This window comes from Microcebus murinus, chromosome 4, assembly GCF_040939455.1.
Source record: "Microcebus murinus isolate Inina chromosome 4, M.murinus_Inina_mat1.0, whole genome shotgun sequence".
Taxonomy (NCBI): Eukaryota; Metazoa; Chordata; class Mammalia; order Primates; family Cheirogaleidae; genus Microcebus; species Microcebus murinus.
In genome coordinates this window covers 1,753,319-1,821,889 of record NC_134107.1, presented here as the reverse complement: position 1 = coordinate 1,821,889, position 68,571 = coordinate 1,753,319, and the positions used below count along the sequence as shown (strand labels likewise).

Below are 68,571 nucleotides of genomic sequence, written 5' to 3'. Positions count from 1 at the left end.
TCGTGAGTCCCCGGACACTGGGGTCCCAGCTGGAGGCTTGGGGCGGAGGGACCACACACAGGTCTCATGTGGGGACTTGGCTCTGCAGGTGGCTTAGGGTCATTGCTCTTCCTCTCTGAGCCTTGGTTTCCTCATCTGTAAAATGGGTATAATAATCCCTACTGAAAAGGAGGCCAAGGTGAGGTCATGGCGTGCTGTCCCTGGCACATAGTAGGTGCTCAGACAGCGTCAGTTTCTGTGTTTCTCTCAGGGAAGTGCAGTGAGCTCGGGAGGGCAATGATGAAGATCACATAGCAGCTGCTGCTGCTCACAAACCACCTCCACACTCGTTGGTTTAATCAGTGTGCTCATGACTGCTGATAAGTCCACGGGACAGAGGGCTGGTTCGTGTGGGTGTGGGAGGGTCACTCGGGCTGTGTGACCAGCTGCGGGTCAGGTGGCAGCTTTGTGATCCTGGCTCAGTCTCTCCCTGTGTGGGCTCGGCCGGCATCCGGCTGATCTAGGGTAGCCTCAGCGGGGACCCTGGACTCTCCTCCACGCGACTCTCTCCCTCCTGCAGGGGTCCCCGGCGGTCCCCATGGCAGGGACAGGGCTCCAACACACTGAGACAAGGCTGTAATGCCTGCTGGGGTTCATGATTATCAGAGTTGCTATGTCATCATTTCCCCCACATCCTATGGGCCAAAGAACACACCCAAAAGTCCAGCAGAGACTCAAAGCACTGTGGTTAAAATAGGCTCCATCTCTGAATGGAAGTTGCTGAAAAATCACACGGCATAGATTTGGGCACTGGGAGACGTACAGAATTGGGGTTACAGATATTTGTAGATGTTTTGTATTTTTATTTAAGATTATTATGGAGGTACAAACATTTTGGTTACAAAAATCGCTTTAGAACCCTTCCAGTCAAAGTATAAGCGTGTTCATCACTGAGATACTGTGCATTGTACCCATTAGGTGTGAGTTTCAAATCCCCTCCTGCCCCCTTCCAACCGCTGGATTTCTAACCAATATTATTTCCACATGTGCACATGAGTGTTGATCCATTAGGTCCAATTTAGTGGCGAGTACATGTGGTGTTTGCTTTTCCAGTCTTCTGATAATTCGCTTAGAAGAATGGTTTCCGGGTGGGATGTGGATTTTTGGAACTGCCTAGGATTTTTTCCTCACTTGCAAGTTTACACCTTAGCATGTTACTGTCTCCTGGATTCTGCCACAAGACGTGAGGCTCCAGGGTCAGAGGCAAAGGGCAGTTGACTACTCACGGCACAAGAGCATGCACTACTTCTCAGTTTGCCACCTTTTTGCAAGACGCCCAAATCCCATGTGGGTGACACAGATGGGATTCTATCGATGGCTGGTCCTGGAATCTTTGAGTTACAGAGGAGGAGCACCAGGCTCGCGGAATCTGATTGCATAGCAAACACGAGCCTAATATGCGTCCAGGGGCATCATGACCTCATCCCTCCAGGTTGTTCTCTGCAAGCACAAGGCTGGGAAGTTAGCCGGGTTGAAAACGTCAGAGCTTTGCATCCTTGGCATGCCCAGCAAGGACACTCAGGTCCCATGGAAGACTGCTGCTACCAACACAGGGATACTTCTGCCGCCAATTTATAACAACAAATATGAGGAAAGCCAACATTCTGAGCACTCACTCTAGGACAGAAATGATGCCTTGCACCAGTTCTGTTATATACATTGTCCGATTTAATTCTAGTGCTCCTGTGAGTTAGAGTTTCTTTTTACCCCATTACAGACGAGGAAACTTGATGGCCAGAAAGATTAGAGGGGTTGCTGAAGTCTCCCCGGGTAGTAAGGCCCTGGGGGTTCGGAGCAGGGATTCTAACCTGGTTTATCTGGCACCAAAGCAGGTCAACTAAAATTTCCCTGAAGATTCGACAGGTGGGACCTTAGGGACGGCACTGGGTTGGCCAAGGGCACTCGTAGCACAGGGCGCAGAGCTGACACGTGAACTCAGGTCTCTCGCTCCCAGCCATGGGGTCTTCATCCCCTAATAGTAAAAGTTCTGCTTTTACCCAAGCCGGTCCTCCCTGGAGATGGGTACCCGGGCAGAGGACCAAGAGGCTGGTTCTGAGTGCGTCCATCCAGATGGCGGGGGTTGGGGACGGGCTCCAGAGAGCCAGGACCAAACCCCAGCTCCGTGCCCTTCTCTGTCCAGGCCAAGTGGCAGCGCCTGGCCTCGGAGGGCAGCGCCCGTCTGGACATGTTCGAGCACATCAGCCTCATGACCTTGGACAGTCTGCAGAAATGCATCTTCAGCTTCGACAGCCATTGCCAGGAGTGAGTCTTTGTCCGGGGCGTGAGACCTTGAGCCGTGGACCCAAGGGTGTAGGTGGGGGAGGGGACTGAGGACAAGAGCACAGGAGTGTTCTGGAGCGGGTACGTGGTAGCTGGGCTGTGAAGGGCAGGGCAGGGAGGGAGAAATGTGTGAGCGAAGGCAGGGAGGCGGGACGAGCAGAGCACGTGCAGCAGAACAGCTGGAGCGGGGCTGAGGAGGGAGACAGGGGCTGGATCTCAAGCACCCGGAACAGGCAGGCGGAGTGGGATGAGCCTTATCAGGAGGCTTCCAGGGAGACGTTGCGGCTTACACTGGGCAGGGTCAGAGCTGAGCTCTGTGGAGAGCTGAGTGTCGTGTAGACACTAGACGGAGTTGAGTTTGGATGCAGGAGGCTAGGGTGGGGGCTGGGCCATGGACCAGGCGGGACGGGATACCATGTGGGCTGTGTGCTCGCGTTCAGGAAGGAGGAGGGCCAGGACTGGATACTGGGCGGGGGACAGAAGGGAGCAGGCATGTGTCCACGCGATGCTCTGGGTGCCTAGTGGCCCGTGGCAGCTGGCAGAGGTGGAGGCAGGCAGAGAGGGGGGTCTGGAGGGTCACGTGTCACGGCTGACGCCCGCTGTGTACCTGTGGGGCCGTCGGCTCCTGGAGACTGGCTTTCCTGCCCAGAGGGGGGTCTTGGCCGCTGGTGGGAAACGCTCCCGGGGTTCAGGTGAGTTGAGTCGCCTCCTCCCCACTCCCCGGTCCTGCAGGAAGCCCAGTGAGTACATTGCCACCATCCTGGAGCTCAGCGCCCTGATCGAGAAGAGAAGCCAGAACATCCTCCTATACGCGGACTTCCTGTACTCTCTCACCCGCAATGGGAGGCGCTTCCGCGAGGCCTGCCGCCTGGTGCACGACTTCACGGACGCCGTCATCCGGGAGCGGCGCCGCGCCCTCCCCGGCCAGGGCGTCGACGACTCCCTCAAGGCCAAGGCCAAGGCCAAGACTCTGGACTTCATCGACGTGCTCCTGCTGAGCAAGGTGGGCCGCCTGGGACCCGAGCTCCAGAGACAGGACGGGGCGCTTCACGTCAGATGTCCGATGGAAGAACTTGGCCTTGACCCAGCGGGCTCTGGGGGGCTCGGGAGTCATCTGAGTCGGGAAGGGGACGGTCAGAGACGGGTTCTGGAGCGGAGTCTCCGCAGGGCAGCCGGCAGGGGACTGCTGAGTCTGGAGCTACGGCAGCCTCAGCTTTGACTCCATTCACGAGCTATTGTGCTGGTCTGCCGCGTTGTTACCTGTGTCCGTGTGTCTGTGTCTCTGTCCCGTCTGCGTCTCGGCTGACGCATGCGCTTGACCCGGGATTGGGGCAGCCTGTTTGTTACTCATGGCAGTAGCGGCAGCCCGCGTGTTGGATCGCAGCGCCGGCTCCCACGCCCAGTCTGCTCCCCTCATCTCTTTGTGCACCAGAGTCGGCCCCAAAGTAGAAGGCCGCACTATGGGTCTTGGAGCTCGTGGAGAACAGCTGGCTCATCTGTGCCTGCCTCCTTCCAGAGACAGAGACAGGGAGAGACAGACAGAGAGACACACAGAGAGACAGAGAGAAACAGAGAGACTCAGAGACAGAGACAAAGGGAGACAGAGAGAGAAAGAGAGACAGAGACAGATCACGCTTTCTTCTGGAGTATAAGCTACTCTCCAGTGAGATGCCGTGACTGTGGGTTTATAAGAAAAATGCCTTCAGGGGAGATAAGATTCTCTGTGTTTATCATCCTAGAAGGTGAGCAAATCTCTTTGGGACAACACCTAATTTCTACGCTCCAAGGAAAATTGCCATTTAAGCATCCTGAAACCCAGGTGGCTGGCAACTTTTCCCCCAGAAGCCCTCCTTATGCAGAAACATGAAACTATTGATGGATCACCGATTCCTCCCACCAGGGATGAAAGGGGAGGCGAGGCAGTCGGGCAGGAAGCCCAGCAGGCGAGGGCTCTGGCCACGGTGTCCTGGGAGATCTAGGAGAGCAGGGTGGGTTTGGGTCTCTGGAAGGGGGATGCATCTTCAGAGATCCGCCCAGGGCAGACCCGGGAGTCTCAGAGCCGGTGAGACTTGTTGGGTTTTCCTTCTCTGCAGGATGAAGATGGAAAGCAGCTGTCAGATGAGGACATACGAGCGGAGGCTGACACCTTCATGTTTGCAGGTGAGGGTCCCAGCGTGGGGACAGGGGTCTCTCCAGGCCAGGGGTGCGGTGGGTGGACCCCATCACTCCATCCTCCCACCCTCCCTGAGAGCCAACAAGCAAGGGCGCTGTCCACCCCTCTGGTGCTGAAGCGGCTCAGAGACCCAGGTCCACCTTCTCGCCCCTCAGGCCACGACACCACGGCCAGCGGTCTCTCCTGGGTCCTGTACAACCTCGCGAGGCACCCGGAGCACCAGGAGCGCTGCCGGCAGGAGGTGCGGGAGCTGCTGAGGGGCCGTGAGCCCGCAGAGATTGAGTGGTGAGTGCGGGTCCTCACGGCCTGTCCCCGAGCCCCTCTCCTTGGCTCTCTCTGCTGCCGGGCAGGGAGGAGAGAAGCCGTTTTCTTTTATTCTACCAATATTTCTCAGTAGTGATCAGAGCAGAGCCCAGACACAGGAATTGGGACCCAGTTGGCCGTCAGGGGAAAGATTGCAGGGTTTGGACACAGAAAGGCTGAGGTTTTTGAGAGAATTACTAATGATGTGTGAGGTCTAATGATGCCAGCTAGCACGTGTTCTTTAATGAAGTTTGTCTACACTCCCTTTCTTTTCTCCATACCATTGCTTTAAACAGCTTCCCTCACAGAGTGTCTGCTCCTCTGTGCCCTAATTCCTACCCCGCTGTGTAGTCCAGGGATTTACAAAGCAGACCCAGAGGTAAAAGTTTCCATCTCTCGTCGAGAACACCTGTGCCCCTCACCCACCCAGTCTCCACATAGCAAACACTCCCGCGCTGCCTCCCGCCCCCAGTTCTGTGCCCGGCACCTCTCTGTGCTCTGGAGACCTGGGGGGGACGCAGCCCAGGGACGTCCCTTTCCGGTGCTCCCCGTCTGGTGGGGGAACAGTCCCCCATGAGACGTTCCCAGCCCACAGGAGCGTGCATAGAGTGGGGAGCGAGAGAAGCAGGACTGGGGGTTAGAAAGTGTCTCCGCTGAGTCCCCGAGTGGGGTCAGTAGACACTCGGGCACAGCTGGGCAGTGGTGCTCTGGGTCAAGGGGACGGGCTGGCAGAGGTGTGGGGGGAGACGACAGACACAGAGGGAGAGAGAAGTTTCAAGGGTCAACTTTACCCCAAGGGTAATGGGGAGCCAGGGGTGGTGTTTGAGCAGGCGAGGGAGAGGTCAGATCTGGGTACCAGAGAGATCTTTCTAGAGCTATTGTGGACAGGATATCGGAGGGGACACGCTTTGGAATGAGGGTGCAGGAGAGAAGCTCTGAGGCCTGAGCCAGGCCAAGGATGGGGGGACACAACGGGAGCAAGGGACTAGACAGGTGTTTGGAGGTGGTGTCCTCCCGTCCAAGCTTCTGCTCAGCACAGCATTTTCTGCGAGGCAGAGAAACATTTTTCTTCATTTAAAACCAGGATTTCAGGAAGAATTATGCACTTGGTAAAAAAAAAAAAGTGTCCAGAAGAGTTTATGACAAATGTAAGCTTACTTCTTAAGCTGCACCCTAGTAGTGACCCAGGTTTCCTGTATGGCCTTCCAGAAAACGGCTAACCGGATGCCCACATTTATATGAGCACACACTCTCTTCTTCTGTACGAATGGCAGTATCTAAAGCCAACACGGGTCTGCACGTTAACAATATGCCTTTGCGATTGTTTCTTTGTCTCAAAATATAAGCTTTGGAAATTAGTGTATTTTTAATTTTTTAATTTTTTTTTTTGAGAAAGAGTCTCACTTTTTTGCCCAGGCTAGAGTGAGTGCCCTGGCGTCAGCCTTGCTCACAGCAACCTCAAACTCTTGGGCTCAAGCGATCCTCCTGCCTCAGCCTCCTCCCGAGTAGCTGGGACTACAGGCACGTGCCACCATGCCCGGCTAATTTTTTGTATATATATTTCTAGTTGGTCAATTAATTTCTTTCTATTTATAGTAGTGACGGGGTCTCACTCTTGCTCAGGCTGGTTTTGAACTCCTGACCTCGAGCAATCTGCCCTCCTGGGCCCCCCAGAGTGCTAGGATTGCACTTAAGTAAACATTTGCAGTTATAATAGACATTGCCAATTTTCTTCCCAGTCTCTGTACTGATGTACCCCCCCAATCCTGCAGTGTGAGAGGGCTAGTAGTGGTCCTCATCTCTTCCTTTGGTGTAGCTTGTATAGTAGTCAATTATGCGGATTATCTAAACATGATTTATCTAAACATCTTCCCATGGATGTATATTTGTAAATTGTTTCCAGCCTTTTGCTAAATCAAGCACGGTGCAGTCAGCATGTGTGTACACTCCCCGCTGCTTCAAGCGGGAGCATTACTGAGGAACAGATTCTAAGGCGTGCAGTTGGTGAATCAAAGACCATTTGCACCGCACAGTTTTAGTGATGGCAAAGCCATTCCTGTTACCTGAGTTTGATGACACCAGCTTTGCCATAACTTCAACAATACTATTGTTGAATTTTAAATCTTTGTCAATCTTTGTATTTCTTGTTCGAATGGACATTTCTTTAAATAACAGTGAGACTGAACATCACTTGCACGTGTTGATAAACCGTTCGTTTTCACTTTATGGAAGCGGTCGTCTTACATGTCTTGCTCTATTTCTTTGGGTTCATTGTTTTTCATATTTCTTTAGAGGCATGTGTATCAAAATTAATCTTTTTTTTTTCTGTCTTGGGTTGCAAAAGATTGCCTTTTGATTTGAAGAGGCAGTATTTTGGTTAATTTTTATGAAGCCAAATTTGTGTACATGTTATTTTACAGCCAGCCTACATATCCATTTCCTGGGGGGTTGTGGGGCTTCTTTTACCAGATGCGAAGTTTTCACTTATTGACACGTCTGTCTCTCTCCTGTTCCACCGGTCTATTTTGACGTTTTTGCAGCAGTGCCATGCTATTTTTATTACTGTGACTTTGTGATAGGTCTTAGTATCTGGTGGAAGAACTTCCCCCTCTTTAATATTTCATTTTCAAATTGATCTACCTCTTCATGATCCTTTATTCTTCCAGAAAAATGTTAGAGTAAGTTTATCAACTTCCTAAAAAGTCAGATAGATTCTAATTTGACTTGAATATATCTCATTGGTTGATTTCGATGTACAATTGATTTGTGGGAAACATAACTTCATAATATTGACACATCCTCTCTGATAGTATGAAATGGATATTCACCTATTCAAATAATCTTTAGTCTGTTAACAGAGTTTAAAATATTTGCTTAGAGATCTTATGCATGTTTGCTAAACTAATCCTTAGACACCTTTGTTGCTATAGTGAAGTGTATCTTTTAAAAGGATTGAAGGATATTTATCAGTTTATCTGGAATATAGATATTTCATGTTTCTTAAGTTTAATTCGGGTATTTTACATTAATATTATTAGCACCTTTTCTTGTATTATCTTTTCCAACTGGTTGTTATTTCTACGTAGAGAAACTCATGATTTAGGCATATAAATTTTGTACCCAATAAGCATAGTAAATGCTGATATCAAAAGGGAAAAATGTGGATCATTTAGGAAAAGCAGCTGGAACAACCGGGAAGCCATCTGGAAATGTCCAAAGGAGTCACGTATTTAATATTTTTAAAAGAAGAAGAGTCATAAAAGCTCTAGTTGAAACCATGGGGAAATTATTTTATAGCTCCAGCGTAGGAATAACCTATTTTGATATAAATCCCAGGAGAGAGACAAGAAGAGAATGAGATAATGTTCAACGAGAAAAAATACACAGTAGTGTGTATAGTACAATAGTGTAACTACAGTGTAGTTATATATCATGCTACTGTGTAAAATCTTAAAGATGCTTAAGAGTTACCTTTAGAAAGATACATTAAAAATAGTAATGTAGGCAACCTATTGGGGTGGTGTTGGGCCATAGGGCTTGGTGACGTTGTAGAGTTTTCAAATTTTCAACTAGTTAAGTGTATCAGGTCCTGGTATTTTAAATATGCACTGGAAAACAAGTGGGCAAAGAATTCAGCCCACTTACTGGATCGTCAAAGTTTATAAAAGTTATCCAGTGGAATCTCTTATGTTTTCTAGTTACAAAATCACTACCTGCCAAAATGATACATGTACCTCAACATTTCAAATTGTGTTACCCTCCTTTTTTCTTGTGTAATTGCATTTGCTAGTATCTCTAGTAAATAAGAAATAAGAGTAAAACATTGATTCTGTGTGTTTTGTTTCTTATTCATTTGTATTTTGATTTTGCTTTCTTGCCATAAAAATATTTTTTCTGCACATTTGTTAACTTTTCGTAGTTGGCTTTTGGATGCTGTGTTTTCCTCAGAACAATACCTGGCTAAATTTCCTATGATACTTTTCTCATTCTCTGCTCTTCTGATTTTTTCTGCTTTTCTAATTCTCACATATTTGATTCCTGTGGAGCTTACTTTGTTATAGGGAGAAAAGAGCTCATTGGGAAACACACTGGCTGGAAAATTCTATTTCTGTCTTTGCTCCCTAGACATTAATGATTATTGGGGATGGGTGATTCCACAGGGACGACCTGGCCCAGCTGCCCTTCCTGACCATGTGCATTAAGGAGAGCCTGCGGCTGCACCCTCCAGCACCAATGATCTCCCGACGCTGCACCCAGGACATTGTGCTCCCGGATGGCCGGGTCATCCCCAAAGGTGCCCACAGGGCAGGGGGAGGAGGAACCTGGGCAGGGAGAGGGGCCCGACAGGCAGTGGGGCCCTGTCCTGACTGCTCCCTCCTCTCACCCAGGTGTCATCTGCCTCATCAATATATTAGGGACCCATCACAACCCAGCTGTGTGGCCGGACCCCGAGGTGCTCACTGACCCCCACCCACCACCATGTTTGCCCATTCCGGGGGGTCCTAGAGGAGGGGGCGGGGCTTCCACAGGGAAACGAGAGATCTCCTCTCTCCCTGACTTCCAGACACTCTCCTCTGTCTATCCGAGGCTGGCGGTGCTGGGAGACCCCCCCCCCAGAGAGCCTGTGTCCCTCTCGCCCCAGGTGTATGACCCCTCCCGCTTCGACCCAGAAAACGCCAAGGAGCGGTCGCCTCTGGCTTTCATTCCCTTCTCGGCAGGGCCCAGGTGAGTGTGGGGTGTGCCCCAGGCAGGGGTGGGGTGGGGATGGGATGCAGGGTCTGGGCCTGACGGTGGGAAAAGCTGGGGGAAGGGGTGCTGCAGAGGGTCACAGTTTCAGCTCTTCTTCCCTCCCCGCTCCTGAGGTTAAGGGCTAAGGTCCACAGAATGGGGTCCCTGCGAGCAGACGCTTACCCTGGGTGCTGTTGTGAGTTGGGGGTTGCAGTCTGTGCCAGGCTCAGGGGTTACACAAGCCCACGCTGTGCGTGTGCGTGTGCACATGTGTGCGTGTGCACATGTGTGCGTGTGCACATGTGTGCACATGTGTGCGTGTGCACATGTGTGCGTGTGCGTGTTAGGGACGAGGGGCAGGGGTGGGGGCGTCCCGGGCATACTTAGCTCCTCTCTCTGCCCCTCAAGCTGCTCTGGGCCAGGTTTCAGGCGCGATGGGGGAGGGAAGCTCAGAGCCCCGCCCCCGCCCCCAGGAACTGCATCGGGCAGACCTTCGCCATGACCGAGATGAAGGTGGTCCTGGCGCTCACGCTGCTGCGCTTCCGTGTCCTGCCCGACCGCACGGAGCCGCGCAGGAGGATGGAGATGATCCTGCACGCGGAGGGCGGCCTCTGGCTGCACGTGGAGCCGCTGGAGGCGGGCCAGCCCTGACCCCTCCACCCCGTCCTCCTGCCTTCGCAGATTCCCGGGGAATAAAACTGTGCTGTCACCTCTGCCCGGGCCTGGCCAACAGCCGGCAGGGGACGCTTGGGGACTGCGGGACCCAGGGGCTGGGGGCTCCGAGCTGGACACCCTGACCGCCTCTCTGGCTGAGCACTGCGCTCCTGTGCCAGTCGCTGCCTCTCACAGAACCCAAGTATGGACTTTACTCTTCAGGTGATAGGGAGCCATGGGAGGTGTTTGAGCAAGAGAGGGACCAGGGTTAAGGACAAATTGAAGGGGCAAGATTGAGGCTCTGAGGTAAGGAGAAGAACTCCTAGAGATAGATCCCTTCATCTCGACTGGGGGTGACCCCCGACCCCCGCCCGAGACAGACCCCTCCTGCCCAGCACAGAACACAGGGGAGAAGGGTCGGCACCTTCCACCTGGCAACCTCTCTGAGACTCTTGGTCCCTTCCTGCTCTGGCCAACGTCCCACCCCTGTGCCTGCCCCTCCCCCGTGGTCCCACCCGTGACCCCTTCCCCCACCTGTCTTATTATGGGCTGTCTTATTATGGGTTGTCTCTTATTATGGACTGTCTCATTATGGACTGTCTTATTATGGGTTGTCTCTTATTATGGACTGTCTTAATATGGGCTGTTGGTACATGCGATGTTGGCATGGTGGGTGTGTCTTTCACGGAAAGGGCTGGGTGCCCGAGGTCCACGCGGGTGCCATCGTGGGCTGAGTGACACGGCGCTTGGCATTTTCTTAGCAATACCGTAGCCGATTCACGGCAGGCTGGTAGATGAGACAGAATTGGTTCAGTGTTTACAACTATCGAAGCCGAGACATCGACAATCATTATGCTTTTCTTCTACTTCTGCGTCTACTGGAAATTTCCACATAAAATGCAATCAATGCAATTTATCTATTATTAACTGCTTAAAAAGGAAAACATCGCTTAAGAAGAAAATCAGTGAAGTTGGAGGAGGAACTCCAAGGACATTCCAAGGAAACGTCTTAGCCTGCAAAAGACAGCTCCTTACGAACCTTCCATAAATATCGTGCTTGACAGTGAAGTGTGAAGAACCTTCTATTCTAGACAAGAAACGTGCTATGGAACCTACACAACTGTGCAATAAAACCAGAAGACCTGGGGGGATGACTTGTAAAAACGGCGGGGAAATATCACACAAGTGAAATATAAACATGCAAATAGCTCCTTGTACATAAACAGCGTTGGTCTAAGCCGAAATATTATTCATGCTAGGATATATTGACGCAAATATGACGACTAGGAGCTTATCCATTCATTCACTCTCCACCCCACTTTTGAGACAATGTCGCAGACTCTACACGAGGTTCTGCTCCTCACGGTCTTACTTGGTATCATATCTCGCCTCTCTTGACACGTGAACACACAGCAAGGAACGTGCATTTTAAACAAACCCCGTCTTCATCGATGTTACCACTGGTTATATTTGAGTCCACTGCCATAGAGGATCTACCTTCTAATGTTCTTTAAAGGAATAGACCATGAGTGTGTGTGTGCATGCGTGTGTGTGTGTGTGTGTGTATGTGTGTGTGTGTGGTGAGCACTCCATCCTGGGGGGCATACAAGCAGAGACTGCCAGGGGTGCAGGAGCTCGGTGTCGCCCATGTCTTCATGGGCAGGCGGTGGCACCCGCGCACTGACCAGCCACCGGCTGCCCACACGGCTGGAGTCTCCCCAGGAATCCAGCTGTGAGCAGAGCCCGACGCCTGGCGCTGTTCACGGTCCCCGTTGCCACTTCCCCGTGGAAACCCCTTCTGGATTCAGGCCCGGCTCCCCGAGCCCAGCAGGCGCTCCCCGAGTCATGGCCGACAGCCGCAGAGCCAGGTGGTGAGGACGGCGGACCCGCAGGGCCCTTCTTCCAGACGGCGCGAGGTCCGCATCTCCGGCCCCGGCGGGGCCAGTCCGAGCCCCGGTGCGGCTCACTCGGCCACGGCAGCGACCTTGGCGTCGGCAGCAGCGTCACGAAGCCCTCGCTGTCTCACGCAGTTTACCGACCGTGTCTCTCTCGGGTGTCGCCACGGTCCCGAGAGGCGAGATCTGCTGAGACGGCCGCTCCCGGACGCAGACGCGCGCAGCCCAGGCGCGGAGCTGAGGCTGGGTTGGCAGGGGGCCCCGCCCGGCCCCGCCAGCCCTGCCACTGGGCAGTCACCTACATACCTCCCAGACTCGGTTCCTCGTTTGTGAAGCGGAAACAACAACGGTGAATATAATGGAAGGGCTTAAAACAGGCTCGGCGACTTGTGCTGGCTAAGGGCGGTGGCCGCCATCGTTGCTGTAGGATTCTGCCCACCCCGGGCACATAATAGGTCTGCAGTGAGCTGAGCCCCTCTGGCCACTCGGGGCTCTTTCTTCTGCGTCTCCAGGACCCTGCCTGGTTTGTCATACTCCGGGTTTGCCCGCAGACCCTGAAGGGGACCAACCTGCCAGCAGGTGAGGCCTTCTCTGCGGGAGAGGAGGAGACTCAGGAGGGGCACGCCCACCGCCGAGCAGGGGTCCCGGCCCCGCTGCCCAAATCCGCTGGCTGATAGAGCCGGGCGGGGGCGGAGGGAGGTTTGGAGTCTCCCTGACATCCTGCCAGTGTCAGGACTGTCTTCTCCCGCCCTCCCGCTCCGCAGCTCTGCCGGGAGCCCCACCCTTCACGCCCTCCCTCACCTGAGACCACCCCATGGATCAGAAGTCAGGGGGAGCCAAGGGCGGGGGTTGCCCTAGGTCTGTCGGGTGGAGCGTCCAGGGTGTGGGAGGAGGAGGCAGGTGGTGACACGAGGGCCTCAGGATATTTCCCCTCTGGGGCCACCACATGGACTGATGTTCCACTACTATAGATGTCCCTGGATTCATATGGCATTGCACCCAGTGAATGGGACAGAGTAGCATGGCAGAGGGAAGGGTGTTGGCTTGAGGGTCTGAAGGACCTGGGTTGCTATGAGCTCTGCCACTTGGGCTGGACACTACCCCTCTCTGGGCCTCAGTTTGCTCTCCTGTTAAATGGGCATCTTCCCTCTTCTAGAAGCCATTGCTTGGGTCTCTCCATCAATCTCCAAGCTCTGCCCGAGAGCCGAGGGGAGCGGGGTGGAAAGGCATTGAGCACTGGGATGCAGGTGAGCATCTGACACGAAGAAGGCACACTTTCTGCAGAGCACCTGGCACACAGTAGGCAGGATGTATGAGGAGTGCCCAGCACACGGCGGGTGCACTTTACGTAGTGCACACAGTGGGTGCACTTTACCTACAGCACACAGTGGGTGCACTTTACGTACAGCACACTGTGGGTGCACTTTACGTACAGCACACGGCGGGTGCACTTTACGTACAGCACACGGCGGGTGCACTTTACATAGTGCACACAGCAGGTGCACTTTACATAGAGCACACAGTGGGTGCACTTTACGTAGAGCACAGTGGGTGCACTTTACGTACAGCACACAGTGGGTGGACTTTACATAGAGCGCACTGTGTGTGCACTTTACGTACAGCACACAGTGGGTGCACTTTTCATACAGCACATGGCGGGTGCACTTTATGTAGAGCACACAGTGGGTGCACTTTACATACAGCACAGAGTGGGTACACTTAACATACAGCACATGGCGGGTGCACTTTACGTACAGCACACAGTGGGTGCACTTTACGTAGAGCACAGTGGGTGCACTTTACGTACAGCACACAGTGGGTGCACTTTACGTAGAGCACAGTGGGTGCACTTTACATACAGCACACGGTGGGTGCACTTTACGTAGTGCACACAGTGGGTGCACTTTACGTACAGCACACGGTGGGTGCACTTTACGTAGTGCACACGGTGGGTGCACTTTACCTACAGCACACAGTGGGTGCACTTTACGTACAGCACACGGTGGGTGCACTTTACGTAGTGCACACGGTGGGTGCACTTTACCTACAGCACACAGTGGGTGCACTTTACGTACAGCACACGGTGGGTGCACTTTACGTACAGCACACGGTGGGTGCACTTTACGTAGAGCACACGGTGGGTGCACTTTACATAGAGCACAGTGGGTGCACTTTACGTACAGCACACAGTGGGTGCACTTACAGTAGAAGGACTTCACAGTCTCTTGCACAGAGCAGAGCCCTGGCCCACAGCAGCTCAAGGGCTAGTTGCCAGCCCCTTCCCTTCACTTTCTTTCTTGGGGCTCCCAACTGTGTAGACCCATCTTCTGTCCCCCACTGAGGACCTCCCCTGACACCCCATTTCCCAGATGGGGAGACCGAGCCCAGCTGGCCGGCCCCGCCCACAGTCAGAGCAAGGACGGGGCAGCACGAGGACTCCACTCAGGGTCCCCTGGCTCTGCCTTCCCTGCCTGGACCTCGTGTACCCACGGCCCCCCTCAGTCCCACCCCAGTGCCTCCCCTCTGTCCTCGGATGCTGAGCCCGGGGTCGGGTTTGGCCTTGGACTCAGCAGGGCTCCGTGGTGCAGAGTCCCTCAGGCTATGAAGAGACCGACGTTTGGGGCAGGGTGCTATTTTGAGACGTTCACTAAGGTTACTCTCGGTCTCCACCTCCTGGCACCCTCGGGCGGCCCATCACCCTCAGAAACCATCCCTTTCTGTGCGCGCAGCCCTGGCGGGGAAAGCCCCGATTCGGCGAGCACAAACCTTACAGCTCCCCTGCCCGAGTGCCAAGGCACACTCCTAAAAGTCGTGGCAGGAACAACGACCTTGAAAGGCAGTGTGCTTCGACAGACTTTCTGAGAGGGGCGGTGGCGTGGCCACACTGACCGAGCATTCTCTGTGCAGCAGTCACGGCTCTGAGTCCTTTGTGTTTTGGCCCTGAGGACACTCCCGCGGTCGGTAGTGTTGCTGTCCCCATTATAGGGTTGAGGGCAGGGAGGCACAGAGAGGGACATTAACTTGCCCCGGTCACACAGCAGAGCTGAGAGTTGAGCCCAAGCAGCCAGGCTCCGGATCCTGTGCTTGTGGGGTGGGTGTTTGTGCCCAGAGGTCTGGCTTTGAATCTCCGGGGTCGAATGGGATGGCGCTGCCCTGTCCCGCCCCGAGATGGGCCCCGGGGGGCCTGTGGTGGGAACGAAGGAGGGACGGGAGGTGACAGAGTGGGGAGGGGCCGCCCCTGACCCTGCCGTGGGAGCTGCCGAGGGGCTCGGTCCGTGTGTGCCGTCCAGGCCGCCCGGGCAGCACCCGGGCCAGAAGAGGGAAGAGAGGGGCTCCCTGGTGGTGGGGGAAGGGGCCACGGGTGGGACCACGGGGCAGGGGCAGGCACAGGGGTGGGACGTTGGCCAGAACAGGAAGGGACCAAGAGTCTCAGAGAGGCTGCCAGGTGGAAGGTGCCAGCCCTTGCCCCCTGTGCTCTGGGCTGGGCAGGAGGGGTCTGTCTTGGGGGGAGGCACCTGCAGCCCAGACTGAGGGATCTGCCCCTGTTGTTTTTCTTGCTGACTCAGAGCCTCAGTATTGCCTGTTAAATCTGTCCTCAACCCTTGGTCCCTCTCCTGCTCACACACCCCCCATGGCTCCCTGTAGCCCATAGGAGAAAGCCCATACTCAGGCTCTGAGACAACCTGGGATCCGCCTGAGGACACTGTGGTCAGCCAGAGAGGAGGCAGTGACGTTTGTGGGCTCAGCAGCACCAGCTCCACCTCAACCCTCCCAGGCCCACGCCCTGGATCCCGCAGTCCCCACGGGAGCTCCCTGCCGTCGGTCTACCAGGCTCAGACAGAGGTGACAGCTCAGTGTTATTCCCAGAAATCTGCAAAGGTGAGTGGATGGGGTGGAAGGGGTCACTGCGCGCCCGGCTCCAGCGGCTCCACGTGCAGCCAGAGGCCGCCCTCGGCGCGCAGGATAATTTCCGGCTTCCTGCGCGGCTCTGTGTGGTCAGGCAGGAGGCGGAAGCGCAGCAGGGTGAGCGCCAGGACCACCTTCATCTCGGTCATGGCGAAGGTCTGCCCGATGCAGTTCCTGGGGGCGGACGGAGGTGGGGACTCTGAGTTCTCCCGGGACAAGCACCCTGGCCCCATCGCACCTGGAACCTGGCCCCAGAGGCCCCTGCCCCCCACCCCCCAGATCAGCTTGAGGGGCAAGAGACAGGAGCTAAATATACCCGGGACACCCCACCTGCCCACCACACACAAACAGTAGTGTGGGCGTGGCTTGCGTAACCCCGAGCTGGCCCGGACTGCAGCCCCCGACTGACAACAGCAGAAAAGGGGAGGGGGCGCTGAGCACAGCGCGGTACCCCCACAGGGACCCCATTCTGTGGACTTTTGGCCTTAACCAAGGGGGGATGGGGGAGGGAAGGAGAGCTGAAACTGTGACCCTCTGTAGCTCCCCTTCCTCCACCTTTTCCCACCGTCAGGCCCAGACCCCCACCCCTCCACCCCTGCCTGGGACACGCACCACCCTCACCTGGGCCCTGCCGAGAAGGGAACGAAAGCCAGAGGCGACCGCTCCTTGGCGTTTTCTGGGTCGAAGCGGGAGGGGTCATACACCTGGGGCGAGAGGGACACAGGCTCGCTGGGGGAGGGGGGTCTCCCAGCACCGCCAGCCTCGGATAGACAGATGAAAGTGTCTGGAAATCGGGGTGAGAGGAGACACGAATTTCCCTGTGGAAGTCCCGCCCCCTCCTCTAGGACCCCCAGAATGGGCAAACATGGTGGTGGGAGGGGGTCAGTGAGCACCTCGGGGTCCGGCCACACAGCTGGGTTGTGATGGGTTCCTAATATACTGATGAGGCAGATGACACCTGGGCGAGAGGAGGGAGCAGTCAGGACAGGGCCCCACTGCCTGATGGGCCCCTCTCCCTGCCCAGGTTCCTCCTCCCCCTGCCCTGTGGGCACCTTTGGGGATGACCCGGCCATCCGGGAGCACAATGTCCTGGGTGCAGCGTCGGGAGATCATTGGTGCTGGAGGGTGCAGCCGCAGGCTCTCCTTAATGCACATGGTCAGGAAGGGCAGCTGGGCCAGGTCGTCCCTGTGGAATTACACCCCACCCCCAACAATTATCCAGGGAGCAAAGAGAGAAACAGAATCCTCCAGGTGCTGTGTTTCCCAATAAGACAAGAAAGTAAGCTTACAAGAAAGTAAGCTCCACAGGAATCAAATATTTGAGAATTAGAAAAGCAGAAAAAAAAAATCACAAGAGCAGAGAATTAGAAAATTACCATAGGAAATTTCAACAGGTATTTTTAAAAAGATTGTTCAGAGGAAAACACAGCATCCAAAAGCCAACTGTAAAAAAGTTAGCAAATGTGCAGAAAAATATTTTTTTTGTGGCAAGAAAGCAAAAATCCTAACACAAATGAATAAGGAACAAAATACACAGATCCAACGTTTTACTTTTATTTATCATTATACTAGAGATACTAGCAAATGCAATTACGCAAGAAAAAAAGGAGGGTAACGCAATTTGAAATGTTGGGGTAAATGTATCATTTTGGCAGGTAGTGATTTTATAACTAGAAAACACAAGAGATTCCACTGGATAACTTTTATAAACTTTGAAGATCCAGTAAGTGGGCTGAATTCTTTGCCCACTTGTTTTCCAGTGGTCATTTCAAATGCTGGGACCCGATACATTTAAGTGGTTCAAAATTTGAAAACTCTACAATGTCACCCACCCCTATGGCCCAATGCCACCCCACAGGTTTCCAGGGTTATTAATTTTTAATGTGTCCATCCAAGGCTACTTTTTAAGCATCTTTAGGAAATTATACAGTAGGATGATATATAACTATAGTGTGGTGATCATACTGCCATACTACACACACTACTGTTTATCTTTTCTCATTTAACATTATATCATTCTCTTCTTGTCTATCTCCTGAGACTTGTGTCAAAATAGGGTTATCTCTACTCAGTAGCTATAAAATAAATTCCCCATGGTTTCAAATAGAGCTTTTAAGACCCTGCTTTTTTAAAAAATATATTAAATACGTGACTTATGTGGACATTTCCAGACGGCTTCCCAGTTATTCCAGGTGCTTTTACTAAATGACCCATATATTTCCTTTCGATATCAGCATTAACTATGCTTATTGGGTGCAAAATTTATATGCCTAAATCATGAGTTTCTCTATGTAGACATAACAACCAGTTGGAAAAGATAACACAAGAAAAGGTGCTAATAATATTAATATAAAAATACCTGGATTGAGCTTAAGAAACATGAAATCTCTATATTCCAGATAAACTGATAAATTTCCTTCGACCTAATGAAAAGATACAATTCACTATAGCAACAAAAGTGTCTAAGCGTTGGTTTAACAAACATGCATAAGATCTCTAAGGAAATGTTTTAGATCCTGCCAAAAGGCTAAAGATTATTTGAATAGGTGAATATCCATTTCATACTATGAGAGAGGATGTGTCAATATTATGAAGTTATGTTTCCCACAAATCAATCATATATTGAAATCAACCAATGAAATATATTCAAGTCAACTTAAAATCTATCTGACTTTTTAGGAAGTTGATAAGTTTCCTCTAAAACTTTTCTGGAAGAATAAAGGACCATGAAGAGGTAGGTCAATTTGAAAATAAGATATTAAAGAGGGAGAAGTTGTTCTATCAGATACTAAGACCTATTACAAAGCCTCAGTAATAAAAATAGAGTGGCACTGCTGGAAAAACAGCAAAATAAACCCATGGAACAGGACAGAGACAGACATGTAAATAAGTAGAAACTTAGCATCTGGTAAAAGAAGTCCCACAACCCCCTAGGGAATGGACGGGTAGTTTGCTTACAAAATAAAACGTAGACAAATTTGGTTTTATAAAAATTAACTGAAATATCCCCCCTACCCCAAATCAAAAGGCAATCTTTTCAACAAAAGACAGAAAGAAGATTAATGTTGATACACATGCCCATCTGCTGCATAGCATGGTTACAACAGTTAACAATACGTATTGTGCTTCGCAAAATTGCTGAGAGAGTACATTTCAAACATTCCCACCACAAGAATGAAAAGTGTATGAGTGGACAGGGGTGTTCATTAGCTGAATTCTATTGTTCCACATTGTACACATCTATCATAATATCACACGACAGTACAAAAACTTGTAAAATTGAAGTGCGTCAAGTAAAATAAAAAAACAGGTTTAAAATTCAACCCATTTTTTTTTTCAAAAGCTCATATTTTGAGAAAAAGAAACAATCTCAAAGGCATATTGTTAACCTGCAGACCCGTGTTGGCTTTAGATACTGCCATTTGTACAGAAGAAGAGAGTGTGTGCTCGTATAAATGTGGGCATCCGGTTAGCCGTTTTCTGGAAGACCACACAGGAAACCTGGGTCGCTACTAGGGTGCAGCTTAAGAAGTAAGCTTACATTTGTCATAAACTCTTCTGGACACTTTTCTTTTTTACCAAGTGCATAATTCTTCCTGAAATCCTAGTTTTAAATGAAGGAAAATGTTTCTCTGCCTCGCAGAAAATGCTGTGCTGAGCAGAAGCTTGGACAGGAGGACACCACCTCCAAACACCTATTATTATATTATATTATATTATATTATATTATATTATATTATAGAGGGAGAAGTTGTTCTATCAGATACTAAGACCTATTACAAAGCCTCAGTAATAAAAATAGAGTGGCACTGCTGGAAAAACAGCAAAATACACCCATGGGACAGGACAGAGACAGACATGTAAATAAGTAGAAACTTAGCATCTGGTAAAAGAAGTCCCACAACCCCCCAGGAAATGGACGGGTAGTTTGCTTACAAAATAAAACATAGACAAATTTGGTTTTATAAAAATTAACTGAAACACCTATCTAGTCCAACACTCCCGTTGTGTCCCCCCATCCTTGGCCTGGCTCAGGCCTCAGAGCTTCCCCCCTGCACCCTCATTCCACAGCGTGTCTCCTCCGATATGCTGTCGACACTAGCCCCAAAAAGATCTTTCTGGTACCCAGATCGGACCTCTCCCTCGCCTGCTTCAACACCACCCCTGGCTCCCCATTGCCCTTGGGGTAAAGTTGACCCTTGAAACTTCTCTCTCCCTCTGTGTCTGTCGTCTCCCCCCACACCTCTGCCAGCCCGTCCCCTTGACCCAGAGCACCGCTGCCCAGCTGCGCCCGAGTGTCTACTGACCCCACTCGGGGACTCAGCGGAGACACTTTCTAACCCCCAGTCCTGCTTCTCTCGCTCCCCACTCTATGCACGCTCCTGTGGGCTGGGAACGTCTCATGGGGGACTGTTCCCCCACCAGACCGGGATCACCGGAAAGGGACGTCCCTGGGCTGCGTCCCCCCCAGGTCTCCAGAGCACAGAGAGGTGCCGGGCACAGAACTGGGGGCGGAAGGCAGCGGCAGAGAACACAGAGAACAAGTGAGTGACTTTGTTTAAAGCCATGGTATTTCATGGAGAAAAGAATGGAAGTGGAGACCAAGTCCATTTGCTGAACACGTGCTAGGTGACATCATTAGCCCTCACACATCATTACTAGTTCTCTCAAAAACCCAGGTCTTTCTGTCCCGAAAACCTACAATGTTTCCGCTGACGGCCAACTGGGTCCCAAGTCCTGTCTCTGGGCTCTGCTCTGATCACCACTGAGAAATATTGGTAGAATAAAAGAAAACGGCTTCTCTCCTCCCTGCCCGGCAGCAGAGAGAGCCAAGGAGAGGGGCTCGGGGACAGGCCGTGAGGACCCGCACTCACCACTCAATCTCTGCGGGCTCACGGCCCCTCAGCAGCTCCCGCACCTCCTGCCGGCAGCGCTCCTGGTGCTCCGGGTGCCTCGCGAGGTTGTACAGGACCCAGGAGAGACCGCTGGCCGTGGTGTCGTGGCCTGAGGGGCGAGAAGGTGGACCTGAGTCTCAGAGCCGCTTCAGCACCAGAGGGGTGGACAGCGCCCTTGCTTGTTGGCTCTCAGGGAGGGTGGGAGGATGGAGTGATCGGGTCCACCCACCGCACCCCTGGCCTGGAGAGACCCCTGTCCCCACCATAGTCCCCACACCAGGACCCTCACCCCCAAACATGAAGGTGTCAGCCTCTGCTCGTATGTCCTCATCTGACAGCTGCTTTCCATCTTCATCCTGCAGAGAAGGAAAACCCAACAAGTCTCACCGGCTCTGAGACTCCCGGGTCTGCCCTGGGCGGATCTCTGAAGACGCATCCCCCTTCCAGAGACCCAAACCCACCCTGCTCTCCTAGATCTCCCAGGACTCCGTGGCCAGAGCCCTCGCCTGCTGGGCTTCCTGCCCCATGCCTCGCCTCCTCTCTCATCCCTGGTGGGAGGAATCGGTGATCCATGAATGTTTTCATGTTTCTGCATAATGAGAGCTTCTGGGAAAAAACATACTGGGAATCTGGGATTCAGGATGTTTAAATGGCAATCTTCCTTGGAGCTTAGAAATTAGGTGTTGTCCCAATGATATCTGCTTACCTTCTAGGATGATAAACACAGAGAATCTTATCTCCCCTGAAGGCATTTTTCTTATAAACCCACAGTCACGGCATCTCACTGGAGAGTAGCTTATACTCCAGAAGAAAGCGTGATCTATCTCTGTCTCTGTCTCTGTCTCTCTCTCTCTCTCTCTCTCTCTCTCTCTCTTTCTCTCCCTCACTCTCTCTCTCTTTCTCTGGAAGGAGGAAGGCAAACATGTTCCAGCTGTTCTCTACAAGCTCCAAGACCCATAGTATGGGGGCCCCACTGCTGTGGTGCAAATTCTGGTGCACTAAGAGGTAAAAACATCGCATTGCCCTGGGAGGTGACTGGGCGTGGGAGCCGGCGCTGCGATCCAACACGCGGGCTGCCGCTACTGCCGTGAGTAACAAACCCGCTGCCCCAATCCCGGGTCAAGCGCATGCGTCAGCCGAGACGCAGACGGGACAGAGACACAGACACACGGACACAGGTAACAACGCGGCAGACCAGCACAATAGCTCGTGAATGGAGTCAAATCTGAGGCTGCCGTAGCTCCCGACTCAGCAGTCCCCTGCCGGCTGCCCTGCGGAGACTCCGCTCCAGAACCCGTCTCTGACCGTCCCCTTCCCGACTCAGATGACTCCCGAGCCCCCCAGAGCCCGCTGGGTCAAGGCCAAGTTCTTCCATCGGACATCTGACGTGAAGCGCCCCGTCCTGTCTCCGGAGCTCGGGTCCCAGGCGGCCCACCTTGCTCAGCAGGAGCACGTCGATGAAGTCCAGAGTCTTGGCCTTGGCCTTGGCCTTGAGGGAGTCGTCGCCGCCCTGGCCGGGGAGGGCTCGGCGCCGCTCCCGGATGACCGCGTCCGTGAAGTCGTGCACCAGGCGGCAGGCCTGGCGGAAGCGCCGCCCGTCGCGGGTGAGAGAGTACGGGAAGTCCGCGTACAGCAGGATGTTCTGGCTTCGCTTCTCGATCAGGGCGCTGAGCTCCAGGATGGCGGCGATGTACTCACTGGGCTTCCTGCAGGACGGGGCAGTGGGGAGGAGGCGATTCAACTCACCTGAACCCCGGGAGCGTTTCCCGCCAGCAGCCAGGAACCCCTCTGGGCAGGAAAGCCAGTCTCCAGGAGCCGACGGCCCCACAGGTACACAGCGGGCGTCAGCCGTGACACGTGACCCTCCAGACCCTCCTCTCTGCCTGCCTCCACCTCTGCCAGCTGCCACGGGCCACTAGGCACCCAGAGCATCTCGTGGATACGTGCCTGCTCCCCTCTGTCCCCCGCCCAGTATCCAGTCCTGGCCCTCTTCCTTCCTGAACGCGAGCACACAGCCCACCTGGTATCCCGTCCCGCCTGGTCCACGGCCCAGCCCCCACCCTAGCCTCCTGCATCCAAACTCAACTCCGTCTAGTGTCTACACGACACTCAGCTCTCCACAGAGCTCAGCTCTGACCCTGCCCAGTGTAAGCCGCAACGTCTCCCTGGAAACCTCCTGATAAGGCTCATCCCACTCCGCCTGCCTGTTCCGGGTGCTTGAGATCCAGCCCCTGTCTCCCTCCTCAGCCCCGCTCCTCCCGTCTGCTGCACCTGCTCTGCTCGCCCCGCCTCCCTGCCTTCGCTCACACATTTCTCCCTCCCTGCCCTGCCCCTCACAGCCCAGCTACCACGCACCCGCTCCAGAACACGCCTGTGCTTGTTGTCCTCAGTCCCCTCCCCCACCTACACCCTAGGGTCCACGGCTCAAGGTCCCACGCCCCGGGCAAGGACTCACTCCTGGCAATGGCTGTCGAAGCTGAAGATGCATTTCTGCAGACTGTCCAAGGTCATGAGGCTGATGTGCTCGAACATGTCCAGACGGGCGCTGCCCTCCGAGGCCAGGCGCTGCCACTTGGCCTGGACAGAGAAGGGCACGGAGCTGGGGTTTGGCCTTGGCTCTCTGGAGCCCTCCCCAACCCCAGCCATCTGGATGGACGCATTCAGAACCAGCCTCTTGGTCCTCTGCCCGGGTACCCATCTCCAGGGAGGACCGGCTTGGGTGAAAGCAGAACTTTTACTATTAGGGGATGAAGACCCCATGGCTGGGAGCGAGAGACCTGAGTTCACGTGTCAGCTCTGCGCCCTGTGCTACGAGTGCCCTTGGCCAACCCAGTGCCGTCCCTAAGGTTCCACCTGTCGAATCTTCAGGGAAATTTTAGTTGACCTGCTTTGGTGCCAGATAAACCAGGTTAGAATCCCTGCTCCGAACCCCCAGGGACTTACTACCCGGGGAGACTTCAGCAACCCCTCTAATCTTTCTGGCCATCAAGTTTCCTCTCTGTAATGGGGTAAAAAGAAACTCTAACTCACAGGAGCACTAGAATTCAATCAGACAATTTATATAACAGAACTGGTGCCAGGGATCATTTCTGTCCTAGAATGCTCAGAAATGTTGGCTTTCCTCATATTTGTTGTTATAAATTGGTGGCAGAAGTATCCCTGTGTTGGTAGCAGCAGTCTTCCATGGGCCCTGAGCGTCCTTGCTGGGCATGCCAAGGATGCAAAGCCCTGACGTTCTCGACTCGGCTAACTTCCTAGCCTTGTGCTTGCAGAGAACAACCTGGAGGGATGAGGTCATGATGCCCCTGGACGCATATTAGGCTCGTGTTTGCTATGCAATCAGATTCCGCGAGCCTGGTGCTCCTCCTCTGTAACTCAAAGATTCCAGGACCAGCCATCGATAGAATCCCATCTGTGTGACCCACATGGGATTTGGGCGTCTTGCAAAAAGGTGGCAAACCGAGAAGAGCACATGTTTTTGTGCCGTGAGTAGTCAACTGCCCTTTGCCTCTGACCCTGGAGCCTCATGTCTTGTGGCGGAATCCAGGAGACAGTAACACGCTAAGGTATAATCTTGCAAGTGAGGAAAATATCCTAGGCAGTTCCAAAAATCCACATCCCACCCGGAAACCATTCTTCTAAGCGAATTATCAGAAGACTGGAAAAGCAAACACCACATGTACTCGCCACTAAATTGGACCTAATGGATCAACACTCATGTGCACATGTGGAAATAATATTGGTTACAAATCCAGCGGTTGGAAGGGAGCAGGAGGGGATTTGAAACTCACACCTAACGGGTACAATGCACAGTATCTCAGTGATGAACACACTTACAACTTTGACTCAAACGTTACTAAAGCAATTGTAATCCAAATGTTTGGACCTCCATAATAATCTGAAATAAAAATACAAAAATCTATAACCCCAATTCTGTACTTCTCCCAGTGCCCAAATCTATGCCATGAGATTTTTCAGCAACTTCCATTCAGAGACGGAGCCTATTTTAACCACCGTGCTTTGAGTCTCTGCTGGACTTTTGGCTGTGTTTTTTGGCCCATACGATGTGGGGGAAATGATGACATAGCAACTCGGATAATCACGAACCCCAGCAGGCATTGCAGCCTTGTCTCAGTGTGTTGGAGCCCTGTCCCTGCCATGGGGGCAGCCGGGGACCCCTGCAGGAGGGAGAGAGTCGCGTGGGGGAGAGTCCAGTGTCCTCGCTGGGGCCACCCTAGATCAGCCGGATGCCGGCCGAGCCCACACAGGGGAGAGACTGAGCCAGGATCACAAAGCTGCCACCTGACCCCCAGCTGGTCACACAGCCCGAGTGACCCTCCCACACCCACACGAACCAGCCCTCTGTCCCGTGGACTTATCAGCAGTCATGAGCACACTGATTAAACCAACGAGTGTGGAGGTGGTTTGTGAGCAGCAGCAGCTGCTATGTGATCTTCATCATTGCCCTCCCGAGCTCACTGCACTTCCCTGAGAGAAACACAGAAACTGACGCTGTCTAAGCACCTACTATGTGCCAGGGACAGCACGCCATGACCTCACCTTGACCTCCTTTTCAGTAGGGATTATTATACCCATTTTACAGATGAGGAAACCAAGGCTCAGAGAGGAAGAGCAAAAGACCCTAAGCCACCCGCAGAGCCAAGTCCCCACATGAGACCTGTCTGTGGTCCCTCCGCCCCAAGGCTCCAGCTGGGACCCCAGTGTCCGGGGACTCACGAGCATGATGTTCACGCTCTCGTTGAAAATCTTCACGTAGGGCTTCAGGATGTTGAAGTGGAAGGCGGGCGTCAGCATGCGGCGGTGGCGGCTCCACTTGTCACCGGAGCTCAGCAGAAGCCCCTCCCCTAGGAGGGCAGACAAGGGCCGTGGTCAAAGGCAGCACCTTCTCCTGCCCACCAGGCTGTCCCCACCCCTCCCCTGCAGCTACTCACCCAGCCAGGGCTTCATGAACCTGAAGAAGAGATCATCCTTCAGTGCAATGGCGGCTGACATGAATGAGGACAATCAGGGGACATGCAGGGTGGAGGGAAGGGGGTTGGGGTGGGGGTTGGGCTCCCACCCAGGAGTTTGCACCTACCCCTCCAAGCCCAACGTGGCAGGAAGGGGCCAAGTGCAGACGGAGATGGGGGTGGGGGAGCGGAGGGACCCCCAGCCCAGGCTGCAGCAGACACTAGAGCAGCACACACGCCAACACGGCACAGCACGCGCCGTCATGCCTTGACACGGCTCCTCTGTGATTCACCATGTCCGCAACACCCAAACGTAGCTCAACGCCTTGAAAAACGCCTTCATAAGAACTCAGGGTGCTCTGCCCGCCCCAGAACTCTCTGCCGTCCCCTGACTGGGATCTCACACATGCGACCTGACCCCGAGGGGTTAGCAGGTCCCGACACAGCCACGGCACACATGACGACCCCTCAATGACACGGCGTGGGCTGAATTTGACCTGAGAGTGTCTGGCACGAGCCCAGCAGGCCCCTCGGCTGGACCCCAGATAGGATTTAAATATGAATAGAATCTCTTCGTGCCCCGGATGTGGACCAGGTGGGCCCCAGACTGTGGGCAGGTATGATCCGAGCACACCTGAAGGCCGCCTCAGGCGAGATCATGCCTTGATGGTCCGCAGCGGGGTCCTTGGTGCCAGACCTCAGACTGGCCCCAAATACGGCCCCGGCGTGAGAAGCAGGGGCAAAAGGAGATCCCCAGCGACATTGCAGACAAGGACCAGAGAGGCCCGACATGCTCCCAGTGCCCTCGGCCGCAGCTGAGCCCAGACACGGCGACCTCCATGATTCCAGGTGTAACAGGTGTAACCAGGTGTGACACGTACCAGGTGCCACCTGGACCCAGGTGTAAATGCACACGTGGCAAGAAGTGAGCATGCAGCAGTGGTCACACAGACATGCCCGGACAGGAGCAATCAGGACCAGAGGTCAGACAGGGGTCAGACAGGTCAGTCCAGGGGAGACCGAGGCAGTGGCATGTCCGCCACAGACCCTCCCGCCTGCACTCTCGTCCCCAGACCCACCAGAGGCCGCACAGAGAGCTCAGCCGTGGCCAAGCTGGGACCAGGGCTGTGTCTACCGGAGCAAAGAGCTCGGGCTTGCTGCAGGTGGACCGGAGACGCAGGCGCCCGGGCCCCGGGGCCTCACCCGGCAGCAGCCCACATCCCCGTGGTGCTGGCCCGGCCCCGGGTGTGCAGGATACCGTCCCCCAAGCCCGAGTCTGGGGAAGAACAAACAGAACCCAGTGCACAGTCTTCTGGGCTGCCTGAGGGAAGGACCTGCCAGGCAGAGACTCGGCCCCGAGCCCAGGGAGTCTGTGCCGCGTCTCATCGGCCTCTGCTCTGAGCCTCCCCCTAGACACCCCCCCCCCCGAGGTTCTCAAACACAGCCACCAGGAGCCTCAGCGACAGCACAGAAAACGCCATCCCCGTTTGGATCCTGGTGCGTGTTCAATGTCTGCCCCTGGGAAACTCTGTTGAATGTTAATTCCCAAGCGGCGGAATTGAGGGATGGGGCCGTTAAGAGGTAATCGGATGACGAGGGGTCCGCCCTCCCGAACAGACTAGACTAGCCCATCAGTGCATTTGTGGGTGGTCCCGGCAGCGGCATTCGTGGCTCTATAGGAAGGGGAAGGCAGACCCGAGCTAGCACGCCCAACCCCCTTGCCCTGAGACGCCTCCTGCCAAGCTGTGGCACAGCACAAGGCCCTCGCGAGAAGCTGGGCAGAGAGAACAGCTCAGCCTTGAACTGCCCAGCCTGCAGAGCGGTGAGTATACATTTCTTTTCTGTATGAATCACCCAGTCTCAGCTCTTCAGTTACAGAAAGAGAATGAGCCAAGAGAGATTGTAAACACCACGTTCAAACGGGCTGTCTTTCCACTTCCCCGTTTTCCAGATAAAGAAACGGACGCTCTGAATGCTGAAGCCCTCACCCAGGGCCTCCCCGGTAGGCAGGGACACGCCGGAGACCTGAGCCTGGGTCTGTCTGAATCCAGGGCCTGCGTTCTTGTCCTCAAACTCCTTCGTGCCCATAAGCAGTAGCTCTGGAAGCCCCGCACCTGCCAAGACTGGGCGATCAGAGCCCCAGTGGCTGGATGAGGAATTGGGCCTGTGACCCAGGCCAGGACAATCACAGAGAGAATCAGGGACTACTTATGGAAGGTCTGGGGACAAGATAAGCTTTCCGAAGCTTCTGGAACCCTTCACGGACACCGTGAGGAAAGGGTGGCCTTGGGAAGCAAAAGGTAAAACCGAGAGAGAGCCAGACAGATTGCTGAAGACATCGTTTCAGACCCGGATCCAGCCGTGCCTGAAAGCCACCCTCTCTGGACTTTGCGGTCAATAGATTTTTCTTTACTGACACCCCATGAGGTTGAGTTTCCGTCACTCACAACAGAAGGAGATGTCAGAAGCCAGACAGATGCAGGGACCTGCCCAGGGTCACTCTGCATTTTAGCGTCAGAGCCATAGTCTCTGTGGGCTGCTGCCGTTTCCCTGCTCCGCCTGGGCTGTCCAAGGAGGGGAGGGCAGAGAGCCGGGGCAGGGCACCAGGCTTCACTGGGGTTGGAGATTCCTGGGGCCCGAAGCAGAAGAGCAGTGAACTTAGGGCGGACGAGCCACTGGGTGGGGCAGAAGGAGCTGACCCACAGTGGTGACACTCATGCAAGCTGCCCAGGCCCTCCACCCACTACCAGCTCTCCTCGTTGCCCCGGGCCTGGGCACACGCAAGGCTGACACCAGGCCGGGCAGGGAGCCTGGAACACTAACGGTGCCCAGGGCATCCCCCTTCCTCCACTTAAAAAAAAATCTCTCCTCATCCATGCAGCCCCAGCTCCTACAGCTCCTCCTGCAGGAAGCCTTGCAGCTGCCCCAGGAGAACCTCAGCTCTCCTCCGAGCTGTCGCAGTCCATCTGTCTCGGGTCCATTCCTGACCACACGAAGTTGGGGTGACCCCCCAGGACAAGGCTTTCAACCGAGGGGCCTCCTGGGGCCCCCGTGGTGCCCGGGACTGCAGGGCAGGGAGCAGACGGCAGAGCGGGGAGGAGACACCGAGGCTGGGGTGGGGGTGGGGGGTCTCATGCAGGGGCCACAGAGGAACTTGGGGGAGGAGGGTTCTGGAAGCCCCTGGAGGTGCACGGCCCCCACCACCCCGAGCCCCACAGGGTACCTGAGGCGTTCAGGACAGGCCGGAGGATGTCCGGGTGGCACAAAGTGATGACAGGGATGACGGGGCCCAGCCAGAACTTGAGGCCCTGGGGGTAGGTGGCCACCAGCTGAGTCACTTCCTTCAACCCTTCCTCCGTGGGGGGAATCTGCAGGCAAGGCAGGGCCGTCACCGCCCGCGACGGCTAATTTCAGGTGCCAACGTGACTGGGCTAAAGGTTGCCCAGATAGCCGGCGAGCTTTATTTCTGGGTGTGTCTGCGAGAGTTTCCAGAAGAGATCAGCGTTTGGGTTGGTAAACCGAGAAAGGAAGATCCGCCCTCCCCGGCGCGGGCAGGCGCCCTCCAGGCCACTGGGGGCCCAGAAAGGCGGAGGAGGGGGCTGGGCTCTGTCTTCCGGAGCTGGGACATCCATCCGCCTTCTCCGGCCCTGGACGTGGGAACTCCAGCTGCTCAGGGCCCTGGACGGGACCGAGTGGCAGCTCCGGCGCCCGGTCTCCAGCCCACAGACGCCGGCACAGGTGGGACTTCTCGGCCTCCTCCGTCCCCTGAGCCGGTTCCCACAGGGAGGCCCCTCCTGTCTGTCCAGCCGCACCCGGGTCTGTGAGCCCCGTGCTTCTGCGTCTCTGCAGGACACGGACTGACACCGTCCCAGGAGCAGCCACCGCGGGTCCCCCGCGGCCTCTGCAGTGCATGGCGTGTATGCGTGCCGCACAGATGGAGGGGTCTCTGCGTCCCCCCCATGCTTCTCTCCCCGGGCCGCCCCCCCTCACGCCACAGGTGCATCCCCAAGCAGAGGGAGGGACGCGCCGTCTGACCACACAGGGGCCACCTGGGCTGCAGAGGACGGGTTTTCTGGTCCTGGGAGTGGATCCGGCCTAGGGGTGGCCACACGGGGACGTCCCCATACAGAGAGGGGTGTGGGCAGCTGTGTGACCTCAGGACGTGACCCGAGGCAGGTCTCCACCTGCCCTCCTGTCTCGGCAGGTGCACGTGGGCTTCAGGGCCTCCTGTGGAGAAGGGTCTGCACCCTCGGGACCTTCCAGGCTTGGCCGACCGCAGGGGGGCGGACGGGAGCTCTGACTGCCCATCAGGTCCCTGGCTCCCTCCCGCGAGCACCTTCTGCAGCCCGGGCTCTGAGCGCAGCGTGTCCCCCGCACCCTCCCTAAGGACACCCGTCGCCCCTGCCGTTACAGGTGAGCAGGCTGAGGCAGGACAGAGCAGGTTCTGGTCAGGGTCAGAGGGCAGGGGCGGGAGGGGCAGTGGCGGCTACCGAGAGGGGACGTGAGTGGCGACGGTCGTGCAGGTTGCACAGCGGGGCCTGCTGGGACGTCGCCGTGGGGAAGAGGACGGTGCCCAGGAAGGGCAGGGGTGGGACACTGTCCCCAGCTGTCTTCCGGCCCAGCGGTGGCCCTGTGTGTTTGGGGTGGGCTGGGGCGTCCCAGCTAATTCCTGCAGGAAGCGGCAGCCCAGAGACACAGGACAGGGCCGGCAGGGACAGACCCTGCACGGTGCCCTCAGGAGCCCTCCAGCCCCGCCGTGCAGAACGGGGCACCAGGGCCCTGCCCTGTGCAGCCTCCCCACGAGCCCCCCGGTGCCCCAGGGGGAGACAGGCGGGAAGAGGACGCTGAACAGGCCGGGTGGGAGGACAGGGAGGGGACCGAGGCCGGAAGGCACAGCAGAGCAGCGCAGCGAGCAGGGGGGAGTGAGCCGCCACCCTCGCTTCTCTGCCGCCCCGACCCCAGCCCACCTCCACCCCCGGCCCCCTGAGCCCCTTCCCGGCCCTGGGGACATCCCCCGCCCTGACCCCCAGCCCCATCCTGCTGCCACACTCACCAGGCCCAGGTGACCCAAGAACCAGTTCCTTATCGGGGGCTGCGGGAAGCAGCGGAGGCGGCGGCAGGTGGCGTGGAAGGCGCAGGCCCAGGCCAGGACGCGGGCCAGGAGCCAGGAGGCCCCGAGCAGCAGCAGCAGCAGCCACGGGGAGGCGGCCGCCGGCCCCAGGCCCAGCCAGGACAGGCTCAGCTGGGGCATCCTGCAGGGCAGGCGGGTGCAGGGGCAGCTCCTGAGGCCCAGGGGAGGGAAGGGGCGCCAGGCCCGGTGCAGGGGGGCAGGGGCAGGGGCGGGGGGCTCAGAGATGTGGACGCAGGGGCTGAAAGCAGGGAGGGACACCCAGGGTGAACTGGGGAAGAGGCAGAGTAAGAGGGAGAAAAACAGGAAGAGGACGGGGAGGAAGAGACCGAGCAGAAGCAGGGGGAGGAGGAGGAGGGAGCAAGCTGATTGTAGTGTAGAAAGGCCCAGCTGAATCACAGGGAGGCTGCCAGGGGCTCAGCTTCCAGGAAACCACGGTTCCCAGGGCCAGCTCCCTGGAACCCCCAGCTTGGGCAGCCCCTCCCCATCCCAGGCCGGGACCCCCCAGCTCCCCCCAGCCTGGCACCTTCTCTCAGGAGCAGTGTGTGCACACAACCTCCTCTTCCCCTCTGGGCGGTCTTTGCCCCTCGGCCCTGGCAAAAGGCGGCTGCAGGAGGGCTGGGCGGGGCCGGGTGGGGCAGGGCCGGGCGGCGGTGCCCGGGCAGGCGGCCAACTCATGGGGCGGGCGGGGAACAGCTGGGTGCAGCTCGGGATGACACCGCACCTCCCACGTTGGGGGGTGGGGGTGGGTCAGGGGCGATCAAAGGCCACTGGGAGCCCCAAGGTTTGCACACCAGGGTGTGGCGGATAAACGCATCCACTGGGGAGTCCGGGTGCCAGGCCAGCAGAGCCAGGCCACCCCTGTCCCTGTCGTCTCCTGAGCTCCTCCACAAGCATGGGCCTGCAGGGGAACACGCACCCCTTCTCGGGGCAGGATGAGGAGGCTTGGAGACGACAGCCCGGGGGCCCCGGCTGCGCAGCCTGGCAGGAGTTCGAGACCTTCCTGGAGGCCGCCCAGGCCCTGGGTTGAGACCTGGCTGCTAGGGACAGAAACAAACAATCCAGTCTGTGATTATTCCCATCAGATTCTAGGCACAAAGGGCCCAGCTGCTGGCCGGGTGCGGTGGCTCACGCCTGTAACCCTAGCACTCTGGGAGGCCGGGGCGGGAGGATTATTTCAGGCCAGGAGGTGGAGACCAGCTTGAGCAAGAGCGAGACTCATCTCTGCTAAAAATAGAAAGGAATTAGCCAGGCATGGTGGTGCATGCCTGTAGTCCCAGCTACTCGGGAGGCTGAGGCAGGAGGATCGCTTGAGCCCGGGAGTTGGAGGTTGCTGTGAGGTATGATGACGCCACGGCACTCTAGCCCGGGTGACAGAAGAAGGGCAAACTCAGAGGCCGGGCTCAGCATCCAAGGACAGAGGGGAGGCGCCGGGGGTGGGGCTGAGAGGGGCCGTGAGCTCACGGGGTCCAGGCAGGGAGGGCAGAGCCAGGGGACCCTGAGCGGAGTCCCCATGCCACCCCATCCTTGCTCTAGGCTGCCGGGGTGGGCAGAATCCTACAGCAACGATGGCGGCCACCGCCCTTAGCCAGCACAAGTCGCCGAGCCTGTTTTAAGCCCTTCCATTATATTCACCGTTGTTGTTTCCGCTTCACAAACGAGGAACCGAGTCTGGGAGGTATGTAGGTGACTGCTGCAGTGGCGGGGCTGGCGGGGCCGGGCGGGGCCCCCTGCCAACCCAGCCTCAGCTCCGCGCCTGGGCTGCGCGCGTCTGCGTCCGGGAGCGGCCATCTCAGCAGAACGCGCCTCTCGGGACCGTGGCGACACCCGAGAGAGACACGGTCCGTAAACTGCGTGAGAGGAGCGAGGGCTTCGTGACGCTGCTGCCGACGCCGAGGTCGCTGCCGTGGCCGAGTGAGCCGCACCGGGGCTCGGACTGGCCCCGCCGGGGCCGGAGATGCGGACCTCGAGCCGTCTGGAAGAAGGGCCCTGCGGGTCCGCCGTCCTCACCGCCTGGCTCTGCGGCTGTCGGCCATGACTCGGGGAGCGCCTGCTGGGCTCGGGGAGCCGGGCCTGAATCCAGAAGGGGTTTCCACGGGGAAGTGGCAACGGGGACCCGTGAACAGCGCCAGGCGTCGGGCTCTGCTCACAGCTGGATTCCTGGGGAGACTCCAGCCGTGTGGGCGGCCGGTGGCTGGTCAGTGCGTGGGTGCCACCGCCTGCCCATGAAGACACGGGCGACACCGAGCTCCTGCACCCCTGGCAGTCTCTGCTTGTATGCCCCCCAGGATGGAGAGCTCACCACACACACACACACACACACACACACACACACACACACACGCATGCACGCACACACACACACACGCACACACACACTCATGGTCTGTCCCTTTAAAGAACATTAGAAGGTAGATCCTCTATGGCAGTGGACTCAAATGTAACCAGTGGTAACATCGATGAAGACGGGGTTTGTTTAAAATGCACCTTCCTTGCTGTGTGTTCCCGTGTCAAGAGAGGCGAGATATGATACCAAGTAAGACCGTGAGGTGCAGAACCTCGTGTAGAGTCTGCGACATTTTCTCAAAAGTGGGGTGGAGAGTGAATGAATGGATAAGCTCCTAGTCGTCATATTGGTGTAAAAATACCCTAGCATGGATAGCATTTCAGCTTAGACTACAGCTGTTAATGCACAGGTAGGTATTTACATGTTTACATATTTCACTGGTGATATTTTCCCCCTTTTTCAAAAGTAATCCCCGCAGGTCTCTGCTCTGCGGGACCCTGCGTGACACTGAGGACTTGGACTCTGAGCTCCAGGAGCGCATGGGATGCACCTGAGCAGGCTGGCGCCCCTGCAGCTGCGGAGGCCGAGGAGTCCTGGGGCGGTCGCTGTCCCTGGTGCTGACAGAGCCAGAGCCTCTCCCGTTCCCTCTGCCGTCCCCTCACTGTGGTCCCCCAGACACATGGAGGTGCTATCACGGGCCCAGAGGGGGTGTTTTAGGGGAGTAGTTTAGAGTTTACCATGTTTTCTGAACAATGTTTCATAGTTTTCAATGTCAACTTATGCACCTGTTGGTTTCATTAACTTTGTTCCATGGTGTTTTATTTTTCATGATGCCATTATCAATGTTATCGATTTTAAACATTTCCATTTTCAAACTGTTCATTGCCAGTATAACCAATAAACAACTGGATTGATTTTTGTGTAACGGCCTTGCACCTTCTGACTACACCAAATTCATCCGTGATTTCAATTAGTTGTGTGCTGATCCTTTCAGATTTTCCACGATGACAATTGTGTCACCTGTGAATAAACAATATTTTGGTGTGGGTGCCCACCGCTTCTCCTTCTATACTGCTACCCAATATTTCCATTCTGTATTTTATATACACAACTAGGAACCATTATTGGTTTCTTTATCCACCATCCTTGCCTGCATTTGCCTACATTTTTACCATTTTAAAATTCTCTGCTTGAATTTCAGAATATCCTTCTGGGACATTTTCCTCCTCGAAGTCCATCTTTTAGAACTTCTGTTGGTGGCAACTTCCTCAATCTTTCTTTTCCTGCAAACGTTTTCGTTTTATGTTTGTTCTCAGCTACAATCGACTTAGACACTTTCTATCCATATCCTTCAGCTATTATTTCACCATGTTTTGGCCTGGTCGCTGTTCTTGCTGAGATTTGGCTTTCTCATTCATATGATATGGTTATCCAATCTTTGAAAACTACTTGTTTTGGTAAACAAAGACATGCAGATTAACACAACAATAAAGGACTTTAAAGAAAAAAATCTGTGAAGTTATTTACAAATACAAACGATCACTTCCATTCCTAGTGTGATGGTATTAAAATCGGGAGTCTCACACATTGCAAGTTGATGGAACTTTTCCAGATAGGAACTATTTAATACATAGCAAGACTCATGCAGGTTTTCAAAGTCTGGAATATGGAAGACTAAACTATTTGAACATACTCCTGCTATTGGATACCTAGAAACACCTAGAGATACCGGATACAACATAATGAACACCCCCTGAGCACAGAGCTGAAGCCACAAGAAAGCTCAGGGAGTATTTGTGTCTACCTTCCTCCCCACAATGTTGGGGACAGAGGCCCTAGGAACAGCCCTGGAGGTTGTTCGGACTGGCTATGTCTCTTACCCTGCTGCTATTGGTCATTTTCTTCGGCATTTTCCTGTCCAAAAGCGTCTGAAGAATACCTTTTAGTAATTCTTTTAGTCTGGCTCTTTGGGTGGTAAAAATTCTCTACTTTCGTTCATCAGAAAATGTCTTTATTTTGCCTTCGTTTTTGACAGACGTGTTAGTCGGATACGAAAAGTTAGATTGCAGCTACTTTCTTTACGCCCATGGGAAAATACCATCTATAGTCTTCTGACCCTGGCTTTTGGAGTTGAGAAGTTAGCAGCCCACTTGCCTTTCTGTTCGAATATAATCTCTCTCTCTTTACTCCTCTAACTCGTGGCTGCTTTGAGTTTTGCTCTCTTTTCTTTAGCTTTTCTGAAGTTTTACTGCAGTATGTCAAGGTGTGGATTCCCCTTATTCATTTTTCTTGGGGTTCACTGGGGTTCTGGAATCTACGGATAGATGTTGTCATCAGTTTTAGAAAAGTCTTGGCCACGAGTTCTTCAAATAACGCACACACCCCATTATCCCTCTCTTATTTCTGAGATTCTGATTAAACAACATGTATCCATTGTCCTTTTAATCCCTACATTTCCTTCCCTCTCTTCTGTATTTTCCATTCTTTATTGCCTTTCTGTGCTTCTGGTTTATTATTATTATTATTATTATTATTGTTATTATTATTTCTTCTTACGCTTGCTCCAGTTCACTAATTCTCTCTTCGATCCTGTCTGACCTACATTAGACTTCTGCACTTACGAGTGTTGCATTTCGGGTCCTAAGAAATACATTCTTGGTTCTTTTCAAAGTCGGCTCTGTCACTCCCGACTATCCCTCGTTCTCTGAAAGATGTTTCTAAAGCTGCGTTTCGTTCTTTAAGCCTGGAAAGCAGCGTTGTTTCACAGTCCTTGCCTGACAATTCCAGCATCTGAGGTCCCTGTTGGACTCTTTCTGGAACGAGGAGCGGGATGGCTCTGAAGGCGCTCATGACTGTGTCATCACGTATCCTGCCAACTTCGTGGGGAGGAAGAGCCAGAGCCAGAGATCTCATCCCGGCTCCCTCCACTCTATCCCTGGGCTTGCTACGGGGGCCTGCTCTGTGTCCTCGGCCTTGTTGCCTGCCCTCTCTGGGCTTCGTGTTTATAGAGGCAACAGCAGAGGGTATTTCTTCTGAGGTCCAGACTTCTACACCTCTCCAGGTTTTTTTTTTTGCCCCCTGATGTCTGCTGAGAGAAGAAACCACCCTGAAAAACATCGTCCCAGAGTCCAGTCCCATTTTCCCAAAATGCTTGGACTTGGGGGGCAGCCCAGCCCAGCCTGGCGACCCAGTGCGGGGGGGGGGGGGCGGGTCGCCGATGAGGTCTGGGGGTAGGTGACGTTTAAACTGAGACCTAGAGAGAGAAGAGGGCTGAGATGGGTGGGAGTGAGTGGTGGAAGGGGCTCCCAGGCAGGAGGAGGGAGGGAGGGAGGAAAGAATGAAAAAGGGAGGGAAGGAGAGAGAAGGGAGGGAGGAAGAGAGGAAGGAAGGAAGCAAAGAAGGGAGGGAGGGATAGAAGAAGAGAGGAAAGAAGGAAGGAAGGAAGGAAGGAAGGAAGGAAGGAAGGAAGGAAGGAAGGAAGGAAGGAAGGAGAGAGAAGGGAGGGAGGAAGAAAGGAAGCAAAGAAGAGAGGGAGGGATAGAAGAAGAGAAGAAGGAAGGAAGGAAGGAAGGAAGGAAGGAAGGAAGGAAGGAAGGAAGGAGAGAGAGAAGGGAGGGAGGAAGAAAGGAAGCAAAGAAGAGAGGGAGGGATAGAAGAAGAGAAGAAGGAAGGAAGGAAGGAAGGAGAGAGAGAGAAGGGAGGGAGGAAGAAAGGAAGCAAAGAAGGGAGGGAGGGAGGGATAGAGGAAGAGAGGAAGGAAGGAAGGAAGGAAAGAAAGAAGGAAGGAAGGAAGGAGAGAGAAGGAAGGGAGGAAGAAAGGAAGGAAGGAAGGAGAGAGAAGGAAGGGAGGAAGAAAGGAAGGAAGCAAAGAAGGGAGGGAAGGAGGGATAGAAGAAGAGAGGAATGAAAGAAAGAAGGAAGGAAGGGAGGGAGGGAGAGAGGGAGGGAGGAAGGAAGGAAGGAAGGAAGGAAGGAAGGAAGGAAGGAGAGAGAAGGAAGGGAGGAAGAAAGGAAGGAAGCAAAGAAGGGAGGGAAGGAGGGATAGAAGAAGAGAGGAATGAAGGAAAGAAGGAAGGAAGGAAGGAAGGGAGGGAGGGAGGGAGGGAGGGAGGAAGGAAGGAGAGAGAAGGAAGGGAGGAAGAAAGGAAGGAAGCAAAGAAGGGAGGGAGGGAGAGATAGAAGAAGAGAGGGAGGAAGGAAGGAAGGAAGGAAGGAAGGAAGGAAGGAAGGAAGGGAGGGAGGGAGGGAGGGAGGGAGGGAGGGAGGGAGGGAGGAAGGAAGGAAGGAAGGAAGGAAGGAAGGAAGGAAGGAAGGAAGGAAGGAAGGAAGGAAGGAAGGAAGGGAGGGAGGGAAAAGGGAGGGAGGGAGAGCAGGCATTTCCACAGTCGCAGCCGCCCTCCTTGGACTTCAGGGACATGCCTGACGCGCCGCATCCCCAGCCAGGCAGCCCCTGGAGAGGCCTGGGGGACCTGCCACCGGGGAAGACGCCCGCAGAGATAAATCCCCTGCCCCGCCCCGCGCGGCCCAGGCGTTCTGGGTGCTGGGCCGCCCAGGCCGGCTGCAGGGCGTCATCAAAGCTCTCCAAGGAAGGTGAGCGGAGCCCAGCGTTTCCGGAGCCCCAGGAGCTGCGCGGGGAAGGCGTGAGGACGGGAAACCGGCGCAGAGGGCAGCCCTGGCAGGGGGAGGGGTGCGGAGCACGGGACTACGGGAGGGAGTCGGGAGTCTGCAGCCCCGGCAGCCCTGCTCCCGGCCAGCCCGGCAAGGCTGTCCTGCCTCCTGGTCCCCCACGGGGTCCACCTAGTGCCCGCAGCTGCCCCCTTTCCACGGCAGCTGTGGTGGCCAGGGTCCCTCCCCGGGCCGGGAGGAGTCTCCGCCGCGGTTGCCGGGAGGGCCGTGCAGTGTGCGCCGGGCACACGCGTGTGCTTTGCCATCCCTTTGCCTGCTGCGGCCTGCGCCGTGTGTGCGTGTGTGCGGAGGTGCGTGCGGCTGCATTCGTTTCTTTCTTTCTTTTTTTTTTTTTTCTTTTTTTTTGAGACAGAGTCTCACTCTGTTGCCCAGGCTAGAGTGAGTGCCGTGGCGTCAGCCTTGCTCACAGCAACCTCAGACTTCTGGGCTCAAGCGATCCTCCTGCCTCAGCCTCCTGAGTAGCTGGGACTACAGGCATGCGCCACCATGCCCGGCTAATTTTTTCTCTATGTATTTTTAGTTGGCCAATTAATTTCTTTCTATTTTTAGTAGAGACGGGGGTCTCGCTCTTGCTCGGGCTGGTCTCGAACTCCTGAGCTCGAGCAATCCGCCCGCCTCGGCCTCCCAGAGTGCTGGGATGACAGGCGTGAGCCGCCGCGCCCGGCCTTGCATCCGTTTCTCGCGGCTGCCATCACAGAGTGCCACAGACCTGGTGGCTTTAGAACCAGAGACATGTATTCCATCACAGTTCTCGAGGCCCAAAGTCTGACACCGAGGTGCCTCCGGGGCCACCCCGCCTTGGCGGACGCCAGGGGAGGACCCTTCTTCGCTTCCTCTAGCTTCCAGCATCCCCAGGCATTGAGTGGCTTGTGCCACATCCCTCCGGTGTCCGCGTGGCCTTCGCTCTGCGTGAGTGTGGGTTTTCCTCCTCTTCTCCCGGGGACTCCGATCGTGGGGGTTTAGGAGCCACCCTTGTCCAGAGTGACCACGTTCTTGAGGTCCTTACTGGGGTCAAATCTGCAAAGGCTCTGTTTCCACGTCGGGTCACCTCCTGAGGTTTGGGTGGACACGCGTTCCGGGTGGACACTATTCTTTTTTATTATTATTATTTTAGCATAGTATTGGGGTACAAGTGTCAATGTTACTTATATTGCCCATGCCCCCCTCCCCCCTCGAGTAAGAGCTTCAAGCGTGTCCATCCCCCAAACGTTGCACATCTCACTCGTTGTGGTTGTATACACCCCTCCCCTCCTCCCCCCTCCCCCCCCCCGTCCTGACACCCGATAGATGTTACTCCCATTTGTCCACTGAGGTGTTGATCCCTTAATACCAGTTTGCTGGTGAGTACACGTGGTGCTGGTTTTTCCATTCTTGAGATGCTTCACTTAGTAGAATGGGTTCCAGCTCTATCCAGGAATATACGAGAGGTGCTAGATCACCATTGTTTCTTAAAGCTGAGTAGTACTCCATGGTGTACATAGACCACATTTTATTAAAACACTCACGAATGGATGGGTGCTTGGGTTGTTTCCACAGCTTTGCACTTGCGAACTGCGCTGCTATAAACATTCGAGTGCAGGTGCGGGCGGACACTATTCAACCCAAAGCGGCGTCACTGCGCACGTAGCCGCCGTGCGCCCCTGGTCTATCCCGGACCGGGGACGGGCGCCGGCACCCGTGTGCTCGGGAGGCGTGTGCAGGATGAGCTGCGAGGTCCCTGCTCCCGGCCGTTCCCCGGGTGTCCCCCTTGCCCGGGGTGCGGTCGGAGCCAGCTCGAATTGGCCCTGTGCGCGCGCGGGGTCTCGGGCTGGGACACGGCGGCTGAAGCGCAGAGCTGGGGAGAGTCCCCGCCCCGGGGAAGGCGGGCACGGGGCGGGCGGGCTGCGGGGCCCAGCCTGGGAGGGGCACTCAGCGGGGGTCCACACTGGTGCCGGGGGCGCGGGGAGCCCCCTTGGAGAATCCCGCCGAGGCGGCTGTTCTGGGCAAGGGCGGGACAGAGCAAGAGCCAGAGGGGCCCGGGGAGCTGGGAGAGCCCTTTGCGAAAGGTCCGGTGACGCTCGCGGGCTTGGGAGCAGGTGCCGGGAGCCGTTTGCAGCCGCGGGAGGAGGAGGGGCGGGCAGCCTGAAGGAGCGGGAGCGGCGCGGGGCACGGGGTGGGGCCTTCGCAGTGCCCGAGGGAAGGAAGGGTGGTCTGGAATGGGCTTGACACCCTGGCCCAGGCGTCCTCAAACTACGGCCTGCGGGCCACACGCCCGCCCGCTGAGTGTCTTTGTCCACGCTGCCTGTCCTGCTTAGCAGCGGGCTCCTCCCGGGCCCACAGTGCGCATGTGTGGAGTGCGCACCGCACTCTCCAATGGTCTGAGGGACGGTGCGCTGGCCCCCTGTTTAGAACGTTTGAGGACCCCTGCCCTGGACTGTCACAGTGCCCGTATGGGGCGCCCGGTGGGGAAGGCTGAGTGACAGCCAGCTCAGTAGACACCAAACGGCAGCAGTGACAGACATGCTCCCAACGCTGCCGGCTGGAGGGAGGCTGGAAAACTTTGTGCTGAGCACTTGGCATCGCATCCCAACGGAGGATCCGCAGGGGCCGGCGTCTGCTTCTCCCAACACACAATCAGGACCTGGGATTTGCTAGCAACTCTGGGAGGCCGAGGAGGGAGGATCGCCCAAGCTCAGGAGTTGGAGACCAGCCTGAGCCAGAGTGAGACCCCATCTCTACTATAAATAGAAATTAATTGGGCGACTAAAAATACATAGAAAAAATTAGCCTGTCATGGTGGTGCATACCTGTAGTCCCAGCTACTCAGGAGGCTGAGGCAGGAGGATCTCCTGAGCCCAGGAGTTGGAGGTTGCTGTGAGCGAGGCTGATGCCACAGCACTCACTCTAGCCTGGGCAACAGAGTGAGACTCTGTCTCAAAATAAAATAAAATAAAAGAACTTGGGATTTGACGGGTCTGCAAGATTCCACAACCCGAGTACGGCAGCGGTCCCCAACCTTTTCAGCACCAGGTACCGTTTTCCTGGGAAGACAATTTTTCCACAGACCGGGAAAGGGGTGGGGGTGGGGGTGGTTTGGGGATGACCCAAGCACACTCCATTTATTGTGCACGCTGTTTCTGTTATTATTACACTGTCATGCATAACGAAATGATTACACAACTCACCATAGGTTGGGGACCCCTGTCTCAGAGAATTGGCTCTGGCTGTTGGAGGCGGCGGGCGGAACAGAGGAGGGGAGGCTGCAGGCGCAGTGGCCCAGGAGAGAATCCAGAGCTGGGTCCGTGTCCGTGTGACGGAGGGCCAGGGACCGAGGTCCAGGCTGACAGCCGATAGTCCGTTCTCCAGGTGGCGTTCTCGGCCCTCCAGACGCTGGACTGACGTGGCTCGGACAGAACGCCTAGCCACGGCTCTCCAGGGAGCGCGGGGAGGAGATGTCATCGTATTGGCACGAACCCTGTCCCGGGGCGTTTGAAAACCTGTTGTCGGAACAGCAGCTCGAGTCAGTCAAAGAAAGGCACGTCACATGTGGGCAAACGTGTACGGTTGCAAATCTTCGTTGGACTTAAACTGTGCAGACATTGGAGTCAGTTCACTGCATGTCTCGGCTGATGACATCCCATCATCCCTGAGCTGCACGACAGGGGCGATCCTGCTCTATTTATGCCTGTTTATCAACACGCCTCATTTCTGTTCCCCTACCTGCCACAGGTGGCCGTCCCCATATGTTCAAAGCGTATCTTTCTGCTTGCACAAATTCTTACAAAACGCGTACAGTTGCATATGCGTGCTTCTACTGGGGGTCGTTGTTCTGTGCTGCAGGTCTCGTGTTTTGTTCTGGTTTTCCACCCGGCACTGTGTGTTCGAGAGTCGCCCAGTGTCGCTATGGCGATATCATGTTCGTTGCAGTTAAACGTTGTCTGCTATGTCCCGGGCTACGTACGTCTGCCCCGTTTTGCGCCTCCTCCGCTCCCCTAGATAGTGGGGGGTCACCCGGGCTGCCCCTGACTTCTCTGCCGGCCCCGGGCAATGCTGCAAGGAGTGGCCTCACCACCCCGCGTGAGAAGCCCAGTAAGGTGGAGACCCGGGAGCGGCATTTCTGAGACTTTGGGTGAGTGTTCCTTGCCCTCACGTGGCCGTGAGGCGCCCTCACCAGGCACCTGCTAGGAGGTCCGCAGCCCCCCACCCTCACATTTGGGCCAACAGGGCGCTGCCTCCACATTTTGCTACTCTATCAGGTGTAACCTGACACCACCATATTGTTTTTAAATTGCATTCCTCTAATTGCTAATGAATGTCAGCGTGTCTTAATTTGCCGCCAGCCTGTGGGGCATCCTCTTCTGCAAATCACCCATAGCTGCCCTTTGCCCACTTCCTGCTGTGAGTCTTGTCTTCTTTCCTTACTGGTCTGCAGACAGTCCCTGTAGGTACTGTCCTGCAGTCCCTGTAGTCCCTGTAGATACTGTCCCCTGTCCATTTCCAAGATTGTAAATCTCTTCTTTCTGTCTGTCATCTGTTAGCTTTATCCATGATGCTCTTTATTGATGTGATCTGGGGTTTTGGTGCAATGGAATTGGTCACTTTATTTCTTTTAATGATTTGTGCTTTTGTTTTGCTTTTAAATAAGTCATTTTCCTGTTCATAGATCACAAAGAGCACACTACACTTTCTTTTATGAACCATGTTTCATCCTCTCCAGTTAGGGTCCTTAGTGCATCTTGATTGTCTCTTTGTTTTTTTTTTTTTTTTTTTTTTTGAGACAGAGTCTTGTTTTGTTGTCCAGGCTAGAGTGAGTGCCGTGGCGTCAGCCTAGCTCACAGCAACCTCAGACTCCTGGGCTCAAGCGATCCTTCTGTCTCAGCCTCCCTAGTAGCTGGGACTACAGGCATGTGCCACAATGCCCAGCTAATTTTTTCTATATATATTAGTTGGCCAATTAGTTTCTTTCTATTTATAGTAGAGACGAGGTCTCACTCTTGCTCAGGCTGGTTTCGAACTCCCGACCTCGAGCAATCCGCCCGCCTCGGCCTCCCAGAGAGCTAGGATTACAGGCGTGAGCCACCACGCCAGGCCTTGATTGTCTCTTTGAATGGGGTGTTGATAGAGAGTTCAGCTTTAGTTTTATCTCCATAGAGAGATACTTTTCTCAATAGCATCCCCGAATAATTCATCCTTTGTCTGTTGATTTGCAGGGTGACCTTAACCATAAATGTGACTGCATTTCTGAGGTCTTCATTCTGGACCACTGGTATGTTTGTCTGATCCTACAATGTGTTATTTCCAAGGCTTTATAGACTTTCTCCATATTTTGGGATTTTTTTTTCTACATGAGGTCTCTCTGTTGCCTCTCTGTTGCTTGAACTTCTAGGTTCAAGCAATCCTCCTGCCTCAGCCTCCAAGTAGCTGGGACTACAGGCACCCGCCACCGTGGCCAGCTAAGGAAAGGAAAATTTTCTCTCTTTTCATGTTTCATTTCCAAGTCGACTTAGTTATTCATGGACATTTATTCCTTCACAAAGTTTTATGTCAAGTATATCGTCTTTCTCCAAAGAAAATCCAACTGAATTGTTTTTTGAGAGGTCTCCATTGAATGTATAGATTATATTTGGGGAAGAATTAACATTTTCTAATATTGTCATTCCATTGCATCCATTTATTTAAATCATCTGCCGTGCTTTCTGATAATGAGAGGTTTAATTGATCTCCAAGGAGGTCTCGTGTGCTCTTGGCTAAACTAAAGCCTAGATACTTGATAGATTTTGCTGCTACTTTGAATTGTATAATGCCTTGTTGCATTTAACTTTTTACTTTTAACTAACTTTAAACTTAACAAAAACTGCGAACAAATACAGAAAATTCTTGCTCCCCCCTTTTGTTCAGCATCTTACAGAAGCCCAGTACAATTTTCAGGAAATTAAAGTTGGTACAATACTTTTAAGCAAACTACAGAGCATACTGGATTTTTGCAAATTTTTCTCTAATATCCTTTTTATGTTCCAGAATAGAATCCATTTCATTTTGTTGTCATTTCAACTTTTTGTTGTTATTTAGCTCTTACTGTGTCTTAATTTTCCTTTTACCCCAAAGGTTACCCGGTAATATGTTGCTATGGCAACGTCACCTGATTAAAACTGATATTTATGTTCCAAATAATTGAGGAAGCGTTAGGTATCCTCTGCTGATTAAATTCCAATTTCTAGACTTCCTTTATGGCCTAACACAAGGTCCCTTTTTGGTGACAATGTTATGTCTTAAGTAGTGTTTTGGTTTTTTGTGGGTACTGAAAAGGAGTGTGTGCCCATCCGTGAATTAATAATATATATGTATTATTATAATGCACATATACATACGTACATGTTAGCTACAGATATATTTATATATCATAGCTCAAATATTAAAAGTGCCGGCATTAGGTCCCCAAAACAATAGTAATTATGAAAAAAATCAAATGGATTTATCTTATAATAAAAGAAGAGAGAGATACAACCATAGGTTGCCACAATCAAAGAAGATCTGACCGTGGCCATCCGTGCCCGTCCTCGATCGTACGTTTTTAAGCGCTTACTCTGATTCAGGACCCTCGTGGTGGGCACATTGCGAGCATCATCTTACTTAATTCTCCTAACGGTCCGGCCAGTTGGGAATCACCACTACCAACTTCCTTTTAGGGAGGAGAAAACCGAGGTCACGAAGATTCAGGGACCAACTCAACGTCCCATAGCCCTGACGTAAGGACTTCGCCCAGACATTTGCAGAGCTCTTGCCACGTGCCAGGGGCCGTAGGATGCGTGAGTGTATGTAAACTCCCACACGTTATTACCGACGCCTTTTTGCGGACGGACGCGTCGTGGCTTGGGCAGGCGAGGCAGGCTCTCAGGTGAGATCCCAGGTGGGACTCACCGGGCGCTCCGTGCTGCTGACCGCCAGGGCCCTCCCTCTCCCCCGCCAGGTGTGGCCGCCATGCCGGGGCTGAACCGCACCTCCGTGTCCGAGTTCGTCCTGGTGGGCTTCTCCGCCTTCCCGCGGCAGCTCCTGCCCGCCTTCTTCCTGCTCTTCCTGCTCATGTACCTGTCCACGCTGCTGGGCAACCTGCTCATCACGGCCACCGTCTGGGGCGAGCGCGGCCTCCACACGCCCATGTACCTGCTCCTGTGCGCGCTGTCCGTCTCCGAGGTCCTCTACACCGTGGCCGTCATCCCCCGCATGCTGGCCGACCTGCTGGCCGCCCGCCGCGCCATCGGCCTCCCGGCCTGCGCCGGCCAGATGTTCTCCTCCTTCACCACCGGCTTCGCCCACTCCTTCCTGCTCACCGCCATGGGCTACGACCGCTACGTGGCCATCTGCCGGCCCCTGCGCTACCACGCGCTCATGAGCCCCCGCGGCTGCGCCCGCCTGGTGGGCTGCTCCTGGGCCGGGGGCTCCGTCATGGGGACCGTGGTGACCACGGCCGTCTTCCAGCTCACCTTCTGCGGACCCAACGAGATCCAGCATTTCTTCTGCCACGTGCCACCGCTGCTGAAGTTGGCCTGCGGGAGGGACGTGCCCCGGGTGGCCGCGGGCGTGGGGCTGGTGTGCATCACGGCCCTGCTGGGCTGCTGCCTCCTCATCCTCCTCTCCTACGCCTTCATCGTGGCCACCGTCCTGAAGATCCCCTCCGCCGAGGGCCGGCGCAAGGCCTTCTCCACCTGCGCGTCCCACCTCATCGTGGTGGTCGTGCACTACGGCTTTGCCTCCGTCATCTACCTCAAGCCCAAGGGGCCCCACTCTCAGGCAGGCGACATCCTGATGGCCACCACCTACACGGTCCTCACGCCCTTCCTCAGCCCCATCATCTTCAGCCTCAGGAACAAGGAGCTGAAAGTCGCCCTGAAGAAGACCTTCCTCAGCAAATTATTTCCAAAGAACTCTTGATGTGGCTGGCTTTCCGGCAGGGGTGCAGTGGATGGGGGTACTCCAGCCTTCTTCCTTCCCTCTCTCCCTCCCTTCTTCCCTTCTTCCCCTTTTCCTTCCTTCCTTCCTTCCTTCCTTCCTTCCTTCCTTCCTTCCTTCCTTCCTCCTTTCCTTCCTTCCTTCCTTCTTTCCTTCCTTCCTTCCTTCCTCCTTCCTTCTTTCCTTCCTTCCTTCCTTCCTTCCTTCCTTCCTTCCTTCCTTCTTTCCTTCCTTCCTTCCTCCTTCCTTCTTTCCTTCCTTCCTCCCTCCCTCCCTCCCTCCCTCCCTCCCTTCCTTCCTTCCTCCTTCCTTCCTTCCTTCCTTCCTTCCTTCCTTCCTTCCTTCCTTCCTTCCTTCCTTCCTCCTTCCTTCTTTCCTTCCTTCCTCCTTCCTTCTTTCCTTCCTTCCTCCTTCCTTCTTTCCTTCCTTCCTCCTTCCTTCTTTCCTTCCTTCTTTCCTTCCTTCCTTCCTTCCTTCCTTCCTTCCTTCCTTCCTTCCTTCCTTCCTTCCTTCCTTCCTTCCTTCCTTCCTCTCTCTCTCTCTCTCTCTCTCTCTGTCTCTCTCTCTCTCCCCTGCACCCATTTCTTTCTTCCTTCTTAATAGTTACGTTGGTACAGGTTGAGGGGCTCCAATTAGAAAATCTGAAATCCAGAATGCTCCAAAACCTGGAACTTTTTGAGTGCCGACGTGATGCCACAGATTGTCTACGCGGGTAGCTGAGATAGGGACACGTTTGCTTTCTAACAGTGTGATGTACAAAACTTTGTTTCGTGAAAAAACTTATTTGTGAAATATCGTATTAAATCACCTTCAGACCCATGTGTATAAATTGTATGTGAAACATAAATATAATTCATGTTTAAATTAATGTCCCATCTCCAAGATATTTTATTAATATCGTGTATATTCCAAAATCCAAAGAAATCCAAAATCCGAAACACTTCCGTTCCCAAGCACTTCAGATAAAGGATACTGAACCTGTCATAGCTCCCAGTTTTTTGAGCATTTATGATCAGCTGGACATGGTCTTTTTTGGCAGCTTTATTAAGATATAATTCACATATCATATAATTTACCTGTTTAAGGGTACAGGAGTTGTCACCATAGTCAATTTATGAATAAAACATTTCCATCATCTCCGAGAGAAACTCGGTACCGTTTAGCTACCGTTCCCCTTTCCCCCAGCCCCTGGAAACCACTGTTTGGTTTTTTTTGTTTTTTTTGTCACCATGGATTTGCCTATTCTGGACATTGAATAGAGATGGAATAACATTCCGTTGTTTGGATACCACACATTTTTGTTTATCCATCCGTCAGCTGAGGGACCTTTGCGTTGTCGCCACCTTCTGGCTGCTGTAAACAAACGCACGAGATTTTGTGTGGGGCCGGGCGCGGTGGCTCACGCCTGTAATCCCAGCACTCTGGGAGGCCCAGGCGGGCGGATTGCTCAAGGTCAGGAGTTTGAAACCAGCTTGAGCAAGAGCGAGACCCCATATCTACTATAAATAGAAGGAAATTAATTGGCCAACTAAAAATATATAGAAAAAATTAGCCGGGCATGGTGGTGCATGCCTGTAGTCCCAGCTACTCAGGAGGCTGAGGCAGGAGGATCGCTTGAGCCCAGGAGTTGGAGGTTGCTGTGAGCAAGGCTGACGCCACGGCACTCACTCTAGCCTGGGCAACAGAGTGAGACTCTGTCTCCAAAAAAAAAAAAAAAATTTGTGTGCACCAATGTCTTCGTTTCCTTGGTCCTAGGAGTTGACGCGTCCTACCGTAACTTTATGTTTAATTGTTAGAGGGGCAGCCAGAGCCTTTTCCAAAATTACCGCCCCGTTTTCTAATCGCACCAGAAGCGTACCAATGTCCTCATTCCTCCACATCCTGGCCAGCGCTTTGCTACAATCTGCCTTTTTGACTATAGACACCCTGGTGGCCCCTTACTGTAGCTTGGGTTTGCGTTTTCTCGATGGCTCGGGGCAGGTTTTAAGTGCGTAACGCACACGCATGAGTCCTTTCACCCACAGGGAAGACAGGGTTCTCGGTTCCATTTTGAAGATGAGGAAACCGAGCTGTAAAAGAGAGTTAGCTGAAGGTCTTGCCCACGAAGTGGAAAAGCCAGCATAGAAACTGTCGAAGCTCTGGGGATCGGAAGGGCTCATTTCTCGGGGATCATGAGGAGGGCAGGCCAGTCCGTTCCAGAAAGGATAGGAAGACCTGGAGTGGAAACAGGAGGCAAGTTCTCAGCTAGCACCAGTGACGGGAGCTCGGGGCTAGAAATACACGGTTCTCGCGAGGTTGGAAAGAAACGCCCAGTTGAGAGAACCGGGGACACCCCTTGTGAGCTTGGCCAGATTAGCTGTACTGCTTCTGAGTATGGTTTTCTTTCTGGTGGGCGTAGTGAAACGGAAAAGAGTGTCATTTTTTAAATACAAATTGTTTTCCCTAAAAAATTTCATGACCCCGGGCTCCTGAGTCATAGTGGCAGTCTGGGGGTAGTTACCCGGCAATATCTGAGGGCATCCCTTGCCTCCCCTATAAATGGGCAGGGGGCCTGAGTGGTAAACTCTTCCTGCACCCCACCCCTCTCCCCGTCCCGGAGTTGCCATAGATGAGGAAGAACGTCTGAGCGGGCAGCACAAGTCCCGCGGTGTGGCTCGCGCTCTGTCGCCAATCACGGCTCCAGAGACAACTTGGAATATATACTGGGAGACAGGTAAGAATCAGACCGTGTGAATTTGAAAGAGTCGCAGTGAAGCTGACTTCTGGCTTATATCTAAGAAACATCACGGTCGTTCTCTACGGTCACCGGGGAGAAAAAAAAATCAACCTGCTCTAGTTTGGCTGACGGACGCCAACGCACTCTGACATTGAAATAAACTTCGCGTTTACTTTCCTAGTTGGTGTGAGTCATGTCCATTTAAAACAGCCACAGAAGTTGAACTTAGTGCATGTGTGTTGTTTTCACCCGTGACATGTAGTCTAGACCCCCAGGGCCGGATCAAGGTGAAGAGAGCGAGGCAGGATCCCCAAGGTGCCAGGATGCCTGCTCAGCATCCTGCCTTTATTTCACATGCTGACGTTTTGCTCATCGCGAATTATTTCCATTAATTCTGATTTAGAAAAATATTGCATTAAATATTATTTATCTCAATTATTGGATTCTTTTAGCGGCCCCTTAAATTGGGTGCTCAAGGTGACTGCCTCACCTCTCCTAAAATGAAAAAAAAAAAAGTTGCTTGCATTTATTTTTTTTCCCCATCAAAAGACCAAACAATAGAAGCCATCGTTTACTCAAAATAGGATCAAGTGCCAGAAGTTCAAGTGTGAACATTGCAGCCAGGTCTGGGGTGATGACCCCCCACCCTGCAGGGGTGGAGACAGCTGCCTTCCGCCCACTAGCTTTGGCCGGTCCTCCCTGCGGACTGGGTGCTCATCTCCCTTCGTTAATTAGCTTTCACTTTCCGAAGTCCTCCGCCCACTGCATTCCTGGCTTTTTGCCTTGTGGAGCTAATGGTCCCCTCGGGGCCACATTCTTTGGGATTCCCCAAGGCAGGGCCAGAGCCCAGAGAGGTGATCAAGGGGCAGGAGCAGAGAGACAGGCTGGTGATGACGGGGAGACCTCCAGACTTGAGGGGCCCCCCGCCCTGAGCTCATGGCAGCCCAGCGCCGCGACGGTAATTTAGCTAGACGCCACGGCCAGCTCGAGAGACGCGATTTGCACCATTCGCTCCTCTTGTTTTGCTCTTCCCTTTGCTTTTGGACGGAAGCCCAGTCCCCTCCTTGAGGAATTTTTCCCTCTTGTTCAACCCCCAGTCCTCCCCCCGCCCCACGCACTGTCTCTGCCCTGCAGCCAGAGGGTTGTCCCTAAAGGAGAATTCTGAGAAATCAACCCCTCTGCTCAAACCTTCCTTTTCCCTCAGGATAGGGAACAGACGCCAGTGTGGCTATTGAGCCCGTGTGGGTCAAGTCCAGACTTCATCTCCGAATCCATCCTCCGGCTTCCCAGCCCCAGCGGGCTTCCCGTTGTTCCCGCAGCAAGCAAAGCACACTCGGGCCACAGGGCCCTTGCACCTGCTCTCGTTCCTCTCTGCGACATCCTTTTGTGTGCCAGTCACTGCCAGCTGCCCTGTATAGATGATGCTATTTGATTCTCAGGACCATCCTAAGAGGTGGACATATCAGTATTATTATTATTATTATTATTATTATTAAAGCCACTCGAATGATGGCCCTCGAGAGATGGGATGTGATTTACCCAGGCCAATTGCCGTCATCACTCACGCAGTGCACGGCCCTACCGGCAGGCCAGAACTTCTCTCTCCCTCTTTACCTCTTGGGAGAGCAAGGGGATGCCTGTCTTCCTTGCTGTCGGCTGTTGCCGTGGTGACGAGTCTAGGCTGCGTCAGAGGTTGGTGGCTTCAGGTGAGCATTTCTCCAACTCACACCGCTCCCCCTCTGATCTCGAGCGCTTCAAGCCAACCTGGAAACCCTGATGCCATCCTGACCAGGGGCGCTCGAGAGTATATCAAGTGCCGGAGACCGGACTAAGCCGTTCACAAACACTGCCTCGCTTTAGTCTGGCAGCTGCCTTGGGAGGCAGGTGCTTTCTGCATTCTTACACGGTTAGAGAAAGCACGTGACCTGCCTAAGGACACACATGGCAATGTTCGAGAAAAAAAAAAGCACCAGTTTCTCCACGCTCGCTCCAACAGTGCTTTGAGGAACTTGAAACCTTTTCCAACTGGAAGCACACACAAAAAAAGAATGTGTCTTTAATTACCTTTCTTTGTCCTCATTCTTCTACATTAATTTATTCGACAGGTACGTGAGAGGCTGCCATTAGCCATGCGGGCATATATCAGTGGACAAAACAGACCGAGTCCCCTGACCTCCTCAAAGCAACGTGCTAGTGGTCAGAGACAGCCATGCCCAACAAGCAGGGGAGATGCCAGGTGTCCACAAGCACGTGCAGACAAGCAAAGCAAAGCAAGAGGCGCACAGGGCGGGCCGAGGAATGTTGCTGTTTTCCGCGGTGTGGTTAGGGAAGGAATGGTTGCTATTCCAGCAGGAAGCTTTGGGCGGTGACCGAGGAGATATGCGGACATCTGGGGAGAGTTCCTGGTAGAGAGTATAGCACGTGCAAAGGTCCTGAGGCAGGGACATGTCTGCTGTGCCTGAGGGCCAGCGAGGGGGCTGCAGCTGAGCTGGTTGAGGGAAAGAGCCGGGGAAGGTGTGGACAGAGAAGCAGCAGGGCCCGGGTGGGTAGGGCTCTGTGTGCACGGTGAGAACTTCGGATTTCCCTCTGGGGGAGACAGGAAGCCACTGGAGGGCTCTGAGTAGAGGAGATGTTATTCAACGTATGTCTGAAAGGCTCGACCTCCCCCTTTATTGAGAATGTAGTGTAGAGGGGGAAAGGTGGAGGCAGGGAGGGGAGCTTGAAGGCTATGGGAACCATCCAGGTGAGAGGTGGTCTAGACTAGGGCGGTGGCCACAGAGGGGTGAGAATGGGGCAGGTTCTGGATGCCTTTTACAGGGAGCGTCCCCGCCGATTTGCTAATGAACTGGACCTGACAGGGGTGGGAAAGAGGAATAGAAAATCTCCCCCAAGCCGGGCGCGGTGGCTCACGCCTGTAGTCCTAGCTCTCTGGGAGGCCGAGGCGGGTGGATTGCTCAAGTTCAGGAGTTCGAAACCAGCCTGAGCAAGAGCGAGACCCCGTCTCTACTACAAATGGAAAGATATTAATTGGCCAACTAAAATATATATATAAAAAAATTAGCCGGGCATGGTGGCGCATGCCTGTAGTCCCAGCTACTCGGGAGGCTGAGGCAGGAGGATCGCTTGAGTCCAGGAGTTTGAGGTTGCTGTGAGTGAGGCTGACGCCACGGCACTCACTCTACCCTGGGCAACAAATCAAGACTCTGTCGCAAAAAAAAAGAAAAGAAAAGAAAAGAAAAAAAAAAAAGAAAATCTCCCCCAAGGTATTATTGACTTTGAGATGCTGTTTTCTGAGATAGGAAAGATTTTGAGAGGAAGAAATATGGGAGAGGGAGAGAGAGAGAGAAAGAGGGAATTTTAATGATGAGGATTTGCACGAGTTAGAGATCCGGACACATTAACTTTTGAGATGCCTGCCTCATAGCCACGTGGAGATGTTGAGTAGGCAGTTGGAAAGACATAAAGATCGGGAATTGGGAAACATCTGTCAGCGCATGGCACATAAATCCATGATTTATGCATGGGACTCCCAAGGAGGGAGAGACGAGATGAAGTACAACGTTCTAATGGGTTTCAAGGCTGCCTTGCACCCTACGGTATGAACAAGCCAACATTTGTTTAACAGCCCTTTATTGGCAGATATGTGTAATATTTTCCAATCATAAATGTCACTGCTCTCAACATCTTTTTGTTTACACAAATGTGGAATATGTCTACAAGATGTCGATCTATCAGTGGGAAGTAGGAGGCAGGACTTGAACCCAGGTCTGTCTGACTCAAACACGGCTCCCCACACACCCTCACCCCCTGATCTAGAGGGTAACTAGGTTTCTTTCTCACAGTGAATCCATAAAGCCAACATTCTGGTTTGTTCGATGGTGTGGGGGTTAAACTAGTCCACCCTAGAAATATTTGTTAAGAATTGATGATATCTTCCAAGTGCCATGCTGGTGCTTGGTATGATGTTGAGAAAGAATGGGGAAAAACTGAAACCATTCCCACTTAGAACTGGAACCAGCCAAGGTTGGCCACTATCCCCACTTCTATTCAACATAGTGCTGGAAGTCCTTGCTAGAGCAATTAGACAAGAGAGCAGAATTAAGAGCATCCAAATGGGGGCAGAAGAGATCAAACTTTCACTCTTTGCCGATGACATGATGTTATAGCTAGAAAACCCCAAGGATTCAACCAAGAGACTCCCGGAATTGATAAATTCAGTAAAGTCTCAGGATACAAAATCAATGCACACAAAATCAGAGGCATTCATATATGCCAATAATAGTCAAGCCAAAAATCAGATAAAAAATGCAGCACCTTTTACAGTAGCCTCAAAGAAAATTAAATATCTAGGAATATATTTAACAAAAGAGGTGAGAGACATATACAGGAAAAACTATGAAACACTAAGAAAAGAAATTGTAGAAGGCGTAAACAGGTGGAAAAAATCTACCTTGCTCATGGATTGGCAGAATCAACCTTGTTAAAATGTCCATACTACCCAAAGTGATCTACAGAATTAATGCAATCCCTATCAAAGTACCACCATCATTCTTTACAGATCTAGAAAAAATAATTCTACACTTTGTATGGAACCAGAGAAGATCTCTTATAGCCAAAGCAATCTTAAGCAAAAAGAACAAATTGGGAGGTATCAGTCTATCAGACTTCGAGCTTTGCTACAAGGCTATAGTAACTAAAACAGCAGGGTACTGGCACAAGGACAGAGATATAGACCTTTGGAACAGGACTGAGAACCCAGAAACGAGACCATCCACATATTGTCATCTAATCTTTGACAAAGCATCTTCTTAGCTCAATGGGTGGAACTTACTCAGGAATCCTTCCAAGATTTTGTTTTTGTTTTTTTTTTTTTTTTTTTTAGTGTAGGAGATCCAATTTATTCATTAAGTGCTTACTGAGTCTTTCCTATGTGCCAGGCACTGTTTTAGGTGTTGGGAATATGTTGCATTGATTAAAAACATGCAAAATCCCTGTCTTCTTTGTGCTTATACTCTAGAGGAAGGACACCAGACAATAAACATGATAAAATAAACTACATATGGTAAATTAGGAGGTGATAAGGATTTTGACATGACAAAAATAGATCAGTCATGAGAATGATGATGTCTGAGACTTAAATTTAATTTAAAATCACAAAGGACTCCTGAGCTCGTAGAAACATTCCATGAGCATTCCGTGCGCCAGTGCACGGCAGGTTGCAGTCGCTGTGAAAGACCATGGATGTTGGGATGGTTGGTCTGCAGAAGAACAAGTCCCCCTGGAATTAGAAGCCGCAAAACCCACTGTAGGAAGACAATGCATGAAGTGTTGAATGAACAGGACTTGGAATAAAAAAAAAAAAAAAACCCTACATTGGAAACCTGGCTTTTCCAAGTGTTTTGATCCCTGATGAGCCGTGCACCTTTTGAGCCTCAGTTTCCCCTCTGTCAAACGGAGGGGGAATGAAAGAGCCTTTTTGTTCTCATCCCACCTCGAGAGGTTGTAATGACACAGCGAGCGAGAGAAGCAACAGGAAGCGCGAAATGCAGCACGTTTTCTGCAAAGGGGCTTCTCTGTGTTTCCTGGGTTTGACTCACATTGTTCCCTGCATCCTCCAACTCCACGTGAATCTGGGATTCTTCTCACTGCTCAAGTGACGGCAGGGAGAGACTGAACCCACACTCGAGGACAAATGAGGTATAGTTTATTATTCGACTTAAACCTGAAAACACCTATTTTTCAACACATTGTCAACACTATGTAGCAGGGTGGACCTGAAATCCCTTCTTATCGAGAAATGCGTGAGGGCGATTCCCGTGGGACCAGGAGATGAACTTGTCACCCTGGGCTCTGCATCCATCGTTCCGGTGTAACAGCCAGTTCCCCGCCCTCCCGTGGGCTGGCCCTCATCTCACACCGGAACTGTTCTCCTTGAGCCAACCCGGAAGACATCTCTGCCTCTCCGCAGCTTTTCAAGGCGCACGCTTGAAAGGCCAAGGTTTCCTCAGCTTTCTCTGGGAGTCTGCTTATTGCTGTTCCTAACTTCTACTGCACAGATCTGTGCGATGCTGGAATTCAGGGTGCTTTGCCCCGCTCTGCTGTAATCTGGAGTAGCCTTCAGGGATCCGAGTCGTAGCTACCCGGTGCTGCCTAACAGAGCCTGGTGCACGAAGACTCCCTTCTTCCTCTGCACTGCCGATCCGTGTCTTTAGGATGAGCCTGGGTTTTGGCAGGACGAGAACAGATCTCAGGTGTGGTCGCTCACTGACAAAGTACCCTGCAGCAGGTAGGACTCAAAAAAAAAATCTGATTTTCTCTGAGTTATTATCTCCTGCCTCCTTGCACCCCAAACACCTCCCTAGTGCTGATTAAGCCTTGTGTACACTTTCGTGGGCTGTCTGCAACGGTCCTGTGAGCCTCAATGCGCCAGACGAATATAGGTTCATGGAGCGTCATTATTAACAGCAGCGTTTGGTAGCCCAATGTCGTTGTGTCCAAGGAATTTCCCTCAGATCGTGACGTCTTTTTCCGGGTGGAGTTTGCTGAGGAAGGTCTTCTTCAGGGCGACCTTCAGCTCCTTGTTCCTGAGGCTGAAGATGATGGGGCTGAGGAAGGGCGTGAGGACCGTGTAGGTGGTGGCCATCAGGATGTCGCCCGCCTGAGAGTGGGGCCCCTTGGGCTTGAGGTAGATGACGGAGGCAAAGCCGTAGTGCACGACCACCACGATGAGGTGGGACGCGCAGGTGGAGAAGGCCTTGCGCCGACCCTCGGCGGAGGGGATCTTGAGGACGGTGGCCACGATGAAGGCGTAGGAGAGGAGGATGAGGAGGCAGCAGCCCAGCAGGGCCGTGATGCACACCAGCCCCACGCCCGCGGCCACCCGGGGCACGTCCCTCCCGCAGGCCAACTTCAGCAGCGGTGGCACGTGGCACGCGAAGTGCTGGATCTCGTTGGGTCCGCAGAAGGTGAGCTGGAAGACGGCCGTGGTCACCACGGTCCCCATGACGGAGCCCCCGGCCCAGGAGCAGCCCACCAGGCGGGCGCAGCCGCGGGGGCTCATGAGCGCGTGGTAGCGCAGGGGCCGGCAGATGGCCACGTAGCGGTCGTAGCCCATGGCGGTGAGCAGGAAGGAGTGGGCGAAGCCGAACATGAAGGAGGAGAACATCTGGCCGGCGCAGGCCGGGAGGGCGATGGCGCGGCGGGCGGCCAGCAGGTCGGCCAGCATGCGGGGGATGACGGCCACGGTGTAGAGGACCTCGGAGACGGACAGCGCGCACAGGAGCAGGTACATGGGCGTGTGGAGGCCGCGCTCGCCCCAGACGGTGGCCGTGATGAGCAGGTTGCCCAGCAGCGTGGACAGGTACATGAGCAGGAAGAGCAGGAAGAAGGCGGGCAGGAGCTGCCGCGGGAAGGCGGAGAAGCCCACCAGGACGAACTCGGTCACCGCCGAGCGGTTGGCCCCCGGCATGGGGGCTGCGGGGAAGGCCGGGCGTGGCGGGCAGACATCGGCTGCGGGGCGAGGGAAGGAAGGTCGACACCTGCCGCCCTACCTGGACGTGCCCAAGGGGCCGCTCCGGGTGCGTGCCCACCACGGCGGGCGGCAGCTCAGTGCCCGCCCCGTGCCCCCCGCAGCTCAGCCCTCTCGTTGCCCTCGGGAGGGCGGGACTATTCTTGCACCCCCTCCCCCTATTTAAAGTACGTTGGGCGCCGTCACTCAGACTCCCGGGGTGCAAAGGGGATGAGCAACTTGACCGGGGCAAGGCTGCCCAAACGACAGACCTGACACCCCAACCCCCGCCCGGCTGACCCTGGAGACTCTACCCCTCCTCATCCCCCTGTGCCAGCGGTCCCCAGCCTTTTAGGCACCAGGGACCGTCTTCGTGGAAGACGATTTTTCCGAGAGCTGTTGGGGTGGGAGGTGGGGGTGATTCGAGCACATTCCATTCGTCGTCATGCACTTTATTTCCATGATCATTACATTGTGATATGTAATGAGACCATGATGATCCAACCCACCACAGCAGGTGGGGGCCCCTGCTCTATGCGGCCTCCCCAAATGGAAATGATCCTCCGGTGGAGATTCCGCCCATGGCTTCTCTGCAACCCCCCCCCCCCCGTGCCGGACGCCTCCTGATAAATTCTGTGTTTCTGACCGCTTCCAGTACCACGAGATGTGCCTGCTCCCGACGGCAACCCCCTGGGCCATGCTTCCTTGAACCCGTCAGATTCTTCCTCTGGGCTGGTCCAGGCAGGACCAGAGATTATGTTGTGGCTCTTTAAAAAAAAAAAAAACAGGATGGCCGGCGAGGTGGCTCACGCCTGTCATCCCAGCACTCTGGGAGGCCAAGGCGGGAGGATCGCTCGAGGTCAGGAGTTCGAAACCAGCCTGAGCAAGAGCGAGACCCCGTCTCTACTATAGATAGAAAGAAATTAATTGGCCAACTAATATATATAGAAAAAATGAGCCGGGCATGGTGGTGCATGCCTGTAGTCCCAGCTACTCGGGAGGCTGAGGCAGGAGGATCGCTTGAGCCCAGGAGTCTGAGGTTGCTGTGAGCGAGGCTGACTCCACGGCACTCACTCTAGCCTGGGCAACAGAGTGAGACTCTGTCTCAAAAAAAAAAGAAGCCACAGATAAGGTTCTTACTGTTTCCCGGCTCCCCCGAGGTGTGTACGTCGCAAGGAAACGTACGTTGCCCAGCTGAGCAATTTTCTGCATCTCTCTGCACTTCCCTTCGCCTCTCCCTCCCCCGGAGAGTTGTCCTAAGAAATAAGGGAGCCGTTCTTGGAAGGCGATGGTCTGATGGTCTCACACAGACCTGGCGCTACCTGGGATGATGAGATCGACCCACGCGCGAGCAGATGCTCACAGTGTGTGCTCAGTACACAACGCTAATGCCAAGAGATTTCAAGGTGTCGCTATGAATCCCTTAACTATAGTTCTCTCTCTTTTTTTTTTTTTTTTTTTGAGACAGAGTCTCGCTCTGTTGCCCAGGCTAGAGTGAGTGCCGTGGCGTCAGCCTCGCTCACAGCAACCTCAGACTCCTGGGCTCAGGTGATCCTCCTGCCTCAGCCTCCCGAGTAGCTGGGACTACAGGCATGCGCCACCATGCCCGGCTAATTTTTTCTATATATATTAGTTGGCCAATTAATTTCTTTCTACTTATAGTAGAGACGGGGTCTCGCTCTTGCTCAGGCTGGTTTCGAGCTTCTGACCTCCAGCGATCTGCCTGTCTCGGCTTCCCGGAGTGCTGGGATGACAGGCGTGAGCCACCGCTGGAGGCCTATAATTATCTTTAAAAAAAAAACAAAAGAACAAATGGAGGAGGGATTAATTATCCCAGGAGACAAGACTCTGTCCTCCAGATAGGGTTCAGGCTTGGAGCTCCCAGCCCCCTCCTCGCTCAGGAACTCTTTGCGCTGTAAAAAATCAGATTCTCAAAAATAAATAAATAAATAAAGCCACACACACACACACACACACCGATTTTGTAAGAGAGAGAGTCACATCTCTTTCCCGATCATTCGGCTCATTCCTGGAGTTTTGCAAAACAGAACTGCCGCAGAACTCGCCCGTCCGTGAGAGAACCCACAGGATCTTTAACCGCCACAGGGGAAACGGGGGGATTGGGTAGCTCCCTGTTATTTTCGCCAGGCCGCCCCCTCTCATTCCCCTCCCTGGGTCTTTCTGTCCTAATCTTCGGAGTCGTGGCACCCTGGGCAAGTGACGTGTCCTCTGTGGGACTCAGTTTCCCCATCTGTGAGGTGGGGATGACTTCTAAGGTGGGGGTCAGGGCTCCGTGGGAATGGCAGGAGGGATGCCGAGCACAGCGCCTGGTCCACGGGCCCACGCTTGTCGGCATGCCGCCCACAGAACAGTCTGTCCCTTCCCCGAGGAAGGCAGGAGACCAGCTCTTGGCCCTGGACATCCGTGCGGTTTTTATCTGCCTGCCGCCAAGAGGAAAGGAAGGAGCGGAGGCAGCAACTTCTAGACCGCACCTGCCGTTCCCACGGCCCCTCTGAAGAGCCCCAGTAGCCGGTTTTCCCGGGCGGCTCGTTCTTCCTTTTCCCACCTCCGTGCCGGCCCCATTCCCTCACCCAGGGAGAAGCACATCGACCTCTTTCCTATCCTGGCCTCTGTCTGGAGAAAGCTTTCTCAAGCCCACGCGCACCCGCACCTCCAACTTTAACAGATTCTCTGTAGTGTCAGTTTTCTGTAACCCTAAAGCAGCTCTTAAAAATAAAGTCTGTGGATTTCATTTCAGAAGTAGAACGAAACTCATGGTGGGTGTGGGGCCGGAATGGCGACCTGAGCATCCGGTCTCTCAGCAGAACAGCTAGCGGGTTCCTCTGTAGGTAAGCCAAACAGAGAGGGAGAGAGGGGGAGAGGGAGAGAGAGAGACAGAGAGAGGGGGGAGAGACATAGAGAGAGAGGGAGAGGGAGAGAGACAGAGAGGGGGGGTGGGGGAGAGACAGAGAGAGAGAGGGAGAGAGACAGAGAGGGAGAGAGACAGAGAGAGAAAAACAGAGACAGAGAGAAACAGAGAGACAGAGAGGAGGTGAGAGACAGAGAGAGAGAGAGGGAGAGAGACAGAGAGGGGGAGAGGGAGAGAGACAGAGAGAGGGGGAGAGACACAGAGAGAGGGGGAGAGGGAGAGAGACAGAGGGGGGGATTGGGGGAGAGACAGAGGGAGAGAGACAGAGAGGGAGAGAGACAGAGAGAGAAAAACAGAGACAGAGAGAGAGAAACAGGGAGACAGAGAGGGGGTGAGAGACAGAGAGAGAGAGAGGGAGAGAGACAGAGAGGGGGAGAGGGAGAGAGACAGAGAGAGGGGGGAGAGACACAGAGAGAGAGGGAGAGGGAGAGAGACAGATGGGGGGTGGGGGAGAGACAGAGAGAGAGAGAGAGGGAGAGAGACAGAGAGAGAAAAACAGAGACAGAGAGAGAGAAACAGAGAGACAGAGAGGGGGTGAGAGACAGAGAGAGAGAGGGAGAGAGACAGAGAGGGGGAGAGATACAGAGAGAGAGAAACAGAGAGAGAGAAAGAGAGAGAGACAGAGAGGGGGAGAGAGAGACAGAGAGAGAGAAAAACAGAGACAGAGAGAAAGAGAGACAGAGAGGGGGAGAGAGAGAGAGAGAAACAGAGACAGAGAGACAGAGAGAGAAACAGAGAGAGAGAGAAAGAGAGACAGAGAGGGGGAGAGAGAGACAGAGAGAGAGAAAAACAGAGACAGAGAGAAACAGAGACAGAGAGAAACAGAGACAGAGAGAGAATAAAAGAAACAGAGAGAGAGACAGAGAGGGGGGAGAGAGAAACAGACAGAGAGACAGAGAGAGGGAGAGAGACAGACAGACAGACAGAGGGAGGAAGAGAGAGACAGACAGACAGAGGGAGGGAGAGAGAGAGACAGACAGACAGACAGACAGAGGGAGGGAGAGAGAGACAGACAGACAGACAGAGGGAGGGAGAGAGAGAGAGACAGAGGGAGGGAGAGAGACAGAGGGAGGGAGAGAGAGAGACAGAGGGAGGAAGAGAGAGAGACAGAGGGAGGGAGAGAGAGAGAGAGACAGACAGAGGGAGGGAGAGAGAGACAGAGGGAGGGAGAGAGAGAGAGAGACAGAGGGAGGGAGGGAGAGAGAGAGAGACAGAGGGAGGGAGGGAGAGAGAGAGAGACAGAGGGAGGGAGAGAGAGAGACAGAGGGAGGGAGAGAGAGAGAGACAGAGGGAGGGAGAGAGAGAGACAGAGGGAGGGAGAGAGAGAGAGACAGACGGAGGGAGGGAGAGAGAGAGAGACAGAGGGAGGGAGAGAGAGAGAGACAGAGGGAGGGAGAGAGAGAGAGACAGAGGGAGGGAGAGAGAGAGAGACAGAGGGAGGGAGAGAGAGAGAGAGACAGAGGGAGGGAGAGAGAGAGAGACAGAGGGAGGGAGAGAGAGGGAGAGAGAGAGACAGAGGGAGGGAGAGAGAGGGAGAGAGAGAGACAGAGGGAGGGAGAGGGAGAGAGACAGAGACAGAGGGAGGGAGAGAGAGAGAGAGACAGACAGAGGGAGGGAGAGAGAGGGAGAGAGCGCTGTCTGGCACTTAGGGAACGCACACTGAGGCCATAGCTCCCCACCCAGAGCCTTGTGGGCTCTCTGATTCTCCGCCCTGGGGAGGTGGCCGGAGCCCCCCCCCCATCCTGAATCCTCCTTGTCTCTTTTTCCTGCCTCTTCCCAGTCTTTTTTCCATTGGCTTCTGGCCTGGACAGACTGAGAGAAGAAGCTAAAATCGCACGGACACACTCAGCAACCTCGGGCAGCAGCTCTCCCCTCTCTCTGCACCTGCTCTTTCTTCCCTCGCCTGTCCGAGGTGGGGACCTGCCCCCTGGGACGGCGGCGGCTCCAAACACGAGCGCACACACACACACACACACACACACACATGCACGCACACACAAAGAAACAAGCGGGGCTGCAAGGCAGCCCTCACGCCGTCTTGGAGGTGGGATGGAGGTGGGAAGCGGGGCCTGCCTGTCGCCCCCCGCCCTGTAGACCGGATTTACCTGCAGACTCGTATAAACGGGCGGTTTCTCCTAGTCACCGGCGGCGGCTGGTTGCCCAGGTCGCTCCTGGCCAGGTGGAGAGGAGGGCAGGGGACTCACCTGGGGCTGCAGGCCCTGCACCTGCCTCTGCCTCGCCCGCAGGGGAGGCTGTTGTTGCGAGGCCCCCTGCAGGTGAGGCTGCACAGGTGCGGGCTGGGCCGGGGCGTGACCCGGCCTGGCCGCCGCTATTTATCCCTCCTCCGCTCCCTGCTGGCCGCCTTCTCCCTTGCTGTGGTCCTCAGCGCCTTTGCCCCCGCCCTTGGGGACGCCGGGCCCCCTGGGGACCCTGCCAGGAAGGAGGCGGCCTCAGGGAACGTGTCCTCACTGCCCCGCCCTCCATGCCTGCCAGGGGCGCGTCAATCACCTGCGCTACTCCGGGGCACGAGCAGAGGCCGACGCTCTAGCCGGGTCTGGGCCCGGCTGCTGAAACCAACGGAAGAGCGTCCGTCTGTCCGTGCCTCGGCCTGACCTGCCCCTCCACCTCCACCCTGCCCCACCCGAGTCCTCTGCCCTGATTCATTGTCTTTTTAAAGATTGTTTTTTAAACATCCGGGTGCAGGTACAATGTGGTATATGTATGCCGTGGAGTACTATTCAGCTCTAAGAAACGACGGTGATCTAGCACAGGTTATGTTTTCCTGGTGAGAGCTGGAACCCACACTACTAAGTGAAGTTTCCCAAGAATGGACAAACAAGCACCACGCGCACTCGCCAGCAAACTGGCACTAACTGAGCAGCACCTAAGTGGACACACAGGCACTGCAGTCACAGGGCATTGGGCAGGTGGGCGGGGGCGGGTATGTACACACACAATGAGTGAGATGTGCACCATCTGGGGGACGGTCACGCTGGAGACCCAGACTTGTGGGGGGAGGAGGGGAAACGGCATTTTTTTTGAAACCTTAAAATCTGTACCCCCATGATACGCCGAAATAAAAAATTTTTTAAAAGATTATTTTTTAAAAAATAAAACCCAAGAACACACACTTATGTGTTCCTTCTTCTTACGTGGCCCAAATGGACAGCGGAGAAGGCCAGAGCCAGGCGTGCCGTGACGGCGGGCTTGGTGGGGCGTCCTCCCGGGCCCTCATGCAGGTGGCACGTGGACAGAGGCAAACCTTTAAATACCCAAGCTCTGTTGTGCAGTTATTGTTGGGTTTTTTTGCTCTGTTTTGGAGGTGACATTCACATCAGATGATTCACCGCTGTCAAGTGTCCAATTCGGTGGGGTCCGATGCATTTGCAAGGTTGGGCGGCCACCACCCCTCATTGCAAACCATTTTCATCGTCCCAAAGGGAGACCCCGTCCCCACGAGCGACCGTTGCTCCTCATGTTCCCCTCCCCCTAAGCCCTGGCGACCGCTCTCTGGCTCTGTGGATTTTACCCACGCTGGACATTCCGCATGGACGGGGTCGCATGTGGCCTGAGGGTCCGGCTGCGTTCACTCGGCTCAACGCTTTTCAAGTTTCGCTTGAAACGTGCGGCCCGGGTTAGGGCTTCGTTCCCTTTTGTGGCTGCACGACCCCCGCCGCGTGGCCACGCCGCACTCTAGCCATCCGTCTACCGATGGACACTTGGGTCCTTTCCATTTTCCCGGCTGCTGTGAGCGGCGCCGCCACGAAGCATCGGGCGGGCCGAGCGCAGGCTCGCCGGCTTCCTCGCGTCCCTTTTGGGCGGCCTGTGCCTAGGATGAGCCACGGCGGCTCAGGCGGCAGCTCCGCGTTAGCTTTTCCGCGGACCGTCCGACCGTCTCCTCCGCGTTTAACACAGACCTGGCTCTCCTGCAGGGCTCCTTGTGTGACCGGGCTTTTCACTCGGCGCCTGGGAGTTCGGTTCTGTGTTCGTTTCTGGAGACCGAGGTTTCCCAGCGTGGGCAGTGCCCACACCGGGGCCGCGTCCTCCTCTCTCTGTGGCCAAGGGGCCACGCTGTCTCACAGCCGAATCCCCGGTCTTTACGGACTGGGTGCTTGCTACAGCAGTCTCTCTGCCCAGCCGTGACGAGAAAGGTATCCAGATGTGGCCACATGTTCCCTGGGCGACAAAATCACCCTGGGTGAGAGCCACTGCCACAGAGCCACCTTGTTTTTCATAAAGCCAGCCTGATATCCAATATTATGAACATACTCAGTGCATATTTAGCTGTCCTTCCACTAATAGGCTCACCTTCCCTTGCCTCTAAATTTTCGCCGTTACGGGGAATGATGCGACAGGCACCGTTTCGTGCCCCCTACTGCACACAGGCAATAACTGATCAAACACAAATTAAGCAGCGAGGTGGTCAGGTTACAGGAGACGTGAGTCTTCAATTTAAGAAGAATCGCCAAACTAACTTCCGAGTGGCTGTGGGAGTCTGCGCTCCCAGCACCTAAGCATCACAGGACCTGTCACCCGTGCCGGACGGCGTGAAACTAGCTTCGGCCGCGCGCTTGCCAAGGGGTCTCCGGTTGTCGCTTTAATTTGTTTTTCCCTAATTACTAGTGGGGGCTGGAAATCCCCCTTGTTGGTTAGCTACGAAGGTATGGGTTCCCCCTTTGCAAAATGCCCCTTGCCTCATTTTCTTATTAGCCTGTCTTGTTTTTGTTGGTTTGCAGGCATTTGTTTGGGGATTCTAGGGACTGATTTTGTCTGCCAATCATTTTTTTTCTTTCTGCTTCTTGTGCCTTGATACTGTTTCGGCCAGAAACATTCTCCTCGGTTGCTTCCTAATAGCTTTGTACTGTAAGTTTAGGGGTCAAAACGACAGCACGACATGTCTGCTGCTGGTTTTATAAATAAAAGGGCGTTGGGGACACAGCCATGTGCGTTTGTTGGCATGCCGTCTCTGGCTGCTTTGGTGCAGCAGTGGCGGAGCTGAGTGGTTGTGACAAAGACCGGTGGCTCGCAAAGCCGAAAACTTTTGCTACTTTGCCACGTACGGGGAAAGGTCTCGGCCTCTCAAACTTTAACCTAGACGTGGTGTGAACACGTTTCGGGTTATATTTTAACTTATTTTCAAATGGCTCTTTCCCCAAGACCGTGGAGTAAACATTCCAAACTTCCCCCACTGACTTAAAATGCTACCTTTTTTAAAAAGCCGGGCACATGCCTGTAGTCTCAGGCTACTTGGAAGGCTTAGGCGGGAGGATCGCTGGAGGCCAGGAGTCCGAGGCTGCGGTGAGCTGTGATTGTGCTTGTGAACGGCCACCGCACCCACTGCTGGGGCAACCTAGTGAGACCCCATCTCAAAACAAACATGCATGCTTTCTTTTTCAAAAAACATAACACGTTTTGTTTTATATGTCGATTCCTGTATAATCGAATGTTACTTTTAGGAAAAGTTATTTTAGCTTTCTCAGATGATTTTGGTGCCAATAATATATCTACAGTGTGCCATTGATATTGTAATAGTAATACCAGCTGTAGTCGTTAGCAACAAGTGAGGTTTGTCTGGCACTTACGCTGTTCCTGGAACTATTCTATGTACATGCAATCTATAGTTTAATCTAGGGAGAACTCTTTTTCTGTTTACATTTTTTTGCTTACATTTTCACATCTTTGTATCCGGGAACACAGCAATCTCTCTCCATTTATTTAGAAAAGCTTTTATGTCCATCAGGACGATGTCGTCGTTGTTCTCCATAAACGTCTTGCACATTTCTCCCGAGCATTACACTTAAATGTCTCGTAAGCTTCTGTTGCTTTTATGAGTGTGATAGTTTTCCTTTTTTTTTTTTTTTTTGAGACAGAGTCTCACTCTGTTGCCCAGGCTAGAGTGAGTACCCTGGCGTCAGCCTCGCTCACAGCAGCCTCCGACTCCTGGGTTCAAGCGATCCTCCTGCCTCAGCCTCCCGAGTAGCTGGGACTACAGGCATGCGCCACCACGCCCGGCTCATTTTTTTCTGTATATTTTTAGTTGGCCAATTAATTTCTTTCTATTTATAGTAGAGACGGGGTCTCACTCTTGCTCAGGCTGGTTTCGAACTCCTGACCTTGAGCGATCCTCCCGCCTCGGCCTCCCAGAGTGCTGGGATGACAGGCGTGAGCCTCCGCGCCCGGTCCACTTGGGGAGATTATACCACTACTGAGTCCAGTTCAGAGAGGAGCTATCACTGGGAGGTGAAGTTAATTTACTTGCAACAACAGGCTAGAAAGACACAACAGGCCCCACTTTATGGAGAAGTAAAAGACTCACACCCAAAGGGAAAGTGAGTAGGCCGGGCGCGGTGGCTCACGCCTGTCATCCTAGCACTCTGGGAGGCCGAGGTGGGAGGATTGCTCCAGGTCAGGAGTTCGAAACCAGCCTGAGCAAGAGCGAGACCCGGTCTCTACTATAAATAGAAAGAAATTAATTGGCCAACTAGTATATATAGAAAAAATGAGCCGGGCGTGGTGGCGCATGCCCGTAGTCCCAGCTACTCGGGAGGGAGACTAAGGCAGGAGGATCGCTTGAGCCCAGGAGTGTGAGGCTGCTGTGAGCGAGGCTGACACCATGGCACTCACTCTAGCCTGGGCAACAGAGTGAGACTGTCTCAAAAAAATGAAAAAAACAAAGGGAAAGTGAGTAGATAAGAGACGCACACCCACATTGTATCTTGAATGCAACTGTTGCATTGAATGCAATTCACAATTCCAGTGAATCCTCTGTAAATCTGCTATAAGTGATCCTATATTTCCTTCAGAAAAGCAAGAGTCAGCACAAAACTCAATCTTATAAGAACGTAGCAAAGAAAAGAAGTATCCTCTCCCATGGCCTGAGACGCTCGGGGGGAGTCACGGTCATTTTTTAAAGTGTGACCCTGGAATAGATATGGAGACCGATTACACTGGCTGGAACTCTCAGGAAATCTCCCTGTATTATCCAAACCCTAATAGACGATAAAGGCGTCAGCACAAATCGAGGGGAAATGTGGATTGTTCACTAGATTGCGGCTTGACAGCTGTTCATCTTCAGAAGTAAATCTGAATTTCTCCCTAACACCACGTGCAAAGTAGAATCCACGAGGATTCGAGACGTGCACCTGAAACACGGAACTATAGAGGGAATGGAAGGGGGCGTAGGGCAATGTGTGACCCAGGCTTGGGGAAAGACTTCTTAAAATTTCAAAAGCACAAACATTAAGGTGATTTTTAAAGTGATATTGAAACATGAACATTGAGGATTTCTGTTTAAAAAAGGATGTCCTGAAGTTAACAGGCAGACGGAAAATGGGGGAAAGATGTTGGCATTGTCTAGAACTGACGCGGGAATAATATCCAGGACAAACAAGAAACCTGGAATAGCTAGAAGCAGCAACCTCAAGGCAAAAATGAGCAAAGGAGGCATGCAGAGGGCTCATGTGGGGTGTGGGGCCGTGTGCAGAGGGCTCACGTGGGGTGTGGGGCCGTGTGCAGAGGGCTCACGTGGGGGGTGTGGGCAGTGTGCAGAGGGCTCACGTGGGGGGTGTGGGGCCGTGTGCAGAGGGCTCACGTGGGGGGTGTGGGGCCGTGTGCAGAGGGCTCACGTGGGGTGTGGGGCCGTGTGCAGAGGGCTCACGTGGGGGTGTGGGGCCGTGGGCAGAGGGCTCACGTGGGGTGTGGGGCAGTGTGCAGAGGGCTCATGTGGGGTGTGGGGCCGTGTGCAGAGGGCTCACGTGGGGGTGTGGGGCCGTGTGCAGAGGGCTCACGTGGGGGTGTGGGGCCGTGGGCAGAGGGCTCACGTGGGGTGTGGGGCCGTGGGCAGAGGGCTCCCGTGGGGGTGTGGGGCAGTGTGCAGAGGGCTCACGTGGGGGTGTGGGCAGTGTGCAGAGGGCTCACGTGGGGGTGTGGGGCCGTGTGCAGAGGGCTCACATGGGAGTATGGGGCCGTGGGCAGAGGGCTCACGTGGGGGTGTGGGCCGTGTGCAGAGGGCTCACGTGGGGGTGTGGGCCGTGTGCAGAGGGCTCATGTGGGGGGTCTGGGGCCATGTGCAGAGGGCTCACGTTGGGGGTCTGGGGCCGTGTGCAGAGGGCTCACGTGGGGGTGTGGGGCCGTGTGCAGAGGGCTCACGTGGGGGTGTGGGCCATGGGCAGAGGGCTCACGTGGGGGTCTGGGGCCGTGGGCAGAGGGCTCACGTGGGGGGTGTGGGGCCGTGTGCAGAGGGCTCACGTGGGGGGTGTGGGCAGTGTGCAGAGGGCTCACGTGGGGGGTGTGGGCAGTGTGCAGAGGGCTCACGTGGGGGGTGTGGGGCCGTGGGCAGAGGGCTCACGTGGGGGTGTGGGGCCGTGGGCAGAGGGCTCACGTGGGGGTGTGGGGCCGTGTGCAGAGGGCTCACGTGGGGGGTGTGGGGCCGTGGGCAGAGGGCTCACGTGGGGGGTGTGGGGCCATGTGCAGAGGGCTCACGTGGGGGTGTGGGCCGTGGGCAGAGGGCTCACGTGGGGGTGTGGGGCCATGTGCAGAGGGCTCACGTGGGGGGTGGGGCCATGTGCAGAGGGCTCACGTGGGGGTGTGGGCCGTGGGCAGAGGGCTCACGTGGGGGTGTGGGGCCATGTGCAGAGGGCTCACGTGGGGGTGTGGGGCCGTGGGCAGAGGGCTCACGTGGGGGTGTGGGGCCATGTGCAGAGGGCTCACGTGGGGGGTGTGGGCAGTGTGCAGAGGGCTCACATGGGGGGTGTGGGGCAGTGTGCAGAGGGCTCACGTAGGGGGTGGGGCAGTGTGCAGAGGGCTCACGTGGGGTGTGGGGCCATGTGCAGAGGGCTCACGTGGGGTGTGGGGCCGTGTGCAGAGGGCTCACGTGGGGTGTGGGGCCATGTGCAGAGGGCTCACGTGGGGGTGTGGGGCCGTGTGCAGAGGGCTCACGTGGGGGTGTGGGGCTGTGTGCAGAGGGCTCACGTGTGGGGTCTGGGGCCGTGTGCAGAGGGCTCACGTGGGGGGTCTGGGCCATGGGCAGAGGGCTCAGGTGGGGGTGTGGGGCCGTGGGCAGAGGGCTCACCTGGGGGTGTGGGCAGTGTGCAGAGGACTCACGTGGGGGTGTGGGGCAGTGTGCAGAGGGCTCACGTGGGGGGTGGGGCAGTGTGCAGAGGGCTCACGTGGGGGTGTGGGCCATGGGCAGAGGGCTCACGTGGGGGGTGTGGACAGAGGGCTCACGTGGGGGTGTGGGGCAGTGTGCAGAGGGCTCACGTGGGGGGTGTGGCGCCGTGTGCAGAGGGCTCACGTGGGGGGTCTGGGGCCGTGCAGAGGGCTCATGTGGGGGCCGTGGGCAGAGAGCTCATGTGAGGGTGTGGGGCCGTGGGCAGAGGGCTCACGTGGGCGGGGCGTGGGCAGAGGGCTCACGTGGGAGTGTGGGGCCGTGGGCAGAGGACTCACGTGGGAGTGTGGGGCCGTGTGCAGAGGACTCACGTGGGGGTGTGGGGCCATGGGCAGAGGGCTCACGTGGGGGGGTGTGGGGCCATGGGCAGAGGGCTCACTTGG

At 54.5% G+C, this 68,571-nt stretch overlaps 4 protein-coding genes across 7 annotated transcripts in view; 2 read left to right on the top strand and 2 right to left on the bottom strand.

Annotated features, from left to right (window-relative positions):
- The window catches only part of CYP4F166 (cytochrome P450 family 4 subfamily F member 166), a 14,186-nt gene extending 3,948 nt beyond the window's left edge, over window positions 1-10,238 (top strand). Inside the window, exons 5-13 of the mRNA XM_012758357.3 lie at window positions 1-2; window positions 2,180-2,301; window positions 3,052-3,322; window positions 4,413-4,479; window positions 4,648-4,777; window positions 8,956-9,089; window positions 9,184-9,248; window positions 9,438-9,520; window positions 9,997-10,238. The exon at window positions 1-2 is cut by the window's left edge and continues 126 nt beyond it. Of these exons, the coding sequence (XP_012613811.2) occupies window positions 1-2; window positions 2,180-2,301; window positions 3,052-3,322; window positions 4,413-4,479; window positions 4,648-4,777; window positions 8,956-9,089; window positions 9,184-9,248; window positions 9,438-9,520; window positions 9,997-10,174 (1,052 nt within the window). The 3' untranslated portion in view covers window positions 10,175-10,238. The remainder of the gene's footprint in view (window positions 3-2,179; window positions 2,302-3,051; window positions 3,323-4,412; window positions 4,480-4,647; window positions 4,778-8,955; window positions 9,090-9,183; window positions 9,249-9,437; window positions 9,521-9,996) is intronic.
- A 5,674-nt stretch (window positions 10,239-15,912) lies between these two features.
- Window positions 15,913-31,578, bottom strand: CYP4F167 (cytochrome P450 family 4 subfamily F member 167). 4 transcript variants are annotated; one of them, XM_012758364.2, is made up of 13 exons: window positions 31,498-31,578; window positions 30,897-31,095; window positions 29,067-29,211; window positions 25,826-25,879; window positions 25,611-25,738; window positions 23,329-23,450; window positions 22,309-22,579; window positions 21,163-21,229; window positions 20,853-20,982; window positions 17,031-17,164; window positions 16,872-16,936; window positions 16,600-16,682; window positions 15,913-16,152 (listed from the first exon to the last, which is right to left on the bottom strand). In XM_012758364.2, the coding sequence occupies exons 2-13, from the start codon at window positions 31,092-31,094 to the stop codon at window positions 15,975-15,977; spliced, it is 1,575 nt and encodes a 524-aa protein (XP_012613818.2). In that variant the 5' UTR covers window position 31,095; window positions 31,498-31,578; the 3' UTR covers window positions 15,913-15,974. The 4 variants fall into 4 exon arrangements, with proteins under 4 accessions (XP_012613818.2, XP_012613819.2, XP_012613820.2 ...); XM_012758365.3 differs by lacking the exon at window positions 30,897-31,095; XM_012758366.2 differs by lacking the exon at window positions 30,897-31,095 and having other exon boundaries at window positions 25,826-25,845.
- A 13,323-nt stretch (window positions 31,579-44,901) lies between these two features.
- Window positions 44,902-45,852, top strand: LOC105867901 (olfactory receptor 10H2-like). The gene has a single exon (XM_012758304.3). It carries the CDS (start codon window positions 44,902-44,904, stop codon window positions 45,850-45,852), a length of 951 nt encoding a protein of 316 aa, XP_012613758.3.
- Window positions 45,853-55,094: 9,242 nt separating this feature from the next.
- LOC105867900 (olfactory receptor 10H2-like) lies at window positions 55,095-56,054 on the bottom strand. The gene has a single exon (XM_012758302.3). It carries the CDS (start codon window positions 56,052-56,054, stop codon window positions 55,095-55,097), a length of 960 nt encoding a protein of 319 aa, XP_012613756.3.
- Between the last annotated feature and the right edge of the window lie 12,517 nt (window positions 56,055-68,571).

Coding starts and splice junctions, on each gene's coding strand:
- CYP4F167 (XM_012758364.2), bottom strand. CDS start 31,094: ATGCCCCAGCTGAGCCTGTCCTGGCTGGGCCTGGGGCCGGCGGCCGCC. Junction 29,212..30,896: donor TCTTGGGTCACCTGGGCCTG/GTGAGTGTGGCA, acceptor CCTTGCCTGCAG/ATTCCCCCCACGGAGGAAGG. Junction 23,451..25,610: donor AGAGCGTGAACATCATGCTC/GTGAGTCCCCGG, acceptor TTCTCTGTCCAG/GCCAAGTGGCAGCGCCTGGC.
- LOC105867901 (XM_012758304.3), top strand. CDS start 44,902: ATGCCGGGGCTGAACCGCACCTCCGTGTCCGAGTTCGTCCTGGTGGGC.
- LOC105867900 (XM_012758302.3), bottom strand. CDS start 56,054: ATGCCGGGGGCCAACCGCTCGGCGGTGACCGAGTTCGTCCTGGTGGGC.